The 71,412-nt window shown below is 42.0% G+C and overlaps 1 protein-coding gene across 2 annotated transcripts; it reads left to right on the top strand.

Annotated features, from left to right (window-relative positions):
• Positions 1 to 16,093: 16,093 nt before the first annotated feature.
• Positions 16,094 to 58,130, top strand: RDX (radixin). Of its 2 annotated transcripts, XM_084279244.1 has the most exons (14): positions 16,094 to 16,208; positions 23,847 to 23,917; positions 33,801 to 33,884; positions 39,138 to 39,233; positions 41,241 to 41,515; positions 46,581 to 46,664; positions 47,124 to 47,270; positions 48,666 to 48,762; positions 49,410 to 49,573; positions 50,228 to 50,358; positions 52,473 to 52,633; positions 53,576 to 53,668; positions 54,508 to 54,750; positions 55,728 to 58,130. In XM_084279244.1, exons 2-14 carry the CDS (start codon positions 23,906 to 23,908, stop codon positions 55,890 to 55,892), a joined length of 1,752 nt encoding a protein of 583 aa, XP_084135370.1. In that variant the 5' UTR covers positions 16,094 to 16,208; positions 23,847 to 23,905; the 3' UTR covers positions 55,893 to 58,130. The 2 variants fall into 2 exon arrangements, with proteins under 2 accessions (XP_084135370.1, XP_084135371.1); XM_084279245.1 differs by lacking the exons at positions 16,094 to 16,208; positions 23,847 to 23,917; positions 39,138 to 39,233; positions 41,241 to 41,515 and having other exon boundaries at positions 33,811 to 33,884.
• The last annotated feature ends 13,282 nt before the right edge of the window (positions 58,131 to 71,412 follow it).

Below are 71,412 nucleotides of genomic sequence, written 5' to 3'. Positions count from 1 at the left end.
TTTCACTGCAGCACCTGGAATACAGCGGGAAGCAGGTAGAAAATTGCAGATTTGTCATTCAAAGAGGTGGAGTGCTGGGAATAAGCCAGAGCCTGGTGTTACCCACTCAGAAAGGAAAGCTGAGGAGGTGGGTCTGTCTCATGACAGCAAGGTGAATTACTGCCAAGGGGTTCTGCTAAACAGTAAAAAATGAGTTGCTTCAAAGTCGTGGTTCTGTCACACAAAATCTTGGTGAGAATTTGCATCTCTGAGTAGGGCATTTTATAGTTGTCTGAAAGTCTTGGTACTCTTTCAGCAGAGAGATGTGTGAGTTTTTCCACAAGAAAACTTTCCTTACTCTTCTGAATTTCTGAACTCTTTCATGTTATGCAGAACATTTCTTAGCAACAGCTCCTGAAAAAGTGCATGGACAGTTCAATGTGGAATTTTCAAAACAAAGCAGAATTTCTCATCACTGAATTGGAGCCAGATTTCCATTGTGAATATTTGACTCCATCAATAGGGGATCTTAAAGTGTGGACAAAATACAGCTGTACTAGGTCATGAAAGGGAAATCCACTACAGGCTGTTAAATACAAAACCACCACGTCCAGCTAATATCAGAAGTCCTTGATCTGCAAGTTGTTGGAAGACAGGAAGGTGTTCTGGGGAAGTCAATGCTTGCTCCATTTTCATTCTTCCAGGTGCCAACTTTCCCAGTTTCCAGAGACAAAACAGTGGACTAGAGGGGCCTTTGGTCTAACATAAAATCGATTCTTTTTTGGTCTAACCTCTTCCTAATTTTCTTGCATATAATAACACCCTGAAGTTGAAGTTGCGAAGTTCTTACAGGAAAGACAGGGCTTGAGGACCAAAATCCATCACACCTTCCCTAGAGAATCTGGGGCGGGGAAATCTTTTTCATTCCTACCAGTGTCCCAACTCCTGACCAAGACAGTAATTACAGTCTCCAATTAAGTAAAAAAGCCACTTTGCGACTGCACAAGACTCTTGTCAACGGTGAATTACAGCCTGATAGCCACTCCTGTTGCCTACTGGTCCCCACTTCATAATGCTGTTGTGAATTCTCAGTAACACATTTTCACTTTCTCCCAGGAGTCTTTACAGTTGTTTGGTAGGGACACGTGCAGTAAAGTGTAAGCAAAACCTCTCCAATGAGCAAGGATGTTGATTGCTGTAGATGCTGCAAGCCCTGCTGCCCAGTCAGTAGCAAGTGGACGAGTGCATGAAGTCCTGCATGCTGGTCTTCACTACCTTTGAAAAATACACCTTCGTGTAGCCTGCTAGGAGGGAATGCATTCACTTTCAGTGTTAGCCTCTCCGTTTGTGATGAGAAACAGCTCAGTTAGGCAGGAGAAAAGGCTTTAGGTTAGGATTCTTCGAGAAAGCCTGATGCAGAGGGGTAGTGTGCCAAGGCAGGAGGTTGTTTGCCCACCAGGAGGCACAGCGAGCTAGGGCTCTGCCTCACAGCGCTGAGCACGCTGCGTGTACCAGCTGCAGAGGTACAAGTTTTCATAGGAGTTCTACATCCCGAAGTGGGAAATTGAGAGGTTTCTAGAATAAAAATGAGAATGTGGAGAACTGGCAAGAGGTAGGAGTAATAAAATGCATATATATCGAAACGTTCTTTGGTCAAAGGGTATAATTTCAAGTAAATTTTGTTGCTGTGCAGAGTCATAGTTAATATGGCCCCAAAAAAATGCTAATAAGAGTATAAAGCAATACTGGACTCAGGTCCTTATGGTGCAAGAGGTGAAATTAGATACCTCATGCCCCCATGTACATATGGAGTTTTGATGCTGCAAACATTTATACATGTAAATGATCATACATGTTATATCATAAAAATATAAAACAGGTTAAGAAACTAGCCAGAGGCTTGCCAGTAAGTACTTGCACATTCAGGATTCCATGGGAATCCAAGTTGTAATAAGTTTATCACTTACGCTTCTCCTCTGTGTAACTGGAGTTAGAAACAATGATCCTTCTCTGACACCCTAGGAGCATGTATATCACATCAGGAATGTGAACAGTGGTGCTTTCAAAGCTGTTAAATTTTGTCATTTTTTTTTAAAGTATTGTAATCAAAGCCTTCTTTTCTGCATTTCAAAATCAGGTAACCAGCTAGGAACTGAAAATCTAAAACCGAGCAAACAAAAAAGTTCTCTTCCCAGGCTTGAAGAGAAACCTGAACATAAGAGCATGGAAAGGAAATAAAGAGAACCCCAACTATTATTAAGGTCTCATGAGGGGGTTTTGTTGGGTTTTTTTAATGCCAGTCTCATGACTTTCTGGGAAGTGATTTATTGAAAGCCTGGGTTTGGCAATTCTGTGCTTGGCTAGCTTGGGCTTGACCCAAGTCCCCTTTTTTCTTGGCAGCACTTAAAACAGTTGAGATATAGCCTATGCTCCTTCGTAATCCAAGATTGCTGTGTGCAGTCAAGAACCCTTAAGCACAGAAAATGAACAAAGTGACCCAAAGCCATGGGGCCTGGCTGGCAGCACAGGCTGTGGGGCTGGGCTGAGGAGTCAACAGCCTGCTCTGCCCCCCAGAACCAACTTCTCCGTGGATTTAGTGCAGCTGACACCCTCGGACTGGTGTAGAAATTCTGGTTTGCTTCTGAATTGTGCTAGTTTAGCTGGCAATAACCCAACTGCTGGAAACTCAGTTGTGTGGAGAGAACTCCTCTGGTATTTCCAATTCTCCAGCATTTACCCGAGGTGCTGCTGGCACACCAGCCCGGCCCAGCATGCGGCCATCTCCTGCAGCAGGTCACGTCCCGCTGGAACAGTGCACCAGCAGCGCCAGGCATTTTTGTGAGCATTCAGCAGTCTCAGCAGTGAGGCAGCAATAAAACAATGCTTCCAATGTATTGCACTGGCTTTGCCTCTCGGCTCTTATTTCAAGGCAGAGCACTCTGTTGCCGTATGTAGATCATATAGTAGGTTTCTCTTGTACCCCTCCTAGGGCTCTTGGCCAAACTGCTGGCACAGGGTTGGAATTAGTAACCCATGGCAGTACCAGTGCTGTTCCAAACTGCTGAGGTAGCCCTCTACCCGGTTACTTCTGTTTTCTATACAGAAACAAGAGTATAGAAACACTATAAACAGAAACACTTGTTTTCTATATAGAAACAAGGGTATAGAAACAGAATCGTGCAGCTCTCAAGTCTTAAAACAGGCCAAACTCAGCTTTTTAAACTGGTGCAGCTGTGGGTTACCAGAGTCCTGCTGCATTATGGCACAGAGCTGGGCTGACTGTCACGGCACAGAGGTCTGTGCAAAGGCAAGCAAGCAAATGCCTTGCTCTGGTGTTTATGCCCTATGTGATTAGGCACGATGCTTCTTTTAGTAACATCCTTAAAAGAAAATGTCTTTCATTTCCTTGTAACATCCTGGTCTTGCTGACTTGCCTGCAGTAGGGATTTCAGGACTGGTGTTGCACTTGACAGCTTTTATCTGTAGACCAGTGTCTTACTGTGGGGAAAGAATCTGGAACTATTCAGTTATATAACAGGGAAGCAAATGCTTTTCCAGAAATTACTATTTGTTTATCGAGGGATGGTGGGAGTGTGGGGATTGTTCCTGAGCCAGCATTGTTGCAGTCATTGCAGACCTGCTTGCCTCTGTGATCTGCTAGCTGGGACATCCAATTAATTAGACTGAACTTGTTTACTTTTGTATCTACCCATCCTGGGTTAATAGTTGAGAGGGTGTGTATGAAAGACTGAAGTCCCTGGCACTGCAAACATACAAATAGTTTTATTCAAAAGACCAGTTTCACTGTGTGAAAGACCAAGACATCATCACAGAACAGCTAAAGCAAAAATACTCAGATTTTCACAACAACTTTATTGTTATAAAACACATTTTACTTAAGAAACGTGCTACTCAAACACAAGGTCACAGAATTCCATGCTTTTATTTGAGTATATTAAGAGAAGTACCACACAAGTTAGCAGTTACAACAGCACCCTGCTATACACTGGAGCACAGCCCGTGTCAAGGTGTGCCTGTCTCCCAGGCAGATGTCAAGCCTCTCTAGCAGCCTGTGTCACACCTGCAGAAACGATCAGAGGCAGCCCAAGGGCAGCCTGTCTCTATACAGATGCAGTGTGGTGCCCCAAACTGAGTGGCCCTTACTGTGAGCCAAACTCTGAGGTGTGCTGGCTTGCTCTCAGATCCCCATGCTCTAGCAGGTGGCTTGGTGTCGCACAGCTAGGTCTAGATCTGACAAGAGTGTGGAGCATCCCTCAAAGGGTGGCTGAGATGCACCCACTCAGACCAAACACGAAACCAGACTTACCCACATCCTTCTCTGCAGTGTCAGTGTCTCAAATGCATCTTCTTCTGCTTCGTGAGAAAACAAATCTGGGTGGCATCCTCTGTTCTCCTCCCATATTTTTGCTAGAGCTCTGACATATTGTGTAAAGAAATACAATGGTCCCAGCTTAATTTAGGGTAAACAGTGTCTTGTAATCCATCTTTGCTTGATTTGCTGAATTATCTTTCTTGCCTCGCAGATTTGTTAGTGGTTTTGCCTACTGTATAGGAAAAATACCAGTCTGGTGGTTTAGATTTCATTGAATCTGGAAAAAACACATTGCCAGTTCTGCAAAATAAAATGCATACGAGCAGTCCTTGGACTAAAATGATCAGCACTACTAATGAGGCTCATGGGCCTTGTGAAACTAGCTTTAGGCTCTCTTTTAACTTACTGCAATGGAATGTAGTGAACCTTTGAGTAATAGATTATGTTAGGTACTGCACAAATATTTCTGTAACTGATTTCTGAATATATTAAGATACAGATTAGCAGGTTGAGTATCTTAAGATGATGAAGAAAAGTGTTAGCAATTAAAAATCTCTTCCAGGGATTTTGAAAATGTGATGAGAACCAAATGACATCTGGTTATAGTAACATCTTGAAGAAGGCCTGAACCTTTTATATAGTATTACCCTGAAGACTCTTGTCTTGATGAAGACATTTCAGCAGCCATTCTCACGTGGCAAGGGGAAGAAGTGAACACAAAATGCATCTACATCTCAGCACAGGTGACAGTGCAGCTGCTGGTTTACTCACAGTATCTGGATTAAAAGCCATTATGCAGACTTCAGGTGTATCTTCATTTTGCTTGTAAAACCACCTTAAAAATACAGCCTCCCTTGCTGTATTTCCCAGAATGTGTCATTTTGGTGTTATCATAAAACTACTAAAGAAACAGACACGTAAGCAAAAACATTGTGTTCTGCTCTGCTACCTTAGCAGTAATAATGTGACTATGCTACTATTGAAAGATAAGCAGGTTACAGTAAGAGCTGAATTCTCTTCGTCCATAAAGTTGTAGAGTGTGAGTGCTGCCATCAGATTTTTTGTATGGGGGAGAATGAGTATCAAGAAGAGCCTTTGCAGCTTTAAAGGCTCTTGGGTGGAGCTGTGACAGACCCTTCAGTGGTAGTGCTTTAGAGGATCTTAACAGACGGCAATTGCATTTTAAGTTAGAAATTTTAGTTGCTGAGTAGAACTGCAGACAGGAACCTAACCATGGTCTGTTGCATTTGTGAGCAAGGTTTTCTGAGCCCCAATAGTTTGTACAGTAACACCTGAAATGGGTTGCTGCATAAATTAATTTCCCCAAAGCCTAAGTTGGCTAGAAGAACTGATTTCTTACAGAAAGGAAGGATTTTCTGAACAGTTGTGTAACATGCATTTCTTACATTCTCCTAAAGGGAACTAAAAATTGACCTTTCAGGAGGAGGGAGTTCGGAGCAATTACTTGCTCTTCAGTAGTCTCTTTGAAACTTTGCCTTACAGAGTTAATCCTTAGAGATTCCCTCCCCTATTTTTCCTCAAGGCATGTGTAGTTTGATCACTGACATGCTCTCTCGGTGGGCTAAACCTAGTTTTATTTCTATGAAAATGTTGAGCTTACTGGAGCATATAGCTTGCCATAATGCATTATGTTCATTTAGCCCAGTTGTGTATCTCTAATTGTTGTCAATTCTCAGTGCTTCTGAGAAGATGCAAAACCAAAACAAATCCAAACATATTTTCAACAGAATTAGGGTGATGGAGACTTCATCCTAATTACTAACTTGTTTAAACTTTGTGTTCGAAGTTGGTTTTTAAAATACTTTTTATATAAATAACAATAATATAGAGAAATACAGTAATTCAGAACAAGAGAATGTCGCCCTCCCTCTTAGACTTCTGCTGTGTGTTTTGACTTCAATAACATCCTGATGCAGTGAGTTTCAGTCTACTTTGTTCTTTGATAAGCAGACAACTCTCAACAACATATGAGTTGACAGCTTCGCAGTCTGCCTCCTCTTGTGCAAGACTAAGAAAATGAAAGCTCAGGAACCACATTCTCTATTCTGTTGTTATGTTTGCAAGTCTTTCGCTAGATCTTGACCCAGAATTCCTAGGGAATATTTACTAAAAAGTCACCTAAATAATATTGTACTTCCCATTTATAAACAGCAAATTAAACGGTTTAACAAAACAGAATTTAGGGAGGAGGGATTTAAGGAAGGGAAATAGGACAGCAACTACAGTGTTGTCCTCTGATTTCTCATGGCAGGTGACAGCTACTTACCTCCTTGGGTAGTACTTGGTTCACTGGTATGTAGTGTCCTGGCCTGTGGATTGACCATCTGCCCCAGTTTAGGCTGCTGCATGCCAGTGTCCCCGTGTCATTTGGGTTAGCTGCTGCCAGTCACCTGCTTCCTTTCCTGCTGACCATCCTGCTGCTGGCTGTGCTTTTTTGTTGGTAGCTTGTTAGTGATTCTGTGCTTTGTCATAGGAGATCACATATAAAGACACAGATAATCCTCATTGCCCCAGGAAGATTGGTTTTTTTACAGAGCTTTCCATTCCCCTTCTAGGAGCTGCTGCATCCCCAGGCTGCAAAGGGGGTTTTTTGACTAGGATGGCTGCTAGCTCCGAGCACAGCTACGCTGAGTTTCTTTGCCCAGGCTTTTCACACATTACTGTAATTACATCACTGTTTCAAATTTATGCCATGCTTTTTCTCAGTGGCTGACTTGTTAACAGAACTACAACAAAGCATAAACTGCCAACCCAAAGTTTTGAGCCTGCTCGCTTCTGTTCAGCTCCTTTTCTAGCCACAGGATGCCAACCAAGCACTCACCCCCTCTTTGTTCTCCATTCCTCTACAGTACTCAGGAAACTGCTGTTTTGGTTTGGGATTTATTTGCTCCTAAGCCTCGGGCTTGCATATTTGAATCTCTTCTTATTTATTTCATTTCTGAGGCAAAATGTTCTGATTCAATTAGATGCCTTTTTCTCTTGCTCCTGCAATGTCTCCAAATGTCTCCTAATGCTGTAGCCTTTTAGGCTGCTACAGAGCTGTAAGTTGAGGTTGTATGATCTGTAAGTATATGACATTTAAACATTTTGTTGTTCATGGCCACATACTGTACTGCCTACATTGATAGCTGTCTTTTCCTGGAAACAATGTTAATGCACAATGTACAAGATTAATTTTTTACCTGCTCTACTTTGTACAAACTTCATTTGCCATTGTTCTCCCTGTACACCAACACCGATGAAACTTCTCCAGTGTTTTGTAGATTGACAATAGAAATGAAGTTTGCAGGGCTCAGCTGAAGCAACGAGGACAAAAATTCTCAGCTGTACTTACATGATAGGAAATGATGTAAAGAAGCACAAAAGGGCTGATCTTCAAGCTACCAAACTTCTGTTTTCATGCAAAGCCTCAGTGTTTTTTTTTACTGGCTCCATGTAGAAGAAACTCCTTATAGAGGAGTTGATGACAAGCGATCAGCAGGGCAACCAGAGTTGATCCTCTTATCTGTTAAGTGGGAGCAAGGAACATATTTTGTGTAAAAGAGACAAAAAATGACCAAAACAGAGGACTTAGCAGGAGGTATGCTTCATCTCATCTAATTAAACTCCAAAGATGAACATCAGGGCTGTAGAGCTACATGACAGATGTTCAAACAAAAGTCATCAACTCCAGGATGTTACAAAATTTTGAGCTTTCAGATGGAAGAATTCGTAACCAAGCCCGATGGTTTCCATGTAGGCTGTGAATAGCATTTAGTGCCAAGTGCTGAACTTAAAAACGCGTTACCTGCAGCGTAGACTGAACATCAGTTCAGGATATAGGAGAAAAATTGTTCACTGTTTAACAAGATAAATGACTTGGACTAGTAGTTCTTCTGCCATCATCGTGGAACAGTTTTATAACTATTTTTGGCCCAGCTTTTGTCATCACACTAGGTTCCTCTGCATGTTTTCCTGATAACTTAAAAGCTATTAGCCAACTTCTAATGCTACAAGGGTGGGGGCCTTGGAAGAAATGAATATCCTACAAATTTCGTGTTAATAGCCAGCAGAAAAGAAGAAAAAGACAATAGAGGTGTCCCCAGCTGGGAAGAACTGACTGAGTGATGTTAAACTTCTCAGTCCATGGGGAATGCACACCAGGCAGAGCTCTGAGTTTACCTCAGCCACAGGAAGTTGCACTGTGTCAGTGAGTTTCAGGGCTCTGTTTCCAAGCACACACAACCTCAGTCAATCGTTTTCAGGGAGTAACTCCCGTGTTTTGTAATTTCAACTTCAGCAGTATAAGAATTTATCAAAACTCTCCTAATGTGCCATTCTTGCAATCTGTGTTCACCAATGAACTTCAGGAATGACACGTAGTAGAAAACAATGAGAATTCAGACCCTTAAGGGGACTAAATCAAACTAATATCCCATTTCAATTGAACCATCATTCATTGCTTTGATACTCTTGTAATATTCTCATCCACCTGGTTCTTTGGTTACCTTTGAGGTATCCTTAAGGATAGCCAAAGACTCTATCATATTTTTCCCAAAGGCAAATAAATAATCTTAATTTTTTCAGATCTTCATACAGTGAAATGAAAAAGGAACAGCCCTTAAAAATATACTCAGAGAAATAGCACACTTAAGTTCTTAGCATCCCAGAATTACCTTGCCTTCCTCCCTTTCCTGCCTCATGTTTCTGTCTGCTGAACTTTAATGATGGGTGATTTGCTCTGATAAGGTTAGATTGCAGCATAATAACTGCTGCACAAGCATGTGCCTTTTGGAGGCTAAATTACCTTCCCAACTCAAGACTGTCTGTGTGCTGATGATCAGGCCTTGAGGTGACTCTAGTTCTGCAAATGAAGTGCCTTGATGCATTCCTGCTTGCTATGCTTGTGAGGTGAAAAAAACTTGTATCTGTGGGGGATCTGTGGATTTACGACCTTATACTCAGTACTAGCAGATTCACTCTGAAATCAGACAGTGATTTTACTGAAGGCATAACATTTAAAATGAGAGGAATTGTGCTCAGTCCCTACTTCTTTACATAATGTTCATCCTGGGACCTTTTTTTTTTTTTCAGCAGCATTTGATGACAGGATTGTGACTAAGGGCTGTACAGGATATAGCTGAAACCATCTTTTGGCAAAAATTGCTGTATCTTTTCTTCTAGATAAACTATTTTCTTAATAAAAGTGGGTTGGGGAGACTGTTGAGGTGATGGGATGTTTCCTTTAGTTCTGCAGGCATTTTTTTCATCTTTTGTGATGTTACTGGCGTGCTATCAAAGAAGTTCCATAGCTGGAAAACACAAAACTGAATGGTCTACTTCAATTTTCACTCTTTTCTAAATATATAGAAATATCCCAGGAAATTCCTACCTTAAAAAAGAAAGAACTCTTAGCCCCTCTTTGGAAAGAGTTGAAGATAAAGGTGGGCTTCTATTTTCAGGTTTTAACATGTCCCTTTGGGTAGAACGGTCAGATGACACAAACTTGAGAATGTATTTTGACTGTTGTAACTCTCCTTCCAGAGTCTTGCTTAATTTCTGCTTGCTAATAAGGAAACAAGTAAATGCAGTGAAATTAGAAGGGGTCAGGACCTAAAAACACTTGAGTGACTAATTCCTGGTAAATACCTCTACTTTTTAATATGATTTTGTTGATTCACAAAGTCGAATGGCTGTATCTCAGAGCACTGTACATGTGCCTTAGGGGAAGACAAGAACAACAAAACCCCAAAGCAATTTGCTTTGGCTCTAAGAGCTGTATATATTTTTTCAAGCACTTGCATCCAATTCCTTGGCAATCCTATTTTTTTTCCCAAATAATTTAGTCAAAAAAGTTGTTGTCTGGTTTGTTGCCTTTAACTCTGCCGAATACATTACCTATTTTGTTTAATTATGAATAGTTAACAGTATTTCACTGGATACCTCCATGATTATCAATGGCTTTGATTACAAGTGCTATGGACTTGACCATATTACAGACATGTTATAACTAAAATAAACAGTCACTAGAAAAACAATGCTGTGGCTGCAGAACAACTTGAACTTGTCATAATAATTGTAAGTATGAATGAAATAAAAACATGAAGTGGCCAGAAGCAGGAACTACAGCTGAGTGTCAGCTGTTGGATGACAACCTTGCGTATCAGTGAAGGCATGTTTGTGTGACATGACACAAGAGCAGTGACATGAGCAGATATGTCCCATCTGCGAGACAGGAAGCCAGACAGCTTGCCCCAACCTTAATTGCAAAGCAGCTTAATTTGTTAATTCGTCTCTTGTGCAATTACCAACAGTTAAAAAAACAAATAATAAACCAGTAATGGTGGTTGAACTAACAGACAGAACATAGGGATGGTGTAATACATACTTTGTGTGCAAAAATTAAATCAGGAAATTACTACCACAGAGATGCAAACACTGATTGATTTAGAACACTCCTCTGCAACTTGCAGTTGTGAGCAGAAAATGTATTAGGATTTGGCCTGGAGATAGGCTGGCACCACTGTGATATCTTTGCTGTTAGTACCAGAGACTAAATACAGAATCACAGAATCACAAGGTTGGAAGAGACCTTTGAAGATCATCAAGTCCAACCATTCCCATCCTAAGCTAAACCATATCCCTAAGTACCTCATCTACCCTTTTTTTGAACACATCCAGGGAAGGTGACTCAACCCCCTCCCTGGGCAGCCTGTTCCAGGCCCTGACAACTCTTTCAGTAAAAAATCGTTTTCTAATGTGCAATCTGTCCCTGCCCTGACACAGCTTCATGCCATTTCCCCTTGTCCTTATACCTGTAAGAAAAACAAAGACAGGTCATCAGAAGAGGTCATCATATGTGAGAGATGGTGGGTGGTAAAGTCTTCGGGCTTCTCACTCACCCAGGCCCTAAGCCAGGGTAACATGTCTGCTTCTGGTGAGAACAGTCATCAAGAAAAGCAACACTCTCAAGTCTTGCACCAGCAGGAACTCACTGGGCCACAGGACAAAACTTCTGCGAACAACCTTACAGATACTCAACGCTAATGGGGACTGCTGGCCAGCCAAGTTTCGATGTCAGCGTTAGACACGAAGCCTCTCTCCAGCTGGGCTGTTAAAACAAAGGTAGAACAGCCTGACACCCAGCCAGCTGCTGACACAGCACTTTGCTAGCGGATTATCCTGACTACTCTTTTTCAGATGCTTTGCTCAGGCTGTGGTATCCTGGTTTACCGTCCCCCGCAGAGGAGGGAGAATCCCCTTCCACGTGGCTTTTTGCGCACGGGAGCTCTGTCCTCCCTCATCACAACACTCGTGCAGAGGAATATCCAGCTCAGGAGTCCTGGACTGCCTGACATCTTCCCCACAGCTGAGGCTTGCGGAGGAGCTGCAGGATCATGACACTGAAGGACGCCTAAGTGAGCTTCACACAGCTATGGTGCTTCAGAAAAAAACCCATGATAAATCCTTCCAGAGTAACACCATATTTTGCCTTTTGAGCTTGATCAAAGCTGAAATTACATACATGCATGCACTAAAGGCAACTTCAAATGCCCAGTGTTGCTACTGGAACCCTTATATTTTTATTGAAATGTGTTATTTTAATAACGCATGAAAAATATCTTTTGGAATTAGATACATTTCATTTTAAACAGACATGTAGCCCTTCCAGAAAAGGGCTACGAAGATGATTAAGGGCCTGGAGCATCTCCCCTATGAGGAAAGGCTGAGTGAGCTGGGACTGTTCAGCCTGGAGAAAAGAAGACTAAGGGGGGACCTTAATAATGTTTATAAATATCTTAAGCAGGGGATGCAGGGGGAAATGGCCAGCCCCTTTTCAGTGGTCTGTGGAGATAGGACAAGTGGCAATGGCTGCTAGTTGGAGCACAGGAAGTTCCACACCAACATGGGGAAGAACTTTTCCCCAGTGAGGGTGCCAGAGCCCTGGGACAGGCTGCCCAGGGAGGTGGTGATGTCTCCTTCTCTGGAGTTATTCAAGACCCGTCTGGACGCCGATCTGTGCAATATGAGCTTGGGAGCTGCTTTGGCAGGGGGGTTGGACCCAATGATCTCTCGACATCCCTTCCAACCCCTGTGATTCTATGATTCTATGAAATTTAACAATGCATATAAAAACTATTACTTCAGACATTTGTTGTAATTTCACCAAATATTTAAAATATCCATGAATTGGATTCATCTAATGACCACAAAATTCCTTCAATTCCGTTTGTTTCTAGTGAAGGCTTTAAAAGGCAATCTCACACGCTTGTTGGAAAAAGAAATATGATTAATGTCCATTAAGGTAACATATCCTATTCCTCTCTTACAAACAGCAACAAAATAACAAACCATTTGTGTTTAGACCATACAATTAGAAACAGTAAAGTTTCCCTGCGATAATTTTAGACAGTGTAAGGTTTGCTTCTGTAAACATATTAATAGATTAATATGTGTGCATTGAGTCATATGCATAAATATGCCCGGACAGAGTGGCTAGCTTCCAGGTTGTAGACTAAGCCTGTGTAGAACTTTAACCATGAGGGGTATGAAACAGGCAGAACTACACTCCTATTCTAGCTGACGGGATGAATCTTACTCGAATTAGAGGATAAAGGCATGTTGCCTACCACTTAATATGCTAAAAAAAACCCTCAAGGTAATTTGTTTCTCCCCCCTTTACTTCTCCTTTCCCAAATGTCTCATCCAATAAATGCCCACTGGGCTGAGCATTTAGTTTAAACAAAAGTTTAAACACCCAACTGCATCTTCTCTGACAACTGCTTTATGCCTCTGCAGGTGCACTGAAAAAGCAGCGAAGTGTTGGCCTAGAAATCTTTACTTTTAGAGGTGATCCCAGGATCGATTCCTCAGATAGGGCAATGGAACTTAAAAACCTGTTTTTTAATGAAGAGGTGTATTTTGGCACTACTGCTGGAAGACAAACTTTCAGATGGTGCAGTTACAGCACTCTCATCGTTAACTTTATCTTTATAGCCCACCTCTTAAAGAACCGTGTAACTTAAGCTGATAGAGGTATCTGAAAGCTCTCTTTATTGCCTGTAGTTCTTTCTGTAGTTTCAGTTTCACCGCTCAAAAGAATACAATCTCTAACTACAGCTTTGTTTTTACTGCCCTGTTTTATCAGACAAACTGCAATTTTACACCTTGTTAAGGAAGCAAGGTGAGAAGAAAACCACATTATACTGTTGACAAGGAAGATAAGACTATTATTTACCTTGACATTTTTAAGCAATAATACTCTTCATGTAACAGGGTAAGAGATAAAGCATATCCTATGGTGATAATGCAAAGATTGAAAGGAACTTTCTTCCACATGCTATCAACACTAGTAAAGAAACCATGCCCTAGTGCCAAGAATCCTGTATCCCAGCCAGCTCACAATGGACTCTTTTGGAAGGAAAGCAAGCCTCTAATTTGGTCAACTAAAGCAAACACATTTTATCTGTGCACCACACTGGATCACAGACAGTTTCTTTAGGGTTTGGCTTGAACGAAATAGGGTTTGGTTTTCCATGTTACGCTTTGGTTGTTTGGGTTGGGGTTTTATTTGGCCATTTCCCTTGGATCTTACTCTGACCTGCAGGAAAAGGCCATCTGAAGAGGGAAAAAGCACGTTGCGTGCTCATGGCAGCTGGTCGGTGGAACTGTGTATCTGCAAAGGCTGCAAGACACTTCAGAAGTTTAATGTACTGCAAAATATTCTCTTTCAAGCCAGGATGTTCTTCATGATGAGCAACAACAGCGAGGAGGAGGAATTAGCCACTGTCACTTCTTTTTCGGAGTAAAATGGCATAAACAAAGCTGGAACTGAAATTTTAGCCCAGGGGAGAAAATAGCATTTAATAGGCTGAGATGTTCAGATTCTGCAGTGATGACTGCAAGGAAAATGCCTGTTTGAAATACACAACAAAATGCATAAAATCAGCACAGATTAAACTCATTAAGTGCCCCTACAAGAAGCAATTAAACTCAGGCTTATATAATTCAATTTAATTTCATCATAGCTTGTATTATATAGTCATCTACTTTATGGAAACGTTCTTTAAATTTTGTCTAAACAAATTTAAAAAAAATTTAGTCAGCGAGGCTCCCACAGATTCTCTGGGAGATTATTCCTTGTGACTCGTCAGGCTGCTCTCCTCCTCTTCCCCTTCTCCCCACCTCCAATTCATCCTAAAACGGTCTTCTTACTCTTTCTGAAGCAGCTTTAATTGAAAATTCCTCTTAGTTCTTCCCCAACCTTTCTTTATCAGACAGCCAGAGGGCGAGGTGTATTAATAGCAGCTGCATGACTCAGAGTTGGTAGCTCAAGTGGATCCCTTTGCACTGAGCTTTGCTGTTTGGCCTCCCTGGCCACGCTGCCACCGGAGGAGCACCTTCACTTTCTTCCAAACAAAAATAAACTGCAGCAACAGAGAGGGGGCTGGGATGGCCTCAAACTCTCTGTCCTTCAGAAGGATTTTCCTCACTGATGTTTTTTACTCTCCATCCCCGTTGGGACAGCGTATGAAAAACTGAAATATGTATATATATATATATATATAAAGTGTGATCTCATCCTCCAGTGTGACTCTTTCCCCCACCCAAGCGATGAAAAAGAAGCGAGGGTCCTGTCACTGCAACGAGGAGGAAGAAAGAAACAAGGTCAAGGCTCTCCACTCAAGCTGCGCCACACACCTTTCCTCCAAAGGCTCCCCTTTTCTCAAGGGCCATCACAGCCCGGGCCTCCCTCCCCCCGACACCCACACCCCGAGCCCGGTTCCCGCCAGCTGCTTCCCCGGCTGGTGGCATCGCCCGCCCCGTGCCACCCTATCAGCCGACACACCCGGGCTCCCGCCGCGCCCCAGCTGCGCCTATCGCACCCATGCGGCCCCCTGAAACGCACACCCGCCTTTTTCTCCCCAGCCAGAAAGGGGGGACCGTTGTCTCCTCGCAGCGCTTCGAAGGGAGAACACCTGCGCCGCCAATTCCCCTCCCCTGGCTCGGCTTTACTGACTGTTTTCTTTCCCCTCTGCTCTTGGACCTGGCTGCCCAGCCGTGCCAACGGCGGGCTCTTACTCCTCATCCTCTCCTGCCCTCAGCGACCAAAGCCTTTCTCCGAGGGGAAGCTTGGCGCTGAGCAGCTGTTACGAGCCAACACTTGCGTCTCCGAGCGCTGGCTCAACCCGAGCGTGCAGGACGCCGTGAAGCTCCTGCAGAGGTGCCGCAGCGCTGTGCCGGCTCTGGCGGGACTCGGGGCCGCCGTGTCCCGGACGCCGCCTCGCAGGCTGGGCGCTGGCCGCCGTCCCCTGACAGGAGCTCCCCCCTCTCCGTCCGCTCGTAGGACCCCCGGCCCTTTACGTATCCCCTTCCCAGTCCTTCCCACAGCCCTGCACCCCATGGGAACTCCGGCCGCCGCCCCCTCACGGCCGCGCGCGACTCCCTGCACACCCACGAACCACTCGCGCGCTACCAACCCCCACGCCCCTCCACCGGCTCCGGCACTACGGGCAGCGGCTTCGCGCCGCCTGACGCGCATGCTCGGCCGCGCTGCGCATGAGTGGTGCGGGCTCAGGAGCAACATCTGATAGGGGGGAAAATCTGAACGGCGGTAGCCGCCGCCATATTGCGGAGCTGTCAGCGGCAGCCGCGCTTGGCGCCTCGTCCCCGGCGGCGCCGCGAGCAGCACGGGGCGGCCCCGCGGCGCCTCCTGCCCCGCTGCGAAGGGGCGGCTGCGCGGCGGGGGCAGGGGGGGGGGCAACGACGCCGCCCTGCCCCAGGAGGAAGCAGAGAGCGCCGCGCCTAGCACCGTACATCGGGGTCTCGCCCCCCCCCCCCATCCGCCCGACGCCGCGGGAGCGCCCAGCCCGCTCGCGGGGGAGCGGAGCCCCAGGTGAGGGGGTGCGCGGAGCGGCCGTGCCGCCGCGCCGGTCCTGCGGGGGCGCTGAGGCGAGGGGGAGCGCGGGTGGCTGTCAGCGGGGGCGGGGTCTCGCCTGCCGCGGCGCCCCGGAGGGCAGCGCGGGGGCGGCGGGCCGCGGCCGTGGGGGCCCGTTCCCCCGCCGCGCTGGCAGCAGCCTGAGGCGGGAGTCCGCTCGCGGCTCTTGGGGGGGAGGAGGGAGGGCAGCGGCGCGCAGCGGGGCGACTTGTTGCGGCGGCGACGCGGCGTTGCATCGCGCCGCTCCGGTGCGGGGCACGGGGCGCGACGCCCGCCCCCGCCGCCGCCTGGGAGGGGGGCCCGGCTCGCCGACCCCGCCGCCGCTGCCGAGCGGGGGGAGCGACGGGCGGGCGCTTTGTTGGGGAAGCCCCGTGAGCGCGCCCTCGGCGTGCCCGTGAGCGCAGCCCCCTCTGCATTATTCATGTCCCCGAGCGTCGCGGCTCTTGAGGTTACCGTAGACATGTGGCAGTCGGGCCGGCCAGCTGACTGTGGCGGTGTGAAAGAATAATAAGGAATTACTTCATAAACAAGTTCTGTGAAGCATCTGTTGCTGTCTATTGTTTTCAACAAACGCACATTTTTAGAGTCCTTAAATACTGACCGACGTAATGGGCACAGCGGCCCTGAATGAGCCTTTGTGCATTGTGTTTTTTTTGAATGGATTAATGTTTTGTACAAGTCGTGGGCATTTGTAATTAACCTTGCCGCTTAAAGCCCAGCGCAGATAAGCGGTTTTAGTTTCGACTTTGTGGAATTCACTTCTCTTTTGTCGGTTTTCTTAATTCGAACGTGGAGGAAAAAAAAAATAACTTTTTGGACTTGGTGCCAACACAACTAATCACATCGGTTGTAAGGTGCTATTAAGCTGTCTTTCCCAGTCTATGTAACACCCTAGACGAGTATTTCATGTTCCTCTTTATGGTACAGGCTTTTTAAAAGATGCTATTTTTTTTTGAACTGACTTATGGGAGCTGCAGTTCTGAGTCTTAATTAACGTGGTCTTTGGGACTGGTTTGTGTCAGCCCTCAGACATGTCACTGCATCTTACTCCTGTTTTGTTTTCATTGGAGACGCTTGTCATCGTGTTTCTGCCATGGAAATGTTTTGAGGCTGCATCTGCCCGCACAGTGCTTCACGTACTCAGAAGAGGGTGGAAATGCCACTGTTGCTGTGGGTTCCATTGGCACGGTGCTGCCGGGCAGCGTGTGTCGCGAGGGAAGGCGGGGAGTTGATGTACAGTAACATTATAGCTGCTGTGATGAGGTAGTTTTGGGATCGTTAAAGATAAGAGGCGAGTAGTAACTTTATTGAATTATAAGACTCGCCTCTATTGATCTATTGATTTAGCATGAGAGGGGCTGTGAGAAAAATAAACTGCAAGTCAGTGCAATGTTCCCAGATAAGCAACCTCTTGGCAAATGGCAATTGGAAGGCAGTGGCGTATTTCCAAGCTTTGTGCCGAAGTGACACAGCTCTTCCATCAGGTTGGGAGGCTACAGAGCAAAAGTACAGCAAACAACTCTAGAAAACACCCAGAAAATGACATTGTGTGACATGTCAGGAGCTGTCCAGAGAGTTTTCCATGTGGGCCAGCTGAAAGGAGTGGTGTAAAAGAGTTTGCAGGGATGATAATAAGAGTTCTGGGCTGACTATTAAGTCCGTTGCAGTAGAGAGCACTGCAGGGTTGGATGATAATACAGCTGCCAGGAAAAAAAAAAAAAACAGTTGGATCACAGAAAATTAGGTAAAGCCTTAAAGAGAGTGAGAATATGGATCCATCTACAAGATGCAAAATTAGAGGGTTAAGAAATGTAGAACCTATAATATGAGAAGACAGTTCCTGGTCAAGAATGTTACTTTAGCAACTGCCAGGATACGTATATGGTCTTTCTTCTTCAGCAGTCTTGCTCAGCCTTTGAGAAGGGGCACTTCTGTTGGCAGAGGTGAAGAGGGAAGTTGTTTAAGGTATTACTTCTTTCTGTTGGATGTGTTAAATACATCAAAGCTGGTCTATCACTTTGAGTTTTGTTAGGAGTCTGTGGGAGTAGAGGAAAGGGAGGATTTTCAAGTCTGTAAGTGTAAACAAAGCTTTATACAAACTTCTGAGGCTTGATTGTTGGAAGATACTTATCCATTAAAGCAGCACTCCGTGTATCTTGCATTCTCGGTGAGTTGACTCCAGAGCTGAAGTGGCCTAGGTAAACTCTTTCCTTTCAGCACTGAGGGACTGACTGCATCAGTGGCTAATTTCTGGTTGTGCTTTGAATTTGAAAGCTTTCTTTTTTTTTTTTTTTTGTTTTTCCCTTTCTGCCTTTGGTGTTTATTAATCAGTCTGCAAAGGGAAACCTTCGAGTCATGTAGTATAAGGAAAAAACAAATACTACATTGGCCCAAAATGAGAGTTGAACTCTACACTGGAAGATTTAGATCTAAGAACTCTAGCTGTTTGTCATAAACTTCCTTTATTTTATAGAAGCTCTTCTAAGACATTTAACAGCGTTACTCAGAAAATATGCCTGTTTTTAAAATGGAATATACACAGAATTTCAGTTATGTTGTAATTCTTTGCTAACTGTTTTTAGACAAAGGCTTGTTTCACCTTGAAACAACAGAATACCTGCACTAGTCATGCTTCTTAACTTCAGTTTTTGCTTGTGTCTCTGTGTGCATAGGAAGATTTGCCATCCTGTCCTTCTAGGACTTTTCAAAATCCTCGAGTTATTTCAAGTAACTTTGAAGCTAAAATTGGAAGTAAGGATTCTAAACATGATAAATATAAGCTGTATGTAAATCATGTAGCACATCTATAGCATACCAGTTTACTAACTGGTCAAACTGCAAGTGTTGCACGAGTCCTCTTTGGCTGGTCTGCGTTACTTTTTGTTTAACTACTGTGTTTGGTGATTGCCAGGTGTTCATTTGTACTTCTGAAGTTTTTGGGAACTCCACTTTGGAGGAAACATTTCGCTCTTCAAAATATATAAATACATGTAATGCATAGCAGTTGTGCTGGTTATATTGCAAGTATTTGTCAAAGAGACAGCAAGCCTATCTCAAGTATTTCAGGGAAGGGAGGATTGGGAGGAAATGGTGGTTTTAAGAAGGTAAAGATACAGTGCTAAGAAAAAAAGAGTTGATATATAATACTCTGCATGTGATATCTAGCACTACTCAAATCTCATTTATTACATGTTAGTTGTAGAATTCAACTCTTTATTTTTCTTTTTCTTCTTTTTTTTAAATAAATGTCTTGTTTTGGTTCCCCTCCTGGTTTGTTTACGTTGCAGACTGCTGCTCTGTCTGTCTGAAAAAGATGTATGCAGAAGTAAAGTCTGTGTCAAATGAACTTCTTTATTGGACTGCAGCAAGTGTGTCATTAGGGAGCTTAGTGTAAAAGATGATTGCCCTGCAGGCATTCACAGGCTGCTCTGGAGTAGAGAGGCGTTTGAGTAGAAAGCCCAGACCAGTTAGTCAGGTACAGTGGCCTTTAAGTTGCCTGCTGCTGCCTCCCCAGAGATCTAAAACTTTTAGGGATCACAAAAAATGTCATGGTCTAAGACTTTGAAACAAAGCATGTCAATTTTAAATAAGATCCTGTAAATAAGTGAGTTAATTGTATTGCTGTGGCTAATGCTGAGGGGGCTGCTTCCAAGAGCAGGTCTGAAGCCCTCAGATAGGGATCCCGCTATTGAGGGCTGGTTCTCTGCCAGCCGGGCATCCTGCTCGAGCCTTCTGCCTCCTATCCCATCCTCACCTGACCTCAGACCCAAGGCTCTGTGTATGAATGTTTCTTTTGAAAACAGCTGCTGCATAAATTATTTGACAGAATTTTGGCATCAAGCGTTTTATGCACCGTCATTTTCTGAAGAAAGCTTTCTTTGTCATCTTTCAACAATTGCTTTATTTGTTGGCTTCTGTGTCATAACTGGCAACATGGATGATACAGGCTTAAAAAAAAATCCAAACTGCCTTGTAGTGAAATGAATTGAAATCACAGTCCTTCATTTCAAGAGGGTTCTTGAAGTTCTGGATGGTTTTATTCTTTCTTTTTTTTGATGTGAAGCCTGTTGATGTTTTGGGGGTTTGGTCCAGGGTCGAGATTACCGTGTGTGCTGTGAAGGTCTTGAGCGCTGGAGTGCTGTAGCAGTAGGAACTCTGCAGAGTCACAAGCCTGCTAATCCTGACTTGGAAGAGGCACCTTTGGGAATTGAGATGCCAAAGTCATGAGCTTCTATGTGCAGTAGGTCACAAGCTGGTTTCAGAATGCAGGAAGCAACAGGGGTATCATTCCCGATCCCAGTTGGCTGGGGTTTTTCCCATCTATTTGCAATGCTATTTCACCTGAGTGTTAAGATAAAGGTGTAAGTAATTACTTTTTCAAAGATTAAAAAACTCAGTAAAACTGTTATGGTTGCATCCACCAAATATAAATTTACTGGAAATACCTAAATAGCAGAAGTGAAGTCCCACTCCAATAATAATAGTGGAGATGCACAATATTTGGCCTGGCAGTGATTTTTTTTTGTTTGTTTGTTTCTTCTGGCCAAATATTTTCCTTATAGTTGCTTTGTTTTTAATGTTAGCTGGTGCCAATAATTGGGAAAGATAGGGTGTTATTTTTCTATCCAGAAAATATTTATTTGATTTCAATTTTTGCACAGTTTTAAGATCTGTGAATTTCTTGAGGGTTACGTACTATAATACTTCATTGCAATGCTTTTGTGGGAATACACTGTTTGAAATTGCATAATATTTTAAGTATGAAAGCATGTAGACCCAGGCTGCTTTTTGCATCATGTATAAAATGGAAACAGTGATCCATGAAATTATGTAGTAGACCCTGTCAGTTGATTTTGATCACCCTCCCCCCCTAATATGGCACAAGAGCTTTATGATCTGAAGTAGAAACAAGTTAAGTATAGTTGGCTCTAAATTTAATACAAATTTTTAAAAAATATTTGGTTTGCATAGTTTTTTCTGTTGCTTGTATATTGTAGTAATTTATCAGGCCCTTGAGATCTGTGGGGCTGACAGTGAGACTTCACTTTTATTGAGTTTTGCACAAGAGGATTCTTCCTTTTAGCTGATAGTGCTTTTTTATTGCCTGTGAGCAATAAATGTTAATTCCGTAAGCTCATTTAAATTGCATGTTCACCAGTTGTGATTTGATGACACAGAATTATCCTATAAAACTTTGTAGTCACTTTTCTGATTTTAAAAGCTACCCTAAGTTTTTAAAATAGGTTTTCAAATAAGTAATGTAGGGTTAGTTGATAGTAGTTTAACAAAGTGTTTGGGTAAAACCCAAAGTTGGGTTGTATTTATGGAAGAATTTGCAGTGATATGAGGGCATGACAGTGAAAATGACATAGAAAGCGATAAGACCTGGTCCCTCTTAGACCTTGAAGTAATCAGTTGATAACACAGATCTCGGCCTCATGCCATATGCCGTCTCCTGGAGACTGGACTTATCAGTCATCTTTTCAGTGCTGGCACATAAAGATGGTTGTGCTGCTTTCTCTTCCTTTTAGTACTGTTGAGTTGTCACGCTTATAAAATTGTGGATGAGAATCTAATTTAGCCTTTGCATCGTTAATTAACTGAGTTTAACTCTAGGGCTTCAATCTGCCGTCAGTCTTACAAGCTGTCAAAAAGGTGAACGAAGGGATTACTACAGCTTGGAATCCAGTTTGCTGTTAGCAGATATCAGAGGCAGCCTTGTTTTGCTCTTTGCTGCTCTTGGGATTTTCTGAGGAGTAAGTTAGGGGAAGGAGGGGAGAAGAGAGGGCAGTCTCTTCTGTGAAGTGGCAGTGTGCTATTGAATTATATCAAAAGCCAGCGTTGCAAGACCCAAACTGACTTTTCTTTCTCGCCCCAAGCTTTTTTGGTCTAAAGGGGAAAAAAAAAAAAGAGAGGGTAGATTATGGAAAAACTTATTAATGTTTTTCAAAAATGTATTGAATGGTATCTTAGAATAGTAGTCTTACTGATACTGTCCAGTCCTTTAAAATATTCACAGAATTGTAGGGGTTGGAAGGGACCTTCAGAGATAACTGAGTCCATCCCCCCTGCCAAAGCAGGTTTCCTAGGACAGGTCGCACAGGTCGGCATCCAGCCGGGTCTGGAATATCTCCAGAGATGGAGGCTCCACAAGCCCCTGAATATCTTCCATAACTAACAAAAAACCCCTGGAATGTAATTGCCTTTATGCTAGGCAAATGTAGTATAATGTCATAATGTACATAACTTAAGGATACTGGGTTTTTTTAGTTGGATTTTTTATTAAAATGCGCTGCATATCCACATTACACCATCAGATCTCTTTCTGTAACCTTTAGTGTTAACATTCCTTTTTCTTTCCCAATCTTCCACATTGATGCTTCTTAAATTCTGTCTTCATCCTTTCTCTTTTCCCCATTCCCTTTTTTCAAGCATCTCTGCAGATTAAAAAGAGCAATAAAACCAGAGTGCTAGTGCACCTTGCTGTACAAATGTTTCTAATATTTACTGTATTTTTAAATGCTAAGAAGCACAGGAAAATAAGTTATTTTGTAAATATATATAAAGAAAAATTCAAATATATTGTTATAAATGAGAAATGATTTCTACACAAGTTTGCTTTTAATAAATTAATTACTCCAAACATTTTGGATTTTTCCTTATTTAAGCACTTCTGAAAATTCTTATCATCTGATGCAGTGATGGAGATAAAGTACTGGCATCTTGGGTTGTCACTATTTTTTAGTGTAACTGAAATGGCAGCTAATACAATTTTTGAAGGTGATGCCACCTTTTTAACTCTTTGCAGACCAGCATCAGGACTGGTTCATGAAATCATTGCTTTAGAAGCATGCAGGAAGGTGACTAGCTGCTTATTTGTTCTGAGTTAACATCCTGACTCCTTTTCAATTGATTCTATCTACTGATAATATTGCAGGCATTATTTTCAAGGCAAGCATACTTTTTTTTGGAACAGATTACATGGTAATGAAAATATTAATTATTGTAGACATAACTCATGGGCCTTCTGCTTAAAAAAACAATAAGCCCACAAACAAAAAAAACCAAGCTCCATTATTTTAAGCAGAGCAGATCTTCTTTTTTTTTTCTGTGATTGTGTACTGTATCATTCCTTCACTGAGGGAAGTGGAATACATATTCTATGCTTTAAAATTCTGCTAGGCTTTTTCTTTGATTTCATGATGCTTTGAGTATGACTAGACTTGACATTAAATTGCAGCTGTGAAGTTTCTTGTACAATTTTTACTTCCTTGCAAGTAATGCTAAAGGTTTTTAATGCTAGAAGTTGTCTGGTATCAAAAGTTTTAAAAAGAATTTTCAGCACTTAGGGAGCTGTTGACTCTTCAACATTAGTTGTTTATTAGTCTATAAAAGTTGAAAGGTTACTAGTTAAGACACCTGTGGGTTCTGGTGCTGGCTAACTTAGTTGCTTTCTATTTATGTCACCTTCTGAAAAGTGTATCTTGTATGGATAGAGGACTTGCTTACCTGCTTGGAATTTGTATTGCTTTCTGTGATGTATGTAAACTGCTATGATTAATTTTAAAACAACCCTTTTAATTTTCTTTTTGACAGAAGGGGCCAAGAGTTTATTGAAGGTTTAAGTGGACAGGAGACTAAAGAAAACAAGAAAAATGCCGAAACCAGTAAGTAGCTGTTCTCATCTTACTTTAAATGAGCTTACTCATCTAAAACCTGACAGGATTTTCAAGTTTTAGAGCAGTGATCTTGTAACAGCTCTAGTTGTTTTGACTCTGCCATTCCTAGATTTCTAAGATTTGATAATGCACAGTTGGATACCAGAGAGTTCAATGAGCAACATGTGGAAAAAGATCAAGAAAGCTCAGCACTGCAAGTTGCATGGAGCGTACTTGGAGATGGGGGCAGTGCTCATAAACCTTTGGCTGGCAGGAGGAATAACTTTTCAGGAGGAATTGCTGACTTTGAGATGACATAGAGTGGTTAATGTAGGCCTAATCTGTTACAGTAAGACCTGACTGAGCATCTGTGAGCATAAGTGAAATGATTTGGTGTAGGGTTTGGTAGGGGAAGACAGAACATATGTAAAGTGTCTGGCAGCAACAGCACCGCATCAGGTGGTTTTGCCATTGCTGAAGAAAGTGTTACCTAGAAAGTAAGTGTTGAAGGGAGGAAATAAGCGATGTTTGCTGTCCCCTATTCATCTCACTTCAACTGAGATAAAGGTTCATCCACTATGTGGGGGGAAGAGGAATCTAACTTCTCTTTTGATAATAGTTCTAGAATTCTTTGAGGAGATAATTATTTAGCACTTGGTTCTTTTGCTGTTGATGTAATATTGGTTGCATGACTTTTGGTCTTGCATGTGTTTTGGCACAATGGCAAGCACAGCTACAGGCTGGGTAGAGAATGGATTGAGAGCAGCCCTGAGGAGGAGGACTTGGGTGTGCTGATCAGCATGAGCCTGCAGTGTGTGCTAGCAGCTCAAAAGGCCAATTGTGTCCTGGGCTGCATCAAGAACAGTGTGGCCAGCAGGTCGAGGGAGGTGATTCTGCCCCTCTGCTCTGGTGAGACCCCACCTGGAGTACTGCATCCAGCTCTGGGGTCCCCTATACAAGAAAGACATGGAGCTGTAGGAACAGGTGTGGAAGAGGGTCATAAAGATGGTCAGAGGGCTGGAGCACTTCTCCTGTGAAGACAGCTTGCAAGACTTGGGCTTGTTCAGCCTGGAGAAGAGAAGGCTCTGGGGAGACCTAATTATTGCATACCAATACTTAAAGGGGTCCTAGAGGAAAGTGGGGGAGAGACTGTTTATCAGGGATTGTAGTGATAGGACAAGGAGCAGTGGGTTTTAGGGGTTTGGAGGGTTGGAACTAGATGATTTTTGACGTCCCTTCCAAACCAAAGCGTTCTGTGATTCTATCTGTATTCTGTCCCCTTCTTTAAGAAATCTGCATTATTAAGGGCAGGAAAATGAATTAGCAGCATACCATTTTCTGACCTTTTTGAGTCCTGGCTATGGTAGCTGAGCAGTGCTTTTCATAGAGCTTCTCAACTGGAAAACTGTATTTTAAGAATAAAGCAAAAAGTCAGTGTGAGCCCATGTATCCTGAGGCCCCCAATTTCATGCATCCACAGAGCCATGAAGTCATCACAGAAGTAATGACTGAAATAAAATGCAGCCTGAATGAGGTTACTTCCTTTTAAAATCTGGGATTAGAACCACAAGATTTAGACAGGCAGGGTTCCCTCTATTTTAAGGATCTGAGAAAATTGTAGGAAATACAGTTTTAAGGTTGTTCACAAGAAAAGCAATATCATTGAAACTGAGATTGCAGAGGTGTTGGAAGAGATCAGAATCCACCCTAGGAATGAAAATTAGCTACCAGATCTTAGGAAAGAAGCTGGACTCATGCCAGAGATGAGATGATTTTTTTTTATTATTTTATGAGGGGTTTTATATAGAGTTCTCATACATTGGGATGTTCTCCTATGTCTCCTGATGTTGTAGGCGTGTGTGAGATTTTTGAAGGGATAGGAGTGAAAGGAACCACTAAGAAATGAAATTAAATTGATGACATTTGAAAAATGTCCCACATTCTTCCTGTAAACTACATGTTGCTGTAATTATTGAATGAAAAAGTAACACGCAGGCCAAAGATAAAGCAATTTTCCCTGTAAAAATCTAACCTCGGACTTTGCTCTGGTTCCTTCTTAAATTGTAGATAGCTCTGGAGCTCCCCCTCCCCCTTTTATTCTTCCTCCTTTAGAGCCTGTGAGAGCCTTGTCATCGGTTGTGTGTAATGAATCCAACATTGTTCTTTGGCGTGTCTCGCGGTTCTGCTAGTACTTGATAGCACTGGGCTGTAGAATGTCTCTTGCTCTGGACACTCACTGTAGCTCTTACAAGTTGTCTTGAAAGACAATCCACAATAGGCACATGCACTTCTAGTCCGGAAACTACTTGTGCTTCACCTCCTTGTTCTTTATTTTCCAACAGATGTTGTAATCAGACTGTCAGTCTTCTGTAGCTGTATTATTTGAGGTCTTTTAACCTGAAAACTTGATTGTGACCTGTTTTGGTGTTTGTTTTCTGGATTCAGCTGTAATCTGACTAGTAAAGGGTCTTAGCATAGTTAAAGTAAAGATCTTTCATCTTTCCCAGAAGCCTTGGTCTGAAATAAGGTTCATGTCATTGTTAATGATTGTCTTCTACATGGCAGTAAAAGGTCATTGTTTTTGTGTTTGGGATTTTCTGTTTTAGAGGCTGCTAGGTTAAAGAGCCTTAAATAAAGGGTAAAAGTGACTTTAGTATATATTGTCCTGAGATACTAAGATAAAGTGTCTGAAAAATACAGGCTGTTGAAACTTTTTTTTGTTAGCTCCAGTAGAAACTTTGTGTTTGTAACAAAGTGGCTTTCCATTCTTTCCAGCAGTTCACTGGACATCTCTGCTCTTAAAGCAAAATAGTTCTGAGACAATATTCTCAGTGCAGAATTCAGTTTCCTTTAGCTTCTGTTGTGATCTCTCTAAAAAAAAAAGTGACTACTTTGTTTAATTAATTATTTGCTGCTGTAATCAAAATTGGAGCTGTTAGTGTGGCTGTTTTCAGTGTGCTTAGTTATCTGCCTACTGAAGAATAGAGTATTTGTTGAATCTTATTTTCAGTGCTTTCTTCCTAAAAGAACAGATACAAAACGTTTCTCATCTGTATGCCATTCTCCCAGATCTTTACCAGAAATAGAAACATGGCAACTAAAATTAGGCATCATTAGTTACATAACTGTTAATCATTTCATAGGCTAAGAAGATTAGGTTTAATTGACTGAAATATTAGTTGCACTTATAGGGTATAACAGGAGTTAAAATTATCAGCTGTTTTTCCTGGTAATTTGCAGCATTTTTGTACAGAACTGTAAGGTGTGAAAGAGAAAGCATTATGCTGGGTAATAACAGGTAGATGTCAAAGTCTAAGATTAAAAATCAATCCTTTTTTTAGACTACTTCAACATTTTCTGAAGTTGTATTTTCAGAAGGAGTAGATACCAGATTCTGGAATAATATAAATATTGAAAACTTGAATTAATGTTTACAAGATCAAGCTAATTCCTGTAAATAGTTGAGTTGAAATGGTGTATCAATTAGGATTTTCCAAGTGAGGTGTTTCACAGAAAAAATCTTTGAGATGTATAGTGCAATATTTGAATTATGATTTGCATATGTTACTCATTTCTGCAGCATAGACCACTGATGTCAGTTTTGCAGACTGCTTGTTTTGATTTGGCTGTTAGTAACATCTATCTGCTGTTATTCTGTAGCCTTCATCCCATCCTAACCTTTTTCCCATATCTTCATTAATTTTTTGTCTTGCATCTCTTACATCTGCTTCAAGGTTGATGTGGAGAGCAAGCTGTGTATATTTGTATAGTGTGTAAAGCAGGGTGACTGCTACTCTTTAACACACTTTGATATGCCAGCTTGATACTGTAAGTTTATCTAGTGTGAAGAAAGTCTGTGAAGAAACTTTTGCTGTTGAACTGGTTTCTGTGGCTTTTACACATAAGAAATTCATACTACATTTATTAAACCAAAACAAAACCACTTGAAACTTTTTTTTTGTCACTTTAAAATGGCTTTCTTACTAAATACTGGTACTTACTCAACTTTGGGCTTCCTGCTGAAAGCTGAAGTGCCCTGACTAGTATCTGTGAACGATGGCTGACATACAGTAGTAATAGGAAGTATTTGTTAAGCCACCACTCAGGTTTTGTGCGTGTTCTGTGCAGTGCATCAACGTTTGAGGAAGGGTCCAAAGGCTGTAGTAGTGACTGTGTTATATCCCATTAAATTATGGAGGGTTGAAATTAGGTCCTACAAGGAAATATAAAAATTTTTCTTTTTCAAATGCTTAAAGCAGTGAAAGAATACAACAAAATTATAATCTGATAGGAAATGTGTGCTTTTGATACATGCACATGGATGGCTATTGTTCCACTTACGTTAATTTATTATACTCTTTATTTGTTTGGTTAAGTTATTTCAGAGATAAATGGCTTTAAACTTTTAAAAATAAATATTTTGGCAGCTGTCACAAATGTCCTCATAGTCCATTAACAACAATTGTTATCAAATCATCAGTTACTGCCTCCACAAAGAATAATCAACATCTATACATCTATGTGTTCTTCCCTTTCCCTTGTGTGTGTTTAATCATTCTGAAGCAAACCTGGTAAAATACAGATAACTCAGACTGCTAGTTCTGATGCCACGGGCCTGGACAAGCTTGAGAAGTGGATCCATGAGAACCTCATGGGATTCAGGCCAAGTACAAGGCCCTGCATTTGTGTTGGGGTAACCCCTGGTATTGGTACAGGCTGGAGGATGAAGGGATTGAGAGCAGCCTTCTGGAGGAGGACTTGAGGGTGTTGATTGATGCAAATCTCAACATGAGCAGCAACATGCAATTGCAGCCCAGGAAGTCACCCATTATCCTGGGCTGCATCAAAACCAGTGTGGCCAGCAGGTTGAGGGAGATGATTCTGCCCCTCTGCTCTGGTGAGACCCCACCTGGAGCACTGTATCCAGATGTGGGGCTCCCCAGTACAGGAAAGACATGGAGCTGCTGGTGTGGGTCCAGAGGAGGTCTATGAAAGTGACCAGCAGGCTGAAGCACCTCTTCTGTGAAGACAGGCAGAGAGTTGGGCTTCTTCAGCATGGAGATGAAAAGACTCTGGGAGCACCTTAGAGCAGCTTTCCAGTGCCTGAAGGGGCCTACAAGAAAGCTGGGGAAGGACTTTTTAGAAGGGCATGTAGTGATAGGATGAGGGGGAATGGCTGTAATCTTGAGGAGGGGAGATTTAGATTAGATATAAGGAAGAAATTCTTCCCTGTGAAGGCAGTGAGGCCCTGCCACAGGCTGCCCAGAGAAGCTGTGTCTACCCCCTCCCTGGTAGTGTTCAAGGCTGGGTTAGATGGGGCTTTGGGCTGCCTGGGCTGGTGGAGGGTGTCCCTGCCCATGGCAGGGGGATGGAACTAGAGGATCTTTGAGGCCCCTTCCAATCCAAACCAGTCTGGGATTCTATAAGATGAAGAAGGTAACTATTGCAAGCATAAACTTTTCCAAAATAATAATTGGAAATAGATTTAAAAGTATGTATATGTACCCAGATATTGGGACAGAGCAGTTTTGTCAGAAACAAGGAATAACTATACTCTTTGTATTAATTTTTTCCAAATGCTTGGTGATCCTTTTATGGTGAAAGGTTTCTTCCCCTGGTCACTTGTTTATAGTGGTCAATGTAGGCAAATGAACCAAGATGAATAGTTTCAAGCTGTAAGGTAGGTATTGATACTCTAAATGTAGATTCAGTGCTCTGAAATAGAGCTTTGCAGTAATGTTTTCCTAAATGTGCTGCAGACTTTTTTTCTATGCTGTGTTAAACTTCACTGTGTTCTTTGTTCCCTCTTACAGCAGCTTTGTTTATAAAATGAACTCCTAAAGGTAGCCAGCTGAACAAAACTTCATGCTAAGCATTTTCTTCCGCCTAGAATTTTTTTTAAAATGAAAATAATTCATTAGCCTGCCCTTTTATCTTCTCCATTATAGCCATTTTAATACAGCCTGCGCTTGTCTAGATGCTTGGCTTATGTAATTTAACATATAGGTGTGTAAAGGCAATATATTCAGGATGGAATTCTACCAGAAAGAGCAAACCCTAAAGAAATTAACATTTTGCCAATCGGTTGTGGGTCTCTGTTGTTGGGTTTTTTTAAATGCCACCTTGTTCCCTGTGCAGGAGTGCACTTCTTGTCCTAGCTTTACTGAGCGGACATCAGTATTCTCACGTATCTAAAGTGGGAGCAGGGTTTTGTATGCTCTGAATTAAAACCATTTATAGCTCCATGGGTTGGAACGCTGGAGTTATTTGGTCATTTGGTGGCATTTTTTTTTTTTTTGATTACTGTGTACATCACAGTAGCCCAAGTTGGTGATTTGTGGTCCTGGATGCAAGGGGGGCAGGTCTAGGACTGCTGTGTTGCTGGGTGTCAGTTCTGTCACTGTGGAGGTGGTGATGGGAGGGTCTCTTACCGCATCCTTGTCAGAGGATTCACAAAGTCTTGAGTTACCCAGTTACTAAGCCTACAGTAGCATTTTAAAGTTATTTCCCAGATGTGATCACCATGATGTTTTAGTATTTACTATTTCCATAGAGCTCTCTAGGTCAGTGATAAGTGATATAAATTGTTAGACCGTGCCACCAAAAATAATGTTTGTGGTACAGCCACTTTTTAATCTTAAAATAAAGAAGATGTTTGCTCAGGCATACTGCTGTGAATTGCAGAACCACCTAGAGAGTTTCTTAATTAACTTACCAGAGTAGGATTCTTAAAAGGCATCTACTCAGAGTTCAGTCAGAATTCCATATGGACACACCAAATGGAACTTACTGCAGCTCTTACCCTGAGTCTGTGCATGGCTGAACGGGATTTGTTTCACGACTGAGCAGCTGAATTAATTAGCTGAGTCTTGCCTACTGCTTTGTCATAGTTTCTGAAGTTTGAAGGAAGATGTGTAAATCTGGTGAGATTTAAAAGCAGACCTGAATGGGTTTTGTGGTATGAGTAGTGGTAGCCTTCTAACACTTGCTGCAGGAAACCTTTGTACGTTTCTCTTGTAACCATTGCAAGAGCTCCTTCCTGTTTCTGTATTCATGTGGTAAAGTCAGTGCAGAGTAATCATGTTCAGATTAGTGTCTGTCTTCATAATGTGTGGTTCAGATAATTTCCCCCTGTCACCAATGTCACACTAGGAGTGCTGCTTCAAAGGAGCTGGGTACCCAGCAGTAGATTACATGAGTGACAGTCCATTGCTGCATCTGCTGGGCCTTCTTTCTCTGCCTCTATTTTCTCAGTTCCCTGCTTTATTTATAGTGTTGAAACTTCCCCTGTGACTCTTCTTGATGTAGTTAATTAGTTTTATTTTACAGATGACACGACTGACACCAGAGGTTTGATTTTGTTGATGTGCTGTGCGATGGAGGTTTGGATTAAAGAAATAAACCTTCTGGTCTCAGTCTCAGGTTTTGCCAGAAGTAACTTGCTTATTTTCCATGCCCAGAAATAGCTGAAGCTGTGAAACAAGGTTGTAAAAGCTCAGTATTTATATGCCAAAAATCTAAGCCAGTCCAAGTATTTTCAGAAAGAAAATGATCCAGTGTAGTGATACTTTCGTAGGTCTCTTAAATAACTCGTATCATAAAAGGCAGTGTTTTAAAATGCTATTGCTTAATTTGTTGCTTGCTTCGTAGAACTGAAAGTGTAAATATTAATCAGTAGTTGGGTGATCCCTTAAACAGGAGTTCAAAGACACAATTGCTGAAGACTTAAGCAGTTACTGTAATGCATGCATGCATGGTTGTCCTAAGATTTGTATTTATTGCAGATACAGTGGCTGTGTGTTCTTACAGCACTCTGCATTTAATTGAGGTAGCAACATCCAGAAGCAACCACAATCTAAAAGCTGTCTTGAGTTTGCCTCTGTATTATGTTTATGATTTTACTGGTTGAGTATTTGAATTCTTGTGAGGGATACGGGCTTTCAGGTAATAATTCTTGTGTTTGTAGAAGATGACATTTGTTACAGAGATATTTATGTAAGACATTCTGCTGCAGCTCTAAAGTCTGCTGGAATTAGTTGAACTTGCTGTGCTTTGTAGATCTTTTGTGATGCCTCTTGTTCTGGCACTGCTGTTGTTACATAACAAGAGTGCTTTGGCATTTAACGAAGTTACGTTTTAGCCTTATCCCTTGTAACTTGCATACTTGTAGCTGTCTTAAAGCAGACTTAATTTTTAAAATTTAAAAGCTGTCTAAAAAAATTAACTTCATGTAATTAAAGTGCCCCCCAAACCAGTGCAACTGGCAAAAAGTTAGACCTGCTATTTAAAATGGGTTGTTCTGTTAGAGAGTAAGCAGGTTTTTCTCTTGAAATGGGCAGAGTGAGAGAATCTATGGAAAACCTGTTTTCTCTCCTCTGAACTCATACCCTCTAATTAGTGAACTTTTATTGAAAAAACCCATAAGATCTTTCACTCCAAAGCCTTCAACTCTTGTTCTTTATCAGTGTTTGCACATGCACAAAAAAGTTTGCTAAGCCCCTGCTATCTTCCTTGTTTGCAGGTCTATAACCGAGAGGTCCTCTCACTCCAGCTACTCCTGTCTTTGTGTATCCGGCTCATGCCCAAAGTTGTTTGCCATGACACTAAAGAAAGGAGTGAACATGCCTAATCCCTTGCACAGGGACTATCTTCTATCTGATTTTCTTTTTGACACCTTGATTTCCTTTGCATTCTATCCTACAGAGACATTTCCAGACTCTCACTTCTCAAACTATTCCACCTGGTGGCAAAATTAGGGAAATCGTTAGCAGAGTTTACACAGGCATGGATCAAGTTTAATAGTTTACACAGCATAGAACAAGTGGTGTAAGAACCTGTAATACAAGTCCTAATTTATTCCTGTTCCATATTTTATATTAGAGGCACAAGTTAGAATCTATGTGGATGCCTTAAGTTTTACATTTCTGGGTTATTTTTTTTTCTTTTGCACTTGTAGCAAAGTAGATTTGTCCTTTTAACACTTTATATTCCTGTTCATTAAAGACAAATGCAATTTGGTGTTCTGGCAGTAGGATTGGAGGACCATTTTAACAGTGAGAAGGCAGTACTGTGTGTTTAGTACTCTGTTTTATGAAAAATCACTTATCTGTGTACCAGTTTAAGAGGTATTGGAACAGACTTATACTTCCAAGTAAGGTAGGCATCCAGGTATCTCTGGGAATATTCGATTGCTTGTTTTACAACAGATAAAACCAGTGACTGTCAGGAGTCATCTGGAAAATGGTCCCGTATTTCAGGAGAAATTGGTTCATTGACTAGTAGTGGTTTTTCAGCCTTGTAGTAAGGGCATTGGATGGGGTCAGCATTAAGGGGTATGAACTTGTATGGTTCCCCCTTCCATTGATGTGAAATCTCCTGATAATGTATCCTGAGGTCTACAAGCTCAAGTCCTATATACTTTCAGACCGCTGAACCTCTTCATTTTAGAAATAGTAAGGCATGAGGTTGCTTGTCTTTTTATATTGCTAGGTATGAATAGCTTAAAATGGTAATGTGTATGACTAGGAACTTTTGCATGCATTTAGGAAGCTCTCTAGAAGATAGTGCTCAGTAGCTCAATGTTCCATTGTTCTTTTGAGTGTTAAGTAGTCACGTCGCCTATCCCAGTAAGTTGATTTTGAACTTTGTTCCCTGGTTTGACCTTCAAACTTAGTGTTAAACATTATCCTGAATATACTTTTATACTACATAAAAATGAGGGTTTTTGCAGATTAAAATTCTCCATTTTTATATCTGCTGTGTTCTGTGTATATACAAGATTATTAAAATAGTTGAATTTACTTACCATATATTGTTTCTTACAGGCTAATCACAGTGTATAGAAGCTTTACACTGTTCCAGTATGATTCAAATATTTCTTTATTTTCTGTAGATCAATGTCAGAGTAACCACAATGGATGCTGAGTTGGAATTTGCCATCCAGCCCAATACAACAGGCAAGCAGCTCTTTGATCAGGTAACTTACATGCATCTCTGTGAATGTATGTGTGCAAACGTATTACACCACTGGATATTGAGGCTAGAGTTTGAGAAAGCAGAGGTATTCTCATGTATAGATTAAGTTTTTCCTTATGTTATCTAAGCTATGCTCTCAATTTGAACTTCCTAATTACTTCTTATGGAATGGATTACATTTACAGGCAGCTCTGTGTAAATAGGTTAACAGAGAGGCTTTGGTTGAGTCATGCATGTAGACATGCTTTGAAATTATTAGTATTCTTTATGTCTAGTAACATTGTATTTGCAACTGCAGTTTAATTGTAAGAATTAGAGCTATAACAAATGTATATAGCCTCCACTATAAATGTAACAGGAAAAGTTTATTAAGGAAAGCTAACTTTTTTCCCCAAGAATGTAAGCTGTCAATACTTTGTCACTTCCCAAATCTTAGAAATGTCCTATGATCCAGATTTAAATTTAAGTTAAAGAAAAAATAGACTAAGTGGAGGAGTGCAAATGATGGCTTTAATGTACTTACTGATTGCAGACCCATCACAAATACACTTTGACTTGACAGTGTGTCTGCCACACAGCAGTCAAATGGATAAATAAATGATTTCTTAAAAAGGATTATTCATTTTGTGGGATTAGCCATCAGAATCTTGAAACAGGTTTTTGATCTAAGTTGTGGGGTGTTGTAGAAAATGCTAAGATTAGTAGCTTGTCAATGTCTCATTTTGTTTTATCCTTGAGAAACCAATACATAGGTTGTGTTCTGCAGATCCAAGATGTGTGCATTTAGTTAAAAATGCAGAAATATTAGAAATTACTTTTCAAAACCAATTCAACTGTATCAAGAATGTTTGGTAGAACTGATGTTTCTGTCCACTCCACTGTAGATGCTTTAAGTATGTAACGATGGGTATTAAAGAGTTCTTTAAGAGTTCTTAAACTTTTAATTGACTGTTAAAGGTCAATTAATTTATAGAATAGAATCATAAAATACGTAAGTTTGGAAGGGACCTTTAAAGGTCATCTAGTCCAACACCCCTGCAGTAAGCAGGGACATCTTCATTAGAGCAGGCTGCTCAGAGCCCCGTCAAGCCTGACCTTGAATATCTACAGGGATGGAGCCTTCACTGTGTCTCTGGGTAACCTGTTCCAGTGATCTACCACCCTCATACTGAAGACTTTTTTCTTAATATCCAGTTTAAAACAGTTACCTCTTGTCCTGCTGCTACATGTCCTCGTGATCAGTTCTTCCCCAGCTTCTATAGGCACTGGAAGGCCACTAGAAGGTGCCCCCAGAACCTTCTCTTCTTCAGGCTGAACAAGTCCAACTCTCTCAGCCTGTCTTCATAGGAGAGGTGTTCCAGCCCTCTGATCATTTTTGTGGCCCTGTTTGTCTTTTAGTAAGTTGAAAGGAGAGGAATGTCTATTTTTTTTTAACACTAACCTTTTTTCTTTTAGAGGAAAGAAATTTTGTTTGTAGTTTTTGTTTGAAACTGCTGTTTGACCCAACGCTTCTAACCCCCCACCCCCTTTCTCTTAGCATGAGTAGCAGTATTTCTTCAGCCTCTACATAGCCATAAATTTGGTGATTCTCATAAATGCTTCTTGAAGAAAGGTGTTGTCCAGCTTTTTGTCTAACCAGCATTGCCATCAAATACAACATGCAATGTTCAAGGGTGCAGAAGCCTCAACCTGTCAACTTCTCTTTTGCCAGCTTTTGCTATCTTATCTTCTGCCATGCAGTATTGGGTGGGGGGTGACATTCTGTCTTGTGCCCAGGTAATCATGTTCATCCAAATTGGGGCACTCACAAACAGAGAACAAAGACACAGCTCTGTGTACTTTTCCATGTTCTTTTTTCCTCAGTTCACTGTGTGGCTTTTGACATCTCACAAGCTTTTGCAATCTGCTTCTGGAATTTTAAATTGAAAAATTATTAGGTCAAGCAAAATCAACCAGCATGGTTGTGTGTCAGGAGATAAGTGTTTTCAGCCTGATCTTAAATTCATATGCAAGTTCCACAGAGTAACATCAAGAGCTAAGCTGTATTGCAAAGCTAGTGTGAAATTTTCAGACAAAAATTATGCTGTTTATAGAAAGGTAACTAGTTATTTATGCAGAATTGGTGGAAGTGACAGTAGATTTGTTGGTTACTGCTTGCAGAAAATAAACTGTCTGTGAATTTTTGTTGTCTAGTGCTCCTTTATGCTTTTGGTGGACAACATGTCCATTTTTCCATCATCTTTTAAACTTTTAATTGGCGTTTTCTGGATTTGATTTGTTTTACATTTCTGTGTGTTTTCATCATCTTAATCTGCTGGCAGATAAGAATTCAGCATTTGAGATCTGTGGCTTTCTCTTTTCTCTTCCATTGTGAAACTTGGTATAATTCTCATTTATTGCACAAACCCATCTCTTTAAATGTTTTTCTTTTTCAGAAGCTGTTTTAACAAATTTATTTTTAGTCATCTCTATCCTGCTCATTGTCAGAATCTGCAAGAGGGGATCTGTCCTTCTCTAGACAACCAATTTAGCATTGGTGGGTTTTGTAGGAGAGGAAGAACCCTGTGGTGGGTGCAATCCCACACACAGGTAGTAATGGTGGTGGGTTGTTTTGTTGTTCTCAATAAGGTTTTATCACTGAGCATCAGTACTTCTGGTTCAGTGCAGTTATTCAGAAAGTATGGGAAGATTGTCTCATTTATGTCACGCTATCTGGGAAGGACAGTAGGGTGTATCTCAGAAGCCTCCCTTACCATCTTTAGGAGGGTGACTCAATGAAATTACCTTCATGTGTATGTTTGATTTGCCAAAACAGGTCTGTTGCTCTAGTTATTTTTCTTGAAGAAGTTTGTATTGCCCATTGATAGGCAAGTTGTAGGGTGTTATAGTAGATAAACCTGCTTTCCATGTGATGAAGACTTGCCTGAAGCCACTTAGTGAATCTCTTGAGCCAGAATCAAACACCTGAGATTCTCAGTCTGCACTTACAGCCAGCTACTGCAGTTTGTGAGCACTTGTATTATCTTAGTACATAAGTTTCAGGATTGTTTCTCTTTCCTTTGAGCTGAGGACCAGTGATAGATATTGCTCTTTCCTTATTTGTGGAGTCTGAAGTAAAATAGCCTCATGTGTAAGTTGGTTTTAATGTGGCTTTGCAAGCAGGTGCAACTCTGCGTTGCAGTAGACAAGTTTTCTGTATGTAAATAATGTGCGTCTCAGTGGAATGGCTGTAGTGAGCAGGTGAGAGCAAAATGCTTTGAGGAGAGCATAAGCACTTGTCTCCTTATGCCTTATGGGCAGGGCTGCTGAGTATCTGCAGTTCTTAGTGACTTCTGTAGCTCAGAGAGCTGATCCAGGTACAAAAGCTCCACTTGGACAGCTGTGAAGTAAGGAGTGTTCTCAGTCATCTGATCAAGCCAGAAGTAGTTTGAACAGCATCATGTAGAAGATCCATGTCAAAAGAAGGAGCAGGTCTAAAATTTCTGTGGTGCAACACAAAATTTAATGCAATCCAGGATCATAGAAGTAACGTAAACATGTTTTTAACGTTTCTTATACTCTGATAGAAATGGTGTAGGAATTCTAGAGAAAACATTTGTTCACAAAAGGAATCAGGTTGGAACCATGAACATTGCACATGCCATACTTTGGAGCTTGAAGGTGGAAGCAAAAGGTGCAGTTGAATGATGAAGTTGATGATAATAAAAATATGCAAAGCATCAGAAGTAAATTTGCACAGCTATCACATGACACTTTCTAATTTTCGAAGTCTTAATTTTGCAAGCCAATAGTACCACTTTAAAATGGAGGAGGATCTGTGTGTCAAATTGTATTTACTTGACACATCAGAATGCTTTCATAAAACAGCCCTCAGTAAACCAGCTTGCCAGCATGGTCCAACCTGAGAACATAAGTAAGTACTGCCACCCTGGATCTTTTGGAGCCAGAGTTTACAGTTACTTGAAATCATTGCGGTGCCTTTCCAATTAATTGCTTATTGAATCCACACATGAAAGACTTCTAAGAGTTCCACAGTTTCACTATACTCTATGTAATAAAAGTGCTTCTTTTTCTTTGCTTTGGCCTGATATCTAGTAAATTCTGTTGATTCTGTTGTTTGCATTATGATATATAATAATTGTTCCCTCTTTTCCTTCTACATGGAGTGCAGATTTTAGACCTGTATAATATTATTTGTTTTCATTTCTCTGTCAGAAGTCTTAATTCTTGTCTTATCTGTGCAGAAAATGTTCAGTATCCCTGATCATTCTTTTTAACATTTCTGAAACATTTCCAGTGCTTGCAGCATCCTTTCAGTTGATGTGACCAGTCCATATGTAGTATTAGAGATTTGGGAATACCACAGATGAGTATAGTAAAAAAAAAAAAAAAAAAAAACCTTTGTTGTATTTTTCCTTTACAACTAGAACTTTGTTTGCCTGATTAAATTGTATTTTATATATGGCATTTTGTTTTTATTAAATATCACCTTTTATTGAAGCTCATCTTCCTTTTACTGTACATTCACAGCTCTTTATGGAAGGTTTTCTACAGCAGATTCTGTTGCATCAGTTTTTATCCTTATTTGCTGACCCCATATGAAGTCCTGGGGGACTTCCCTAGGTATTATGCTACAAGTCTGTTATGAAAACATTTTTTGGGCTGCTTTTTTGTTGTGGGTTTTTTGTTTGATTGGTGTGGGGTTTTTTTTAAGCTAGTATATCCATTAAAGGGCTTTTCCTCTACTCAAGGACAGTTTTGTTTCTTCAGTAACCCTTAGTGATAAAAGTGCAAAAAATCCATGTATAGTTTGAGCCAGGTCATCCTTATCCCTTTTATCATTAACTCTTAGAAGATCACAAAAATATTTGAAGGTGGTTCATCCTCATGACATTATACTTGTGCACAAGTATTGCTCTTTGTTATAGTTTCACCAGTTGTCCTTTGTTGAAGTGGACTTTCTTGTCTGTAGGTCACAGACCTGCTCAGTATCATGGTCCTGCTTGCTACCTTGCATTCCATGGGTGCTGAGTTGGGTATAGGCAGTAAGCTGTGTGCTCTCGTTGGTAGTTTGGCAACACAGGCTTTGAGTTTTAGAACTCTGGGGCAAATGCTTCCCTTGACCTGATGTTTTAATCTTTTCTAGTTCTTGTAAAACCTGATTATGTTTCAGTTTGAGATGGTTTCTGTAGTGTAATTACCATAAATTTCCTGTTGTGGTGATTCCTGATGATTATGGATCATTTGTCTTTAGGTGGTGAAAACTGTTGGCCTTCGTGAAGTCTGGTTTTTTGGGCTGCAGTATGTGGACAGCAAAGGCTACTCAACTTGGCTGAAGCTAAATAAAAAGGTAACAGTTCTGTAACATCTAGGCAAGAGTACAGTTTGAAACATCCTTTATTAAGGCTTGCTGCTTTAATGTTGGTGAGGCTTCAAGTATAGCTGAGAAGTTGCTTTTCATTTGCTTTAAATGACAAAATAGAGTGTTAAGTTTAGTCAGTTACAAAAGAATATGCAAAGCTGCATCAAGATTTAATTTGAGAAGGAGATAGTGTTTCCTGTATTTCCAGTACCTTGGTGCTGCATGCATTAGGAAGACTTAAATGTATAGGTTTGTCCTGTTTTCATGTAGCAAAATTTAGTAGGGTAAATGTTTTACAGCTCTGGGGTGTGTTGAGTATTTGAGCATCAGGGATATTTGCGTGTGTACAGCTATAGATTGTAAACAAGGCACCCATAATAGGTTCCTAAACTGCTTAGATATCAGATAGGTAGATTGTAAGATAATTTTTGTTTTAGGTAACACCAAGCACCTTGTATTTCCCAGCTATTGGGAACCAGGTCCTTTTACTTAAATTCTGTGCGAGTTTGAATGGCACTTTTATTTTAGTGTTGGCTGTCGAGTTATTAATGACAGTGCTTAGAATAAAGATTTTTTTTTTTTTGAGGTGAACTTAATGAAGATTACCTTTTTTACCTTCAGTATTCGGAGGTAAATTGGGAAGTTTTTAAAAAGGAGCAGGTCTCGCTCTCTGCATTTATATAATCATTCTTTCTTCTCTGTGGTAGATCCAGTGAATTAAACCTGCTAACCACCAAAGCTGTGTTCTAGAACCTCATACCTGCATCTTGTTTCATAGGCCATACATATTAGACTGCTACAGATTCTTTGCTACCCCTAATGGCTTGCCTCTAATGGGTTGAGACTACAGGATTTAGTGCATCAATTGTGAAAAATATGTAAAAGGTTGCTCCCTGAAAGTGTTTAGGTTAAGTTGCTGGAGCACTTCAGGAGCATCAAGTGTGTGATAATTTCTTTAGCTTTGAAGGCTTTTTTTTTTTTTTAATCTTGGAATGTTTGGTTCTTAAATGCATCCTCATAAACTGGCTCTAACTTGTAATTTGCTATTTAAGTATTTGTGTTAAATGCAGATAAGATGTTATTTGCACTTCTATTCTGTGACCTACACATTTTATGGCAGAAGCACAACTAATTGTTCATTGGTGAGATTAAAGTGAAATACTGTGTGTAAATCAGAATCAGATGGAAAATAAGGAAACATGAGAGAAACTTTTGAAATTGCCACCTGAAATGTTGTGTGGTATTTACACTGCCTTCCATTTGTAAGCAAACAGATGAATCCTATCATGTGTTGTGAAGAAGCTCTGGAGAGGGGACAACTAGTTCACATCAAATTAAATGTGTAATAAAGGAATAGAAGGATTGAGATGTATGAAATTTAATTACAAATGTACCTTTTAACAGTTGCTGGATTATTGATGTTTAAAGTAGTTTAATTTTGAATGGTTTTGCTTTAGTTATAATCAGGTTTTGTTGAAATTTGAAATAGATGCTCACTTAAAATTTAAAATGACTGCATCAGATCTCTTAATGACAATTATAAAGCTTAACCATTCTAAAAATTAATCAGATTAATGAATTTATTTTTTTCCCCAGGAACAAAGCACAATTATTTAGTTCAAAGACTTTCAAAAGAATACAACTTTAAACTTGTATTAAAGTGCTGTAGTTTTTGCTAAAGAAACCTTGTTAAACCTGGATTTGTTACTTCCTGCAATTTGTCATTGGTTGCAGGTTTTTTTCCAGGTCTTTATTGTGATAAATCCAAATTCACAGAAGCCTACCACAAAACTCTCTTAAGCAGCCCTTGAGTAGTTCAGAATTGTGTGATTTATCCAAATTGCCATACTTGATTCAGAACCTTTAAGTTCCACAGTGGGCTTGTTCAGGAAACACTGGGTCTCAGTGTAGAGGAGCTGAAGAGTTCATTTAATACTGGATTAGTTATGTTTAATATGCTATTTACTGCTTGCTCTTATTTTTCTTCTCTCTCAGGTAACACAGCAAGATGTAAGGAAAGAAAATCCTTTGCAGTTTAAGTTCAGGGCCAAGTTTTTTCCAGAGGACGTATCTGAAGAATTAATTCAGGAAATAACTCAGAGACTTTTCTTCCTGCAAGTCAAAGAAGCCATCTTAAATGATGAAATATATTGCCCACCAGAAACAGCAGTTCTTCTGGCCTCTTATGCTGTCCAGTCCAAGTATGGAGATTATAGTAAGGAGATACATAAACTAGGCTACCTAGCCAATGATAGGCTTCTCCCTCAGCGGTGAGTGAGACTACAGATGTTTTTGCATCATCTGCTGTATGTAAACTTTAAAATATTAAGTGATAATGTGGATTTAATGTTACTTAAGAGTGGATGTTTTGCTGGTAAAGTTTAGAGATCATAATTTAGATTTTAAATAACAAAGCTGGGTTATAACCATGGGTTTCTAAAGACCTATTTCCTGTCCTGTCCACAACCATCTGCACAAATTAAATTCAGTAAATTTCCAAAGTACTCCAAAATGATCTAATGTTCCAGGAGGCTTACTTCTGATAAAGGAAGCTCAAAATAATATAGAAATCACTAAAATTCTTTGATACTCGCTCCTTTTCTTCAGTTCTTGATTTATTTTTTGTACGCTTAAATGATGATGTTTTCCTGAAAATACTCATAAAGTATAGTGTAAATAAAATATATTGGAGAAGGGGGGTCAGGGAGCTAGTGTGGACAGAAAATGTAGAAACTAAAGTGTTGCTATTGCTGTTTAGCATAAACCTTTTTTTGAATCAGTTACTCATCAAGGTGGTTAGGAAAACTAAACACCAAGGTTATATTTCTGCCTCTTTACATGACTGAAGCCATGTTTCTGGCATGTTTTGGCAGCAAGAGAAGCATTGCAGCAGCAATGTACAAAATTAGACAATCATGTACATGTAGATGAATCTATAGCAATGTATTGTGGACAAATGTATTTTCACTAAATAAGTAACACAGAAGCATCATCAGTACCTGAAGGAGGACTGTAGGAAAGCTGGGGAGGGGCTTTTTGCAAGAGCATGTAACAATGGGACGAGGGGGAATGCCTATAAGCTGGAGGAGGGGAGATTCAGATCAGATATAAGGAAGAAATTATTCCCTGTGAGGGTGGTGAGGCCCTGGCACAGGCTGCCCAGAGAAGCTGTGGCTGCCCCTCCCTGGCAGTGTTCAAGGCCAGGTTGGATGGGCCTTTGGGCCACCCCTAGTGGGAGGTGTCCTTGCCAATAGCAGGGGGTTGGAACAAGATTATCTCTAAGGTCCCTTCCAACCCAAACCCATTTTTTGATATGATATGATATCTTCAAAGAAATGAGAGCCATGGAATAATTTGTTTCTTTAGAAGTCATATGCCTCTTCTCTTTGGTTTGAAAATCTAAAAGTAGCAGCTCACTCATTAGTGTAACTAAGCTTGAGAATTTTCTAGCAAGTTAAAAAAAATAATTTCAAAGGATTGTGGTAAAGTATTGAAATAAATATTTCTGAAAATGTTTTTGGTGTTTAAAAATCCTGGCTAAGAACTTGGTTTTGTCTGTTTACTTCCTTCTTGTGACAGTGAAGTCTCTCCCTCTTTCTAGAAAAATAGCTTTGCTAGCAAGGCAGGAAGATGTAGAACCAGTAAAACTGTCATTACTGAATATGTTAGTTCACAAATTTTGGGTTTTGCTCAGTTATGATGACAGCCTGTGAACACGAGTGCTTGTGTACAACACAGATTCAAATACTTAAGATGCTCCTTTTCAGTAGACAAATGTTCAGATGATTTCCCAGCATATGCTTTGAACCAGTCATGTGCAATGAGTGAGCACATAGCTTTTGTATTTATTCTAATACAATTATTCCTGCTTTGCCCCCTATCACCAGGAGAGTTCCCAGAAAAGTAACAAAACACATCATAAAAACACTTCCTGAACAATATACAGCATAATGTCAGCAGTGCAGGTTTCCCAAAGTAGAGTAGCTTTGCAGAACTATACTGAAGAAGGTGAGAGAAGATTTGCAGTTCCAATTAACTGTAGTGTCTTAATATTCACCTGTCAAAGCTATTATCTGTTCTTGGCTTAAAACTGTGATCTGGGCAGTAGTGAGGCATCAAGTCCTTGCTGAGTTACTGTGTTGCAATAGTCCTTGCATATCAGCTAGTGATGTTTCATCAGCAGCACGTGAAGAGAGAATGGAGGGGATGGAATATGGAGATGGCTATTGCCAAAGACATTGCAGCTTTGAGGACAACATAGCAACATAATAATTTGAGGTTGAAAGAGGTATTCTGATGATCTAGTCCAGTCTGTGTACTCAAGAGTCATGTAGAGAGGTCACTGATGCCCCAAGCCAGTCAGTATTTGAGGCATTTTAGACAGTGCCCTTAATGCTGAAATTTTTGCTCAGCTTTGAATTGGTCAGGCAGTTGGACTATATAATTGTTGTAGGTCCCTTCCAACTGAAATAATATATTCAAATCACAGCAGGTTGCTCAAGGCCTTTTCCACTTAGGTTTTGAATATTTTCGAGGATGAACATTCTGCAGCTTCTCTGGGCAAACCCATTCTAGTGTTTGACCAACTTCACAGTAAAGAAATAAAGTGAAAAATTGAGTTCCAGATGTACTATGCTTGTGTTCATTGTCTCTTGTCTTTTGACTGAAGAAAGTACAAAGAATTTCTGTAAAAGCAGGAATTTAAATCAATTTGGAAAGCTCAAGAAAGTGCTAGACACCATGAGGGTGACCAGGTGCAGGCACAGGTTGCTTGGAGATCTTGTGGAGTCTCTTTCCTTAGATGTTCAAAAGCTGTCTAGATGTGGTCCTGGGCAACTGGCTGTAGGTGATCCTGCTTGAGCAGTGGGGTGGGAAAGATAATCTCCAGAGGTCACTTCCAACCTCATCCATTCTGTGGTTCTGTGGAGAGCAGCTTGGGAGCAGGACTTTTATTTTACACACAGAATCACAATGTTGGTAAAGACATTTATGATCATCAAGTCCAACCATTCCCATCCTATGTTAAACCATATCCCTATGTACCTGATCTGCCCTTTTTTCAAACACATCCAGGGGTGGTGACTCTCTCCCTGGGCAGCCTGTTCCAGGCCCTGACAACTCTTTCAGTGAATTTCTTGTGAATTTTTTCTTAACATCTAATCTGAACCTGCCCTGGGGCAACTTTGTGCCATTTCCCCTTGTTCTATCTACTGTCACCTGGCTGAAGAGAACATCTCCCACCTCTCTACAACCTCCCTTCAAGTAGTTGTAGGTGGTGAGAAGGTCTCCCCTCAGCCTCCTCTTCTCTAGACTAAACAGCCCCAGCTCCCACAACTGCTCCTCATAGGATTTGCCCTCCAGCCCCTTCACCAGCCTGGTTGCCCTTCTCTGCACTTGCTCAAGGACCTCAATGTCCTTATGGTGAGGAGCCCAGAACTGCACACAGAACTTGAGGTGTGGCCTCACCAATGCCAAGTACAGGGGCACAATCACCTCCCCAGACCTACTGGCCACACTGGTTTTGATACAAGCCAAGATGCCATTGGCCTTCTTGGCTGCCTGGGCACACTGCTGGCTCCTATTCAGCCTGCAGTCAGCCAACACCCCCAGGTCCTTCTCTGCCTGACAGCTCTCCAGCCAGTCTCCCCCAAGCCTGTAGCGCTGCACGGGGTTATTATGGCCCATGTGCACGACTCTGCACTTGAAATATTTAAAGCTCATCCCGTTGGTCTCAGCCTATCGATCCAGTCTGTTCAGGTCTCTTTGAAGAGCCTCCCTACCCTCAAGCAGATCAACACTTCCTCCCAGCTTAGTGTCATCTGCAAACTTACTGAGGGAGCATTCAGTCCCTTCATCGAGGTCACTGATAAATACATTTTCAGATGGACACTTGTATCACATAATCCCAGCATAGTGTATTTTGCAATATCCTGTTTATTGTTTTGTTCATTAGCTTTATGTTATATGGCTTTGAAAGCTTTTGAACATTTTGTGAGTGTCTGCTAGAGGAGTAGAAGTAAGAGTGATGGAAAGCAGCTCACGTTGTATATATCACAATGTAAAAAAAGTCAGGTCTGATTTAATTACAGAACTTCTGTAATAAATTAACATTGTCCTAGAAGGCTTGGAATGGATTTTTTTTTTATGTAATAGAAACTGGTAAATGATTGCCAGGATGCTTTTAGGTTATTGTAGCTGAAGCAGTCTGTTCTACTTGGAGCATTCTGTTGCAGGCTTTTGTAACTAATACATTTATAGGGCTTATACTTGCATTCAAGGCTAAAGACGAGAGAAAACAAGCGAACTGGTGTCTTGTCATATGTTCTGGTACCATTTAGCTGTGAATACGTAAGCTTTGTACAGGTGCAAAACCTAAAACCTCTGCCTCAGTTTTGAAGAAAGCCTCTTGGTAGGGATGTACACTGAATAAAAAAGTGGTACAGGTACTGCTGAAAAGTGCACTTCATTAGATATGGGGCAGAGCAGCACATTGGGAGACAGAAGGGTCTTGTAACAGAAGAAACACTGCATTAGTATCCTCTGTGCCTCTCAATCGTTCCTTATTGTACTTTGCTAAAAATGTGGTAAGAAATTGTAAATCCTTACTTTTCTGACTCAAGAGAAAGGAAGGAAAACAATGGTTCTGAGTTCTTCAGTAAGATTATTTTATGGTCTCTTTTTTAAAAAAAAGTTGTCCTTTAAGATGATTTCTCTGTGAATGCTTTGAAGTTCTAGTTGAATGAAGAAAAAGCATCATAAAGTTATCATCTGCATTTGACTTCTTACTGCAGCACTGTGTTGAAAGTTCTAGTAGGTCAAAATATAATTCTATCATTGCAGCCTGCTGTAGATAAACCTCAGAGAGTTTTTCTGAAACTGAGCCCCTATTCATTTTATTTATTAATAAAAACCCCCACAATGACCTAATAACAAACTAGTTTGCCAGCTTGTCTTGACTTGCTAGTTTTTCTTTCAAAACACAGCAGTGTGAAAGCTTCAGCATACCTAGAGCTGAATTTGCAGCATCGTCATGTGAGGATTTTATGTGTCTGCATTTTCAGGTGTTCCAAACATTTATCACTTGGCTGAAAGCTGAGATAAGCCACTGTGTGACTCTTTCTGTTACAATATAGACTACCATGAAAAAGAGAAGTGATTTCACGTATTTTGAAAGTTTGTGTCTGGTTTAAAAAGATGAGCGGTGTATAAGAAGTCAAGTTTCAGTATATTCAGTTAATGCATATGTTGTTCTGCATAAGCAAAAGTCTTTTTAAACAAGTTTATGAGGTTAAATTGGTCACTGGTGTCACTTAATAGAACTACTTCTGTCCACAGCGTGTTAGAACAGCACAAACTGACAAAAGAACAGTGGGAAGAAAGAATACAGAACTGGCACGAAGAGCACAGGGGAATGTTAAGGTAATTACATTTTAAAAGTTCCAAGACCTTTAATGGTTTTGGTTTTAGTTATTATGTATTTTTGGTGGCAGTGTGTTTGTTTGGAAGCTGCTGTCTTTTATTCTGATCAGGGTAGGCAGTTTCAAAAACTTCCATGAGAGTTTCAGTGAGGGCTGTTTCCAGCTTAGGCTATTGACTTACATGATTTCTGGTAAACATTGTCAACTGTCTTTGTCCACAGTGGCCTCTAAAGTGTATTTAGTCTTCCCTTAGCTCATGAGGTGAAATGATGAAGTGCAATGGTTGGACTTGACTTCAGTGTTGGGATGCAGCTCTCTACAAGGGCCTGAGTCAGCGTACACGTGAATTTCAGAGCAACTCAATTCTGAACTAAATGTTATGCTAATTAGTTATTCTGCACTCCCACTATAACATACTTTGGATTTGTCTGCATGATGCCTTTTTTCCTTCTTTCATCAGGGAAGATTCTATGATGGAATACCTTAAAATAGCACAAGACTTGGAAATGTATGGAGTCAACTATTTTGAAATAAAGAATAAAAAAGGAACTGAATTGTGGCTAGGAGTTGATGCTTTGGGTCTGAATATTTATGAACATGATGATAAGTAAGTAGCTAATGCTCAATTTGTGGTTCTTGCCAAGGAGATCCTATCTGAGATTGTACTACCCCCACCTTATTGTGTTAGAAAACAGGTTCTCAAGACCTTCTAATCTTTGTAAAAGATAGAAAAAGAGAGGTAGACATTAACTGCCAGAATATTTGAATTTAAAAGATTAAATAGGAATGCAAAAGAAGAGAGAGGAAGAGCAGTTCTCTGGAAATTTAAATCTATGTTGTTTAATATGGATATGTGATAAATAGACCATCTTTATATGGTCCTTTTCTGTACTTTTCATTCCCTCAAGACTCCTCCTTCAGACAGGATGAAAAGGACATTGAGAAGCTGAACAACATATTAAATGAGAAACATTTTGTAAGAGCAGTGACTAGGGTTATAGCTCTTAGAACATGAAAAACTTTGGTATCTAGAAGAAAGAAAATAGATTAATCTTGTGTCTCAACAGAGATAAATACTCTGGTCTACTTGAAGAGGGATAAAGCTGAGCTGTACAAAACGTGAAGAATCTGCAAACAGACTTGTTCTTTTGTTTCTTTCCAAATATTTTTTAGTAGTGTCTGATGTCAACAGTCCTTTCACAGTGATTTGAAGTTAAACACGATGTGTCAAACACCAGATAGCAGCTGTCAACAGAACTGAAACATAATGCTCAATATACTCTGTAACAAAATTGTGTAAGCCTTAATTGCCATTAGATGGCAATATAATGCCTGAGAGAAGGAAATAGACATAAAATGGCCAGATTGGATTGAACAACTAACCAATTCTTGATATTCTTTCACTCCCCATCAAATCTTAAATATTTTCTAAAGCTTCTAATTAAGATAAGATGAATTACAAAAACCTTCTGTGCTCATGGAGAAAAATATTTACAGTTACGCAGTTGGTGCATAACATTTTCATGGTTCTAAACCAGATTTATTTCACTTAAAATGCAAGGGAAATAAATTTAACTTGAACTTTGGAAACATAAAAACACCTGTCTGTCTTCTGGGTTAAACTGAAGTCTAACACCGCTGAAGGCTAATTTAATTTTAGTCTTTGAAATGCCAGGCTTTTCTCAGATCTAAATAGTTACTCTTTTGACTGAAAAGTATCAATAGCTTACAATCAGCACAATGTTGTGATGTTTAGCATCTATATAATGGTAGTAGAATAAGTCACAAACAGAAATTTCTTCTGTTAGTGCTGTATAATTTATTAATTTTGTAATTTATGCATTGATGGAATAATGTAAATTAAAATTACCAAAATATGTTAGCTGTTGTTGTTTTATAAATTTAACCAAGTGTGATAATGAAAATGGCATAGAGTTAAGACTTAGTGGACATAAACAACATACACATCTTTGTGCTTCTAATGAGAACTTTCTCTTTGAAGGCTGACACCCAAGATTGGTTTTCCTTGGAGTGAAATAAGAAACATCTCTTTCAATGACAAAAAATTTGTCATAAAGCCAATCGACAAAAAGGCCCCTGTAAGTACTGTGTAGAATAGTCTGCCTTTGTATGTGAAGAGATTTAAGCCTACAGGGACATGCTCTGGCATTATGGCCTGAGTAGATGTTTTGTGATGTTTATTATTCTTATTGGTAGAAATCAGTAATCAAAAGGAAATTTTGTTTTTGGAGTATGGTGTGTTTATTTTTTCATTCCATTCTGGTTGATACTCATTGTTTTGGGTGGGGTTTTTTTAATTACTTGAGTCAACTAATTTTTTGAGATCTAGTGAAAAGTCACAGTGTAAGATGATAAATTTTCTGCCCCCTCCCTGTTGTTGGGATTTTTTGGTTTTGTTTTTTTCTAATTACAGCAGCACTTTTCATAAAACTTTCCAGGTCAAAACTCTTCATTTAACTAATTCATGGAAATATAACCTCACTTTGGTAGAGATTTAAATAAATAATTTTGTGTAAAACAGCTAATCTGTACATGGAGGAATCTAGGTGTAATTTTGAATGTATCTTGCAAGCTCCAGACAGTACCTGTGGTGTTGGATCACTCAGAGGATGAATATCAAAATACTTACAAGTTTATATTTAACCAATGCAAGCATGCAGTAATGTTTGAGTCATCACAACTGTGTATTTAGATGAATGGATTTGCTGTCATTATTTTTTTCTAGGATTTTGTTTTTTATGCACCCCGCCTGAGAATTAACAAGCGAATTTTGGCACTGTGTATGGGAAATCATGAATTGTACATGAGAAGGAGGAAACCCGATACAATTGAAGTGCAACAGATGAAGGCCCAAGCTAGAGAGGAGAAACATCAGAAACAATTGGAAAGGTAATTAAAAAAACTTACGTGAAACGGAAAGTTTTCTTAAGAGGGTAAAAGAATTTTGAAGTCATAGAATATCAGAAGTCTTAGCATTCCAGAAAAGAGGGCTTTTCTTTCTGTAATGTGTAAGCAGGCTGTGGATTGGCATGGCTCACCTCTCTTAATTGAAAGCCGTATCTTTTTTTGAGCTTTCAGCATCGTAATAGTAGCTGAAGTGTTGTGCCTCATTATGGTTTTGTGAAACAGTCTTAACTCTCTTCTTGATCCTTAGGGACTTTTGTACTCCACAGGTGAACCTTTAAAGCAAGTTCAGTGAAGAATGTCTTGTCTTACCTTTTGTGTATTTAAAAAATACCTTGCCGCTTCTAGCCCACTTGAAATATCAGCTGTGTCTAAAATGCAGGTATAATTGTGGGTTTGCCTGTTTGAACCATAACCAAGGTTGCTAGTCAGTTCAGTTGTGTTAATAAACTGCTTTTCCTGCTTAGTGTTTTGAAGCAGAAACTTGGTTCTTGCACTGTAAACCAAACGTAAAACATGTAAAACTATGTGTTCGTCTGCTAGCTGAGTAAACTGGAAAACTGGCTGCCAGCTTCCTCAGAGTAGAATTTAATCTGTTTGATGTTAAACCCAAACCTTTTACTATTTGCTTTTCTTCAGGGCACAGTTAGAAAATGAGAAGAAGAAAAGGGAGATAGCAGAAAAGGAGAAGGAAAGAATAGAGCGGGAAAAGGAGGAATTAATGGAACGCTTAAGACAAATTGAGGAACAAACAATGAAAGCTCAGAAAGGTGAGCTCTTACTGGTTCTGGATTTCTTATGTCTGATGACAGTATTAATTCAGTTGGGTAGTTAGTTCCACAGTTCTCTTGATACGTGTGTTTTTTTCTTTTTTCATTTCGTTTTTTTAATTTATTGCACTACTAACAGCAAGAATTTAGTGGTATATTACATGAAAGATTCTTTTTCAATGTTGAGTCAAAAGATGGAATGCGTGCCTTTGTATATTTGTCACATAAAACTAATTCCTAATGTAGCAGAAGCTTCATTTTTCTTTAATAAAAAGGGAATTCATGTGTGCACAGTTCAACTCGGAATTATGAAATGCTTAAAGTGCTGAAAACCTGGAGTTAGAGGGAGCAGGAAATTTAGAGAGGAAGATTCGAAGTACTTCCTCTAGGATTTTAATAAATTTAGCTTTGTATTTGGAAATTCTTTGTTCCCTCATTTTCCTATTCCCTTGGAGGATTTAAGAAATTTTAAAATTAAAGTCCTGTCAGATTTTAGTGAATAAACATAGTTTCACCAATCGGTTCTTTGTGTTGAACCACCCTGTAGAGCTCCTGCTTTTCCCCACACTGCTTCCCAGTCTCTTCCAGGGGCTACTTCCCAGCCTCTCCTCTCTGCATTCCTTTTTTTTTTTTTTGCCTCAGATTTGGTTCACATTCATAAAAGTTTGGTTCCTCTTCTGTTGATAACTGTTGGCTTCAGGCACGATAGAGAGCATCCCTGATTAGATCTGTGCAAATAAATGACACATGCCTGGCACGGTTCTCTAGCTCTACCCTGTATTTTTCGCTCTCTGCAGAACAGGTTCGACACATCCAGACAGGTAACACATGAGCTGTGCCTTGGGATTGTTTAAGGGAGAACCAAAACAGCAACAGGGTGATTCTAAAGGTGTAACAATGTACACTTTCTCATAACTGTTCTAAGCAATATAGCCTAATTTCTGATGTAATACATAATGTTTCTCTGTTACTGGTCTCTCTGTCTTTCTATTCACGTATGGAAAAGGTGTTCATATAAATGTCACTTGCATTCTCTAGTTAAGTGTTCTCTGTCTTCATGGGAAGATTTTTCAGTAGTCTGTGAAATAGCTTCTGCATTTTATTTAAGATTTTAAGTACTGCATTTTTACAACTCCACATACTTGATGCTGTTTTATTTCATTTTATGTTACGTAGTAGACCTGGGAAACCAACTGAAGAATATTGTTTACTTGAGACCTACTTAAAACTACAAGTGCAAAGACTAAGCATGTGTCAGCATACTTGGGGAGATGCCTTTTTATTATTAAAGCATATGGTGAAGGGCAAAGGGATCATCCTAGTAACTGATCAGTTGGTTAGGTTTTCTGGCAAAGGAATCTGGCAGCTATGCTTAGACAAAAACATAGTGGAAACTATCACCAGAACCCTCAAGGAGCTTCAGAAAGACTTTTTTCATAGTTGCTTCATTTTGCACATCAGAAGAGTGTAGTTTGCATGTGCAGATCTTGCCTTGCAGCACTGGTAGGTTGTTATTTCCTCCTATTTCACTCCTATCAGAGTCCTGCCCTTTAGTTTGCAGTGTTTTGCTAACCTGGGCAGCTGGACAACTATTACCCTACTTTGATTTCAAATATTTTCTTTTTGGCTCTGTCCTGCGAAGAATTTTTCTGACCCTTCCAATGGGTCTTAGGTAATTTTGCTGGAAGCACATGTCTTAATTGTCTGTTGCAATTAAGGGAATCTTTGTCAGGCATTTCAGTGGAGTACAAGAGTTACTTGGCATTTTTTTTCACTGTAAGAGAGCACCATTTAATTTACAGAAAATCTCAGTCATAAGAGGGAGGGTGTGTGTGCATGTGTGTGTACATACATCTGGGTGTTTAGCTGTGTCAGTGGGGGGATAATTTTCTGAAACACTGGGCTGTCAGAACTGGCAGCTGAGGTGAAGTATTTCCAAGGCATGTCTTAAAGGGGGAATAAGCAGGCCCAGAGACGCTCAACAGCTGCTTCTGGCTTGAGGCAGCCCTGCACATTTTTTGTCAGCTTTCTAGATTATTTTGAGCACATTATAGCTGCTGTCTGTGAGGACAAGTTGGTAGTGATACCTTGTCTGCAAACTCTCCTTTTGGCAGAGCTAGAGGAGCAGACTAGAAGAGCTCTAGAACTGGATCAAGAACGGAAGCGCGCAAAAGAGGAAGCGGAGCGTCTGGAGAAAGAGCGTCGAGCAGCAGAAGAAGCTAAAGCTGCTCTGGCAAAGCAGGCAGCTGATCAAATGAAGAACCAGGAGCAGCTAGTAAGAAGCTTTATAACCCTATTTTGAAATAAAATTTTAAAAGATAACTGGAAATTCAGCGTTTATTCTCAGTTATAGCTGTTTTGTCAAATGGAGAAGTATATTGAAACAGCTAGAAGTATGTGAAATAACGTTACAGATTGTCATGGGAACTTTTTTTTAGAAAGCTACATTAGATTTGCCACTGTTTTCAAGAAAAAAAAGAGCTCTGGGGCTGTAGGAGATTAAATGAAGAGGTAGAAACCGAAGACTAACAACACAGTGCATTCTTGTTCTACTAGTGTCAGGCTTATCAGCTGAGAGCAAGAGTAGCTTCCTTCTGCTGTCTCCTGGGAAGCCTGTTCTCTGAAGCAGGTCTGTTCTGAAGTGGTGTTGGTGGGAAGCTGGTGGGGGCTTTCTTCTTTGGGCTTTTTGTTGTTTCCCCTTCCTGTTTCCAGCATTTACAGTATTATCTCATGTTCTGTGCTAGGCTACTTCTAATTCAAGATTGTGCATAATGACTGAGAAAAGGTTGAAAACAGTAGAAGAAATAATTTCTCAATTTTAAAGTAGCTTTTGATCTTCTGTAAACTTAGTGCACAATTCTGATGGACAGACTTAGCTTAATAGTACTGAGATTATGGTCTAGAATAGTCATCTTACAACTTTAATGGTTCCACCAATATTAAACTGAAACAGCCCCAAGGGCTGCTTTGTAACCACAGCTCACTCTTTCCCAGCAAGCTTTGGAAGTGCAGAAGACAAATATTGTTCTTCCGGACCTGTAAGTGTACTGATTCATTCCCTCCATCGAGTATGCTTAAAATCTCTATTTTTAGCAGGGAAGTGATGGGTTGTAACTGACACTTTTAAAATCAGATCACAGCACAGACTCCTCTTTCTTCCACTGCAGAGCCAGAATGATACCAAATTATAACTTAATTTTTGTTTTGCTTGTTTCAGGCAGCAGAACTGGCTGAATTCACTGCCAAGATTGCACTTCTAGAGGAGGCCAAGAAAAAGAAAGAAGAGGAAGCCTCAGAATGGCAGCACAAAGTAATGACCTCATACTGTGTGAAGTCAGAGCTTCAAAGAGACGAAGGGAGATGAGGGCAGAAATCCCACTGGAAATCCATGGGATTGAATCTCTGTATTTCCCTTCAGAGAAGCCTGCCTTAAACATTTTTGTTCTTCAGTATACTGAAGCTAACCTGTGCTTTGATTTAACTCATGGCTTAACATTAAATAGTCATGGGGGGTGGGGTGTTGGAAAGCCTCATCACAGAGGTATGGTCAAAAATTTGAAAACACTTCCTTATATATGGTGATGAAAAAAAAAAAAAAACAAACACCTCAGGAGGGAGGTTTTACATCTATCTCCCTGATGTAAAAAGTCACAAGTGGTGGTGAAAAGATGAGCTAGAACAATAACAAAAGCATGTCAAATGTGACTGGGCAGTAGTTCAAAGCAACATAGTGTTTCTTCACAAAATCTGTAAGTGGCTATGGGGTGTGAATACTAATTGCATGCACAAGTTCAGAAACTGAATGAACAAATTATTAAGGTCTAAATTCAAAGACATCACTTCTGATTTAGGAAGTCCCTGAGTCTCCAATTTTAGGAGGCTAGGAAAGTTGTAAAACAATCTGTATGACTGCCCTATTATTCCTCTCTTGCTTACTGTTGGAAATAGCTGGACTCAGTACAGATGGGGTTTAAGTCCTACCTTTTTTACCCTGTATTCCTACTGGACAATTTTCAGTGTGTAAGCTAGTTTTGTCATTTATAACAGACAGTTTCCATGTGTTTGAAAATATATCAAAATACTTTGGTTTTGTTTTCTTGACTTCGTAAACCACTTTAAAAGATGCTAAATACTGTTTGCTATATTTAGGCTTTTGCAGCCCAAGAGGACTTGGAAAAGACCAAAGAAGAACTCAAATCTGTGATGTCTGCTCCTCCTCCACCTCCTCCCCCACCAGTTATTCCTCCAACAGAGAATGAACACGATGAACATGATGAGAACAATGCTGAAGCCAGTGCAGAACTGTCTTCTGATGGTGTCATGAATCACAGGAGTGAGGAAGAACGGGTAACAGAAACACAGAAAAACGAACGTGTTAAGAAACAGCTCCAGGTAATGAAGATTCATAGTTGTATCAGCATAAATAAGGCTTTGGGCTTTCATTCCTTATTAGTCAGAAATCTCACTGAAATTATGGTGTGGCAAGGAAACGGCCTGTTTATCATTTACTGACTAATTTACTAACCAATATCATTCATAGCTGTCTAGAAGTCAAATGGAAAGACTGGATGTAAGACTGTGCTTTATTGCTTAAAAGTATTAGTATACTGTGCCATTGGCCAGCAAACATTTCTAATAATTATATAATGTCTGGGACACTGAATAATGAAACATAATGCTTTCTCAATACTGAAATTCAGTAAGAGGTATGAGCAGCTCCTTGCTTACTAGTGTTTGTGTTTAAGTGCAGTCATTTGCAGAGGTTGTAAGTGCAAAAACTGAATTATGCCCATTTTGGATTAATCTTATTTCCCTGAAACAGAGCATTTCTTCTTAGAATAGTCTTACCTCTTGATGTACAGCACTTCATGTTAGTGGTAACCCTTTGCCTTGAAATGAAATGACTGTTTGGGAAGGAAATGAAAGAAATGGAAAGCTGTTGCTTTTTCTGGCAGTGGTATCATAGCAGCATGCATGTGTAATATCCTTTGCTTGGCCAAGCAGGACCGGGGAGGTAAACAAGGGCTGTCTTCAGTCAAGCAGAAATTGAGAAATAAGGTCATCCTCCTGCTTTATCCTGCTGGCCCCTTTTCTTCTTGGATGTTATGAGGCCTGTTATGTTTTGTTGGGTTTTTTGTTTGTTCTTCAGTTGGATGCCTGCACTTATGTCAGGAAAGAATCCTATGCTCTCCTTCACTTTCCTTCTGCAGTTTTTCCTCACAACTGGAGTTAGTGAACAGCCCGATCAGCATTTCATAGGCTGGCATTCAAGAAATCCTTCTCCAAGCTGCAGAGTAGTCGTTAGCAGAAATTCCAGAATCGTTAAAAGATTAGTCAAAGCACTGAAACGCAAATATTTTATTCAACAGGCTTTAAGTTCTGAGTTGGCTCAAGCCAGAGATGAAACCAAGAAAACCCAAAACGATGTCCTCCATGCTGAGAACGTTAAAGCCGGCCGCGATAAGTACAAGACTCTGCGACAGATCCGGCAAGGCAACACGAAGCAGCGGATTGATGAGTTTGAAGCAATGTGAGAGCTGTTATTTTGCATATATGTTCCTCCTAAAGCTGAACCACCAACAGAGAAAAAAAAAACAAACAAAAAAAGCAGGCCTTTGCAGATCTGATGGATTGCACCCCACTTTGCCAAAGCACTTAATACCAGTTTGACTACAGTGGCTAGAAGACAAATTTAAGGGAAGCTATTCAACAGTCAGGCAGTCTGTCATTCCCCAGCTTTTAGGAGGGAGGGTGTGGAGAATGAGAGCTGCTGGGTTTTTCCCCCCCATCCTTTTTTCAGTTTCATTGTTTCATAATGTTTTTCTTTGGAAACGGATGTGAAGTTTATAATGACTTGACAAGTGTATGTAATGCTTAAACTTTTAAGAAATAGAAAGAAGAATGGAACTGAACCTAAACTGGATAGGTCCTGTTGCAGTATGAAGCTGGAAATTACCTTTTTCAATGTAGCTACACTATGAAGTGTTTGGGATCGCCGACTTTCAGTTTCAGGCAGGGGGGGGATTTCTCCCTAGTGAAGTTCTTTGGTGTTTCATGTCCTGTCATCATTGATGGTTTTCTTTGCCTACCTGTTCACAAAGGTCTGGATGGCAGGTGGTAGTTCCAGGAAATATTTTTAAATGGAACACCACCTGTGGGCAGCACGTGGCTGCTGATAGGCTTGAGTAAGTGTTGCTTTTCCTAGGTGATTCTTTTAGATGCGCGAAACGTTCTAATACAGCAAAGGAAACAAAAATTACAAAGCTTCATGTGCTATCTGCTTGGAATTATTTTATTTGCAGTAGGGAGACCTGGACCTTTCTGGCAAGGGAGCATATGAAAACATCAGTCCCAGGGAGGGGACAGTATCCTACCTCACTACTATATACATGATGACTGGTCCTTCAAACACCAGGAAAAATCCTGATTAAATTTACTATCACTACACAGTGATACCATAGAATGCTAGGAGCTCTTACTCCTAGGACTTTCTTCTACTTTAAGATGGATTTATAGTGCTAAATACTATCTAACTGCCTTTTTGTTGAGTTTAAATTGTAAAAGCATCTTCTGTGTTGTAAAGCTGTAACCTGTCACTGGTATACTATCTCCTGGGAGGGGTGTAGAATGTGTGTGTCAGTTTGGCTTTGGGTTTCTGAATACAAAGTGAAAGTTCCCAGAATCTGTAGCTTCAGTTTTCTGTGAAGCTAGTACTGTAATTGTCATATCTGATGTCAGATCATTAAGTACTTTCCCTCTCGAAAAGGAGACCTGCTTCTTGGATAAATTTGCTTAGAAATTGAACTCTAGAAATTACTTTACAGTTAACGTGGACTGCAGTTAATCCTTCTGTTGTAGTACCCTAGTAAACACCTACAGTGGAAGAACCCTGCTTTCTCTGAGGATGGTTCAGCTCTTTTCTGTTTGATATTATGCACTCATAAATTTACACTTATCTATTAAAATTTGCCATTTTATTAAACATTTTTTTTCATGCACAATAGGTTTAAATTTCTTATGAACAGTCCAACTAAGGTTTGTTGTTTTTTTTTTTAACTTTGCGGAGTAAGAGGTCGGCTATGTGGGGTGACATCATGAAAATAAAATAAAGATACATTAATATATTTTTTGTTTGTGGGGCTAAACATATCTGGTTGACCTTGAAGACTGATGTGCAGGTGGTGTGCACATGCTTCAAAATGCTGCTTGGTGGAAGTTGGTGTTTCTACTTGCAGTGCATCATGAGAACAGTTTTTGTTTCACAGGCTTCGTACACTGGAGCTTAAGCAAATTTCTGAAGTATTCCAACAGTTTGCCACAGCAGGTGAAATACTGTGCTTCCAGGGAGTTTTGGTTGGCTGGGTTTTTTCCCCCTGGAAAGCATGCACTGATACATCAGTGTCAGTGTTGGGGAAAAAATACCAGTAAAGTTTGCTGTTCATAAATCTACAATATATAGAGTAGGGATAAATGGATTAGATCCATTTACAAAGCTGTGTGATTTTTTTTTTTTTTTCTAAACAACCAGGAACAACCATTTGTAATACAGATTTTCACAATGAACAAAGTGGTAATAGCTGCTGTCGCCAGCAGTTGGGAACACTTACTGGTGCGGAAATACTAAGAATACATTTAATGATTACTTGGTGAAGTAATTTTCCACGTGCTTTTTCCTTTAGCATCATGTTTTGTGTTGTACAATTAAGCTACAATTACATCTACTATTTTGGATAACATTCATTGGTTAACAATAAAGAGATACAGTTAATTTCTCTGAGGTCCACTGTTGTTATTTAACACACTTTTTTTTCTGACAGCATTTGCTAAATGCACTGTAATAGCCTTTCTCCAGAGCAGCGTACGAATTTAGAGCATCTTTTGTTCCACATTCTGGTCAAAATAAAGTTTTTAAAAAAGTAATTTTCAAATTGTATCCCTAGGGAATGGTAGACTGCTTAAGAAATTGCCATGTACAGTTGGGAGGAGGCACTGGTGATTGTCAATTCAGAACAGGATGTGAATCATCAGAGCAAATTGGCTTTTTCGAGAACGGAGGGTAATTTGGCCACATAAGAGCTCTGTGGGTAAGGCCAGAACTTTCAATCACTGCCTACGTATTGCTTAGCCCTGGTTAAGTGAATTCAGTGTAATTAGGTCAGTGTCTTAAGTGTGGAGAAGCTTGATGTGGTATTTTGGATACTGCACACTACAGGGGACGGCGCTGTCAGACGTGTGCATGGCCGTGGGCCTTAGGTAAGGGCAGGCTTAGGGGCTGTTCCATAGAGTGCCCTCAGAGCAGCTGGAGCAGTCCCGTGTAACTAGGTACACAAGCTGATCTGCTCAGCAGCTCCCAGGTGACACCCCATCCATCTTGTACTTGTTTGGCCTTGTGCTCAGTACAAGCACACGACCCTTTTTGTTACTGCATCTGGCAGACTCGCTGTGATGAAGGAAACACGTGCGCTTCACGCTTTTTGCTGTGTGTGTTTCTATTTCTGTGCTTCGAGCCTCTCCTGTGAAGCATTAGATCTGAGGTTTCTCATTTATTAGAGAGTTTCTGTATGGGTAGGTAACTTCAGAGTATTGTGCTTGGAAGGGGAGGTAAGTCCTTTGAAAGGGTTTTGTGTGGTGTGGGCATTCTTTGTTGGTTTGTTTGGTGTTTTTTTAATATGTTTTTGAGATGGAGAGAAAAGGATACAAAATAGTGCTGCTGCTTACAGGCCAGACTAATACAATCACCCAGAATCTCTGGATGTGAAAGAAGATTCTGCCTTCTGGAAACAGTCCCATCTGCACATCAAAACCTGTGTTTTCTGCTGGTTGTACTCTTCGAGTACATCTTTCTCTGTTTATTTTTTCCAAAACAGAACAAAATTGCTGTCTGCCCCTTTAAACCTAGTTAGGAAAGCATTACTGTGCTTTTGCCTCTTTCTTAAAACACAATCCCCAGAGCTGTTCAAGCGACCTCCTTCAACACCTCTGAGATAAGGTTTGTTGTATATCATGTGATTTGTCCACAGAGGTTTAAAATACTTTAAGTATAATAATTTTTTTACAAGAATAGAGATTAAAATTAGTTTAAGCCTTTTGCCTTTGAAAAGTGATTTTTACCCAAACATTTTCCATGTCTGCTCACATGTGGATCATCTAAACAGTCTTGTTCTCCCCAATTCATCAGATCAGTTTAAAGAATCTGGTATTTTTAACAAAGCTGATGCATCCCTGTTGGGATGAGGTGGTTGATGTTAGTGTTGATAAAGAAAGAATCTTTATCAACATCAGAAAACTGAAAGCTTCCTTACGAAAGAGCAAAGTTCACTTCTTAATAGAAGTTGTCTCATCAAGCAGTCCTTTTCCCAGATCAGGGATCCAGTCAGCAGCAAGGAGCAGCGTGGGGCCAAGTGTAGCTTTGAGACAAACCCTGAACCTCGGGGGGAGCTGGAGTCCTGCACCAGCCCATTTACTCGCTTGCTGTTGAGGGCTTCTTTGCAGTGTATGGTTGCAGCCTCCATGCAGCCGCTCTCCACCAACAACCATTTGTTTAGCAGATTCTGCAGACAGCTTGTTGGAGGGAGTTGCACTTGGCGCTTCAGAGCTGAGCCCAGCACAGGGCCGACTGCTGATACTTGGTTTGATTTGTGGAGTCTGTCACTTGTGTTCACTGTTTGCAGGTTTCACTCCTTTGGAGTAAGTTAGATAAACTTTGACTTGTTTTTTGCTTTCTATCCCTTCTCTGCACAGAGATTACTGATGTATCAAATGTCCACGTTTCATTTAACATCAATGAAGCAGCCTCAGCAAGCCCCACAAACCTCCCCCAAAACTCCAACCCCAAACCATCAATTTTGTTGCCAAGGAAAGATCAGTGCTGGCGATATTCTACGTATGCAGGAAGAGATAGATGATGCCCTCGTAGCCCAGGGAGAGACTGAGTTAGGGAAGTGGAGCATGTGGAATTGCTGGGATTCTATTAGGTGTTGAGTTGGCTTTTGTCAATAACCATTGTGTCAGAGAGTTTCTGTTTACAGCAGTAAGCTTTAGGCAGGAGAAGTAAGGAGGGGAGATGGAAATGCACGTCAAAGGAGGTGCCCTGGTTGGTGCAAATATCCCTAAGGGTGCATGCCTAAGAGTTAGTGCTCCCCGTGCTCTGGATAAGTGCATCACATGAAGACAGTTCAACCTCAGAGGTAGGACAATCGCATTGCTGCTTTTTGCTTGTTTGGGCAGTTGTTTGCTTTTCAACTGCCGTCTTCACAGAGGAGTTGCCATTACCTGAATACTTAGCCAGAGGCTTTTAGAAAGATGAGCACCCACCACTGAAAAGTCTTGGGTGTTGTTAAAGCCACATGTACACAGACTGGTCTCTGTCTTATGGCTTGTTAAATTTCAGCAGGGTCCACCTTCTGCAGTCGGATAGTTTTGCCCTAGAGCATGTCTGCCTTGAGGAGGTAAGAGCCGCCTACATGCGTGGTTGCAGCTGCCCTGCGCCTTGTTCCAGCAACGCGAAACCCGCCTGTACCATGTGAAACAGTAACCGCACGACGGGCGCCGTGAGCACCCAGCGCTGAACGCTGCGGGTCTCGTATCAAGTCTACAGCTCCCCATGGCCTCAGCTTTCACGCTTCTTAATCACCGTTGATTTCTTCATTAAACTTGATACAGTATTTAACTTCTAACTCCAGTAATATTCTACTAAACTGAGCTTCCAGTAAATGGTTGACTCCTGCATCGATAGCCTTCTTAAAATAGGTTATGTTGATGAGTTGAAATAGTCTAGCTGTACTTTTACTTAAGCAGCACCTCTTGTTTAATTAATAATCTCTATGAATATGGTAATTGCAGTTGTATTGCCAGAGACTCATTTGCATTGGGGCTGAAGCTGAAAACTTTTCTGCCAAGTGCACTTCGATCTTCAACCAAGTAAGTTGAGAATTTGAAGGTAACATCCAGAGCACACGGCCCAGTCTATCCTGATGCTGCCTTTATTAGTGGAAGCAAACTCGTTTACGTCTGAGCAGATTCAGTGGTTAAGGGCGTGGGACAGGACAGCAAGCTCCTTCACTCACCAGAAAAACTTCTACAGGCAATAAGAAATCTTCCTATCGCTAATCTGCAGTTCTGCTGTCTGTTTCCTGGCTTTGGTAGTTCTTTAATTTCATTCACAGTTTGAATTCTTGGATCTCTTCACTTGTGAACCACGTTTCAGGCTGCTCCATGCCAGTTGTTGTATGGTTCTCTGTGCCATCTGAAAACAGCTCTTCCATTCTCTTATCTTGCGTTTGGGTGTTCTCAGCAAAGCTGGCTGAAAATCTCAGAACCCTCACTGCTGCTCTTGGGGCAATCTCTGGATCAACTTTGGCTACATGTTCTCTTATCAGGCATGTGTGGTGTGTGCCACCTTATAGAAGAAATAACTACTGACTAGTTAATAATTGCTAGTAGCATTTGGGAAAGAAAACAAGTATGTTGATGCATGCAGAAAGCCAAGGAAGACCCGAAGCCCAGCGCTTGCTTGTACACTTGAGGTTCAGCTTTGGGTCTAGCCCTTGTCATGCACACCAGGGAGCTGGTGAGAGAGATGCTGGGCTTCTGAGTAGCTCAGCTGTCTGGCTGGGCTGTGCAAGAGGAAGCACAGGAGTAGCATGGTTATGCCTGCTCGAAGAGCAGAGCAGTTGAGTACAATTTCATGGTGTTGGGGCTTTGCTTTTCTGTGCTGCCTTTAGGTAGCACTGACAGGTGGTGGGGAAGGTCTCTTACCTGTCTCTTTTTTTTTATATGAGGCTATCTACATAAATTCTGGAGAACCTTCCTTCTAGCAGTGGCTTCTGTAAGCTTTGGGTGGCCCTTCTCACATGTTTCAGTCTTCGAACTGGTTCCTGCTTCTCACCTTGCTCTTAGTGCTGTTGCGTTTTGGCTTTTGTCCTTGCTAGTGTGTCAGCCATGTACTGAAGGACGGGTTTCAGTTTAGGTCATTGGGAGCTCTAAGGTAATTAACCCTGTTTCGATATGAGAATGCAAATTAAGACAGAGGAGGAAGATACTGGGGATGAAAGAAATGTTTGAGCTGTAAGACTTACAGAAAGAGACAGGTTGTGTTGGCTGGCTGCGTGGGCTGCGGGGGGCACACAAGGGGCCGGCAGCTGCATACGGGAAGGCAGGCAGATGCTTTCTCAAGCCTGTGTCATGGCAGCAAAGTGCTTGGGTAAAATTCACCAGGCTCCTTAGAGAGCACTGGAGAATACTGTATGTTCCTCTCTTATATTCCCTTTAATTGCTCCTGTTCTGGCTCGTTCTTGTAAGAGCAAGAGAGGCCTTTTTCCTCCCTAGTGACATTGTAAAATCGGGGGTTGCCTGTGCCACTGCAGTCTTAATGAGGAAAGTGTTTTTTGAGGTAAAGGGAGTGTAACTTGCTTTGTGTTTCACCGAGCCTGATAACTTGTGCTTATATACACACCCACATACAAAACCATGTGTATGTGTGACGTGGTTAAAGGTTCCTAACACAGGCTGTGGCATAGGGCCTTGCAGCAGCCTCTTGTGTATTGCTGATGTGAAATGCACAAGCTGCTACTTAATTTGTATATAAACTTTGACCTTGAGTCATTTTAGAAATTGAGGCTTTTAAAGCTGTGTTTAAAAACTGAGCTTAAAAACAGGACAGCCTGAGGAATCAGCACGGTTCAGGTTTGTCCTTGCTGTCAAAATCAACTTACCTGCCTGTTAGTCTTTATCCTCCTGCAAAAAACAGCCGTTTTGGGGAACTCGCTGCACCAGGAACACACTTCCCAGGTTCAGTGGTACCTCCCCAGCCTACAGTTTCCATCCCTGCCAGAAGCCCGTTCCTCCTCCCCACCCCTGGCCAGGAATTGCTGTCAGACTTTCAAACGCCAGACTGGTTTTAGTGCATTTAAATCTTAACCACGCACCTTATTTGCTTACGCTCAAGCCCTGGAAGTTCCCACTGGCTTTCTGTGCCAGAAAGTGATTTGTGTGGGAAACAGGCTGCGCTAGAAAGTCTGATGTGATGCCCCTACGTGTTACACGCTGCACTCTCAAGCAAAAAAAAAGTGCTACTGAGGGCTTCTTTTTCTGACTAGCAGCTCATTCACTATGCTGCTTCAAAGGCAAAGAATCTGGTAATTAAGTGGTTTTCCTCATTACTTTCAAATAAAGTTCTGATTTATTAATACTTGTAGCTGAAGCGTTTCACTAGAACAGTCAAAGGTTCATGCCTCTCAAAGCCTGAATTTAATCCTGATTGTTCTTTGCCTGTTCATTGAAAGAAGCCATCCTCTGAAAGAAAAACACTTTTCAAGCCACTTCAACAGTGAATTTTCCTAAAAATCACCATGGGGAATGCATGCTTTTAAAACGTATGCTTTCTTCACTCAAGTAAATGCTGACTAATTGTAAAGATTTCCACCAGAGCTCTTTAAACTTTGGGAGAGGAAAGAAATTGGAGAAACGTGCTTCATACTGCCCTCATCTTTTCTCCAAAAGGCTCTGGCAAGCCAACGAGCAGGATAAACTAAACCCCGGAGCTTATCCAGCGCACGTGCTGTGCTGAGAGAGGCGATGTCTGAACTCTGTTGGCTTTGATTGAACTTTCTGCCAGTATGTCCTGTACTTGGTGTATTTCTGCACAGGGCATCTTATTCCAGCCACCTTTGGGAGCAGCTTTAATGCAGCCTTACCCGTGGTACTCTGCTGCGGTTTGTGGCACCCGCATTGGCAACTTAGTCCTTTAAAACTACTCTCTGGGTGGATTCTTTGGAATGGTAAAATCTGACATTACGGGTGACAGAGCACTGGAACAGGCTGCCCAGGGGTGGTTTGGAGTCTCCTCTGGAAATATTCAAGTCCCATCTGGATGCCGACCTGTGCGACCTGTTCTAGTGAACCTGCTTTGGCAGAGGAGTTGGACTCGATGATCTCTTGAGGGCCCTTCCAACCCCTATGATTCTGTGATTCTGTGACATCAAAACCACACCAGGGTATGAGCAAGGATTTGACTCTGGTGTAGAAGAGTAGCTAAAGAGTTGGACCTTCTCTTCTAGCTGAAGGTTGCTGAAGGTTTTGGGTGTCCTTGGGGGCTTCGGCTGCAAGAACCGCGTATTTCCAAAACTGGTCTTTTCTGCTGCTCCCTCGTTCTGCTGACATCTCCAACAAAATTCAGTTGGAAATTAAATATAGGAGTTTACTGCTTTTTGGGATAGTCCCAGAGAGCGAAGTATGGCTCTTGTGATGTTGCTGCATAACTCTATTTATTGCTTTTGCTTAGTATCCTTTTGCTAAATCGACTTGATCTCTCTGTGTCTTTCTGTGCAGGTTACAAAAGTACGATCTCTTGCAGCCCTTAGGATAGGAACAAGGTAAAGATCAGCAGAAGACCTGGGCTCTGCCAAGGCCTGCCATTGCGCTTCTGTAAATCTGGACAGTTTACAGCGCGTTAAATTAGGCGCTGCCTGGTCTGTGAAGAGTTTTCTGGAAGGACCAGGAAGTGCTGTTACGACATTTCGCTAACATTTGGTTCTCTCACGGTCTCGCTAAATCTTTCCTTTGTTGTCTTTTCCCAGGAGAAAATTAGCTTTTTGAAGTATTTTAAGCTGTTGTTCTTCCCAGAAAAAAAAAAAGAGAGGAAGTAATACTGGTACGTTAATCTTTAACATGTAATGGGGCGCGTTAGAGTGAACCGCGATGTGGCCCTTCAGGGTGCTCGGGGGAATCTTGTCGGCTTGGCCCACAAAAAGCTGTGGTGGTGGGAAGCCTGACTCTCCCTCCAGCCTGGGTCGAGTAGAAGTATGAGTAGAGAATTTCCAAGTTTTATTGGTTTTCTACGCGGTTTCTAACAGCCTCGCTGACACATGAGTAGCGTCAGAGCATTTTCTAATGTAAACCTCCCGGTTTGATATGTCTGTACATACGTTTCCAGTGTAAGCCCCCGTTGCTCCTTGCCTTTCTGTACGCTGTTAGGATGTGCACACTGTGTATACGTTCCCGCGTTGGATTGTGCGCCCTGCACAAAAGCCTGAATAAATGGGTTTGAACGATAACGCAAAGAATCACTATTCATTTGATGATAAGCGTGGCTCGTTGTTAGACTGCACTGGGTTCGTTGTCTGGGGTTTGGTTGGGTTTTTTTCATTTCTCTGAGAATCGTGGCACAAATCCACTGGAGTTTCCAGGTATGTATCTTGTGCTGTGATCACATAAGCCATGGGAGGCTGGATTTGCAGAGAATGGGTTGCTCTTGAAGGAAAAGATGGGAGCTGGTAATTAAGAGAGCTGCTAATTGAGTAGATGGACACCTGAATTAATCCTAAAATCATCTAGGATCCCCTAGGAATATACCAAACCTCAGAAACGTTTGTGTTCCTCATGGTGCCTTCCTGTGCAGTGGCCTCCTGGTGTTGGAAACTGTGCAGGCAAATCCATTGGAGGAGTCTGACCTGGCTGTGAAAGCCTTTCATCCACAAGCTGCCCGGTGAGGGAACTGTCTCAGTGCTCAGCAAGCTTCCCGATGAACTCAGCTGTTGCCTCCATGCTTGCTGTTGTTGGGGCTGTGGGTAGGGGGCTTTCTGTCCTGGCAGGGTTTGAGGTCATGGGTGGGTAGGGTGGGATGTGAGTCCTCACCAGGCTCCTGCCAAAAGCCCTGCAGAGCTGGAAGGCTGCGGGGAAAGAAGCCTCTCCCTACCTCTTAAATACTGGTGGGTTACACAGTTGAAGCAAGACCCTGGCCTTGGCTCTTGGAGGGTGAGATTTGGGTTCAGGACCCTGAGAGGAAGATAAAATCCCAAGGGGATTTTGGGGGCTACTTTGTATGTCTAGGCCAGCACTGTTGCCTCAGGATTGGTGTGCTCAGTACTCAGGTGATCCTTTTAAACTTGCTTCTGCAGCCTCTTCTTCCCTGTGTGACCCACATGGGAGGTTTGAGCTGTTCCTGGTGCTCAGGGCACTGTGACCTCCATGAGTTTTACCCCTAGCCAGATTTCAAAGTGTCTCTGCAATCTGACTGCAACTCGAAGCAGCCTTCTCCAGGCTGGTGCTTGCTTCAGGTTTCTGACAGTAAGAGCCAACAACACCCTTCCATGCAGATGCATCTACAGCACAGCTGCAGAATGTTCCTGAGGATTTCATTTACCGCTGTGCTGCCTTTGCTGATGTCTGCCAGCTGATGTCTGCAGGCTGATGTCTGCCGGCTGATGTCTGCCTACGACGCTTTTGGCTTCTATTGTCCGTGTAGAAGTTCTGTGGTGGGTGTCCTGCAGAGAGGGAGCTGCGTGAGATGGAGGGTGATGTACCTGAGCAGCCAGATTTAAAAATAGAAACCTGAACAAAAGCGCTTCCGACGTAATGAAACCTTTGGGCCCTTTCTCCCTGCTGCTGGCTGCTGCGTTCGAAACGTAGCGGCTCTGAAGTGTCTGTAGCAGATCAGATCTGCTGCCTGTTAGCGGGAACTGGAGGTTCACACCTGCTGCTGGTGGCCAGCAGGAGCTGGTCTGGGATGGGGTGGCAGCTCCCCACTGTTGGCTGCTGGAGGGCCTGGCGTGGGGATGTTGCCTCCCCATATCGCAGCCACCTCTGCTTCAGTGGCTGCTTCACATAGGCAGCATTGGTAGCTGGAAACCGTCCTGGTCTTCCATGCAGGGTGACTGTGGGAAGACCACTGGAGGTTTCTACAAGGGCATGTAATGACAAGATGGGGGAGAATGGCTTTAAACTGAAGAAGCGGAGATTTCAATCAGACATTAGGAAGAAATTCTTCCCTGTGAGGGTGGTGAGGCCCTGGACCAGAGAAGCTGTGGCTGCCCCCTCCCTGGCAGTGTTCAAGGCCAGGTTAGATGGGATTTTGGGCAACCTGTGCTAGTGGAGGGTGTCCCTGCCCATGGCAGGGGGTTGGAACTAGATGGTTTTTGAGATCCCTTCCACCCAAACCAGTCTGTGGCTCTGTGATTCTTAGTTACCTGGGGGGTGTGTTTGTGTGGTCAGGGATTTGCCCTGATGATGATGATGAGGAGGATGTTGAAATTGCAGGTTGGTATTTACCCTTAGGTAAAGGCCTGCCTGAAGTATTGTTGAAGCAGAGTTGTGGGACGGCAGATGCCGTTCTGCCAGGAAGGAGAGGTGAATTCAATCCTGCCTGTGGACACCCAGCACAGTAGAGAGGTGCCTGGTCACTAAGGCAGAAAGCAACGTGATTGCCACTCGTGGTGGTGTTCCCCTTCCTTGTCCCCCTCCTCTCTCCCCTCTGTGCTATTTCCATGCTTGGTGGCTGGCCAGCGGCTTTGCAGCTCCTTGTGGAAGTTCATGGTGGGTCTTTCCTCTGATTTCACAAGTGATCTTTGTGTTTGTGGCTGCAGCAAGGTCTGGATCTGAAAGCAGCTGGGCTGCAGCAGTCCAGGGCCTGCTGGGCGCGGTAGCTGGGGTACCGGCAGCCTGGGGCATGGGGCTTGGTGGCGGAGGGGAGTATCACAAACCCACGGACATTTCAGGGGGGTTTCCCAGTTTCTGTGATGGTACGACTGAAGTTCTGCTGCTGCTTTGTTTTCCACAGTTGGCATGTGCTGGCAAGTTAGCGAATGAAGGCTTGTGTGTCTTCCCAGCCCTGGCAGCTCCTGGGGCAGCGCTTGCTGGACCTCACTGGGGGGCTGGTAGCCCACTAAATTAGCTTTAAATGTCAGAAGGAAGGGGCGAGCAAGAGAAATTTCATAAGGCTGCTCCATGTATAGAACAGGGCAGCAGCCCCCCCTTCCTGGCAGGCTAGCAGTCTCCTTTTTTGTCATGCTGACATTTTCCTTTCCCTGAAATAATTCTCCAGACGTAGCCTGTGCCAACCGCGAGCAGCTCCGCTGCGTCCTGCCTGCGCAGTTCCAGCGTTAATGAAATCACTTCGTCGCAGAGGGAGCCAAGGGAAACTCACGTCTTCTGGCATCAAATAAATCGATAAAAAAACACAGCATCATCCCTCCCTGTGGTCCCCGAGTATCTCTGCCTCTCCCCAGCCACAGTGACAGTGATGGAACTGGGGCAGAGCCTCAGCCCCGTGGTGCTGGGGGGTATTAGGGCTGAGGGTTGCTGTGGTCTGAACGGCAACACCTCCCTTCCACACACCCCAACCCCCAGTCCATTTAACTGGGGCAGAGCCCCGGCAGGTTAGTGGGTATAGTCTGCAAATATGTGGCTCGTCCCAGCATCACCAGCAGCTGCCAGAGCAGCCAGAGGCGCTGCCGTGGTCTGTGAGAAGGGGGAAGTTTCGCTACTGCCCTTGGGTGACCCTTCTTACTCCCTGGGAAGGGAAAAAAACCTGAATTCTGTGTCTGAAAATGGCAAAATCTACATTAAATCCAGGTTTGTGCATGCCTGGAGGGAAATCGCCTTCCCTCTCCCTGCTGCCCAGGCACCCCTGGCATGACCCCAGTGTGGCTTTCCCCTCCCCCTTCCCGTGCTGCTTCGCGAGGGTGGTGGGTCGGGTCCCCCCAGCCACCACTGCAGCTCTGGTGAGGGGCACAGGCCAGGTCTGTAAGGCAAGCCCAGCTCACCAAGCCCAGCTCACCAGGCCCAGCCCCACCAGGCCCACTGCCAGCTCCTTATCCCCACTCTCCTCTCGCTTACACTTCACACACCTCATGTAAATTAATAGTGGTGTTTGGTTTCCATCGTTCCTGCCTGCTGCTCCTTGCAGACTCAGCTGGGGGGTGTGGGGTGGTGAAGAAGGAGAAAGAAGCCTACCTTTTTCTATGGAGGCTGTGAAATGGACACCAGGAGCATCTCCTGCCCACCTCCCATGGGGTGCTCCCACCTGTGTCCCTGCATGGGGCTGTTGGCCAGGGTGTGTGTGTGAAAGGGACCCCCCTGCTCCTCAGCCCACCGCCTGGTCCTGCCCTGTGGGACGCCTGTGGGGATGGGTCTCCTACAAGCTGGTTTTAGGCAGGTCCTCTTCAGCCTGGCGCTTTTCCCAGCTCTCTTTGGAGAGGCTTGTGGGGCCAGAGAGGTCACCAGGGAAGGATGGAGAACCCCAGGGCAGCAGCTCCTTGCTCCTTCTTGGTGGTGGCTGTGGGACCCTGAGAGCTGTGGAGTTGGGAAGGCTCTCTGAAATGGTGCACAACAAACATGCTTGGTAGGCAATGTTTTGGTCATTTTCAAGACACTAGTCCCGCCACTCTGAGGGTCTCAGGGGTGGGTCCTGGGGCTACTCAACACAGGTCCTCAGTCACTTTGCCAAAGAGCAAGATGAGGGTGGCATTTAACGTGTCCACTCCTCATCTGCCTGGTTCCTTGCCAGCTTCTCTCTACAGTCACAGCAAACCTTTGGAGTAGAAGGGACAGTTTGTGTACTGGAGCAGAAAATCTCTCATACATTTCTTCAGCACAGAGTAATATCACAGATCCCATGAGGCTGGAGGATGCTGCCTGGAACAGTGAGAGTGGTGTGTTCTTCTGCCTGGAAATAACCATCCCTGTGTGACTGTACAACTGCCTCCCTTTGAGCTCCTCTGGACAAGGTCCTGCAGGTTGTCTAGTTCAGGTTTCAGCTCCAGGATGGTTGACAGCCTTTTCATCTCCACCATAACAACACTTCAACCTGCATCAGGAGCTGATGTGCTGCCCATCAGACTCACATGGGCTCTGGCTAATTTGTCACCTGGTAGCAGGCTTCCCAAGCCTGCTTTGTGTGATGCAGGTAAGCAGCCCCTCGTGGGACTCAGACTGGACTGAATTGGGGAAACTCACTTTCCTCGATCAGCACACAGGAGACATCAGGGCCATGGAGCAGAGGCCTTGGACAGTAGTGTGGCCACCATCTGAGGAGATCCAAACAGATTACCCAGGCACCAGTAGCGAAGGGTCTTGAGCAACACAAGAATGGGTTTGGTATTCTTGAGGCAATCTCCTAAAATGAAATCCATCCTGTGCCAGCAAACCACCCAGGAAGAGACCAACGTGCCCAGGATGGGCCAAATCACAGAGCTTGGCAACTCCTCTGAATCTTCATCCCATGTGCCGGTTTCCTCAGACAACATGGACCAGGTATGGCTCTGGCAGGGGCTATAAGGTCTCACTGAAGAGCCACAGCTGGGAATAGGGATGTTCAAAGCAATCCCTGGATCAAGATTGGCTGCAGCACTTCTGCTGTGCTTCTCCCTGTGCATTCACACCCCACTGCTGCACACACTGTGTGTGGCAGGGTGGGTGGATCTTTACTTCCACTTGCTGTGGTGGGCTGAAAGCAGCCTCACAACCATAAACTTAAGTAATGAGGTCAGTAATTAAGTAATTTTTAGGGCACTTGGAGCTGAAAGCTGGTTGAAAGCTGCGCTCTGTGGGGAGGGCTTGGCCCCCTCACAGGAGAGAAGACCGTGATGCTCACCCAGCATCCTCTGCTGGGTACCGTCCCACAGCTCAAGGGCAAGAGCTGGAGCATCCTGCAGTGAACAGCTGAGCAGGGGTGTGAGCAGCACCATCAAGGAAGCAGCTGCTATTTAGAATAAATAATTTCAGTGTGCTAAATAGCTATGTAAGAAAAGTTACACTCTGCATAGCAGTGAAGATGGTGAGGGGACTAGAACATCTCTCTTATGACGAGAGACTGAGGGACTTGGGACTTTTTAGCCTAGAGAAGACTGAGGGGGGATGTTATCAATGCTTGTAAATACTTGAGAGGTGGGTCTCAGGAGGGTGGGGGTCAGTCTTTTTTCAGTGGTGCCCAGTGATGGGGTAAGAGGTGATGGGCATAAACTTGAATATAGGAAGTTCCACCTAAACATGAGGAGGAACTTGTGTACTCAGAGGGTGTCAGGGCACAGGAACAGGCTGCCCAGAGAGGTTGTGCAGTGTCTTTCTCTGGAGACATTCAAAACCTGCCTCTAGGTGATCCTGCTTTGGTGGGGGGGTCGACTGGGTGGTTTCCAGAGGTCCTTTCCAACCCCTCTCATTCTATGATTCTCTGATTCTGTACTGGTTAGATTGTGTACTGGGCTTATGGTGACAACTCAGGATGTACCGTGGGCCCTGTTACCTCTTGCTCTTTGTGGGGCCAGTGAGCTGGTGGTTACC

Source organism: Gallinula chloropus (assembly GCF_964237585.1).
Source record: "Gallinula chloropus genome assembly, chromosome: 1".
In the NCBI taxonomy this organism is placed as follows: Eukaryota; Metazoa; Chordata; class Aves; order Gruiformes; family Rallidae; genus Gallinula; species Gallinula chloropus.
This window is presented reverse-complemented; position numbering and strand designations above follow the sequence as displayed.

What these genes read in the sequence shown, in the direction of transcription:
- RDX (XM_084279244.1), top strand. An exon ending in ATTTATGAACATGATGATAA is followed by an intron (nt 47,271 to 48,665) that starts GTAAGTAGCTAA and finishes TTCTCTTTGAAG; the next exon opens with GCTGACACCCAAGATTGGTT. An exon ending in TGAAGAACCAGGAGCAGCTA is followed by an intron (nt 52,634 to 53,575) that starts GTAAGAAGCTTT and finishes TGCTTGTTTCAG; the next exon opens with GCAGCAGAACTGGCTGAATT.